Source organism: Lepus europaeus, chromosome 5 (assembly GCF_033115175.1).
Source record: "Lepus europaeus isolate LE1 chromosome 5, mLepTim1.pri, whole genome shotgun sequence".
NCBI classification, from domain to species: Eukaryota; Metazoa; Chordata; class Mammalia; order Lagomorpha; family Leporidae; genus Lepus; species Lepus europaeus.
Window position 1 is genome coordinate 145,659,484 of NC_084831.1, and position 72,089 is coordinate 145,731,572.

Sequence of the window (72,089 nt, forward strand, 5' to 3'; positions counted from 1 at the left end):
GACGGGAAAGAGAATATTGAACATATCAAAATGCATCTTCAAACTACATTTCAGCATTCCTCATCCTAACAACCTGAGGCATTTTAAAGATTTCACACTGAGATAATTGTTCATGTTTGTTTAAATTTATGTATAATTTAACCTCTGACATGAATTTGATTCTGATCTGACACTGCCGTCTTCCTCTCAATGACTATGATGCTTCAAACTGTAGAGAAAATTAAATGATTCCCATTTAAGGCCATTGCAAGAATTCACAGTCCTCAATCAATCATACTACTTATTTGTGTTTTCATTTCTATTGAATACTGTGTTCACCTTCATTTGTATTACCATATTGCAGGCTATAATTATCTCAAAAACACTGTAATTTTCAGATTGGCTTCAAACAGCTTTATAATACTGTAAGAATTTTTTTTATTAAACTTTTATTTAATGAATATTATAAAATTTTCTAAACTGTATGATTTCAGAAGCTCACTGTTTCTCTGCTAAAACACTACTAAAGGGATATAAGCTGTGTTAAAAAATGTCAATGATGTTAACTGTGATTAGAATGACAGCCAATTATTTTTCATATATCTAACACACACTATATTAGCATTGCTTTGAAGAAATCAATATTAGCCTTATGTAGAATATAAATGTAGGAGGTAAGAAAAATTCTCTCACTCTGTACAAAGGTCCTTATACTAATTATTATATAAACTCTTATAGAATGGCCTAATGTTGAAATCAGTCAGAGGAAATTCTACAACTGAACAACAGGTAGCAATATTTAGCTATTGTTTTTTATATACTAATTGGTCTGGTTCACAAATTCCCACCTAATTTTTTAACTTTTTTAACACAAACAGTGCATAATATTTATCTGCAGAAACTAAATGTCTGTATCCCAATCAAACCAAAGTTGAAAATTACATAAATAATATTGGCTTACATGTTGATTAGTCTAAACTCTTTTATATGAAAGTGATAAATTGAAAAAGCCTTCAAAACATAAATAAATAAAAAAATTAAATGAAAGACATTTTGTTACGAATAGCTTCAATGTTCATTTAAAGAACAACTTTAGACTTATGCAATCAACAAATCTCAATCTTTCTCTTTCCATCTGGCCATGTGTTTATGTTTGTTTCATTTGCAGGTGAGTTTTCCATTATTGGGATAACATATCTCTTAGTAGCCTGAGGCTACATTCAGTCTCTTCAGAAATACTCAGTAGGAAAAGCAAAAGGATACAAATAGTTTCACATAATGCAGACACACATACAGATTCATACAAACACTATCAACCAAGAATTGAGTTTCACCAGGCCTCATTGGCAAGAATTACATCAGGTGCTCTACCTTGAAGTTAAGAGCAGTAGAGCAACGTACAAGTTTGTGAACTGAGTTGCCAGCTTTGTATTTACCCAAGAGACATTAAGATCATGTCAATAAAATAGAAAAAAAAACAAAGAAATGCAGACAAGGAAAGCCGTATATATCCAGAACTGCTGTGCTGCTCCTGGGGGATCAGCGCCTCTACATAGTCCACTTCTTAAGCTATAAATTTAATCATCAAAATGATCTAAGTTCTTAATACTCTTTTATCTCTGGAATATTAAATATTTTCAATTCTTCACATGAAGTACATTCTCCTTCTCTCTTTCCATGTCTGGCTGTATCTTATTTCTGTATATTAAAATCTTAATTTTGGGTATGAGTCCATATCCAGTGTCTGCCAAAAGCAGCTGCTCAATAAGTATCTGCTGCATGATGAACACATTTTTATTTCTATGAGATGAATCAAAATTTCTCAAGTGAACTTAAAAGTGCAAACTTAAATAAAAATAGAGAGGATTCAAGAAGTAAAGAAATACCATCTCTGGTCTCCTTATCTTGATGATAAGTTTGTGTGTGCGTGTGTGTTTTTGTGTGCTTTGTCTACTTAATCATACATTTTATTTTCTTAGAGCAGTTTTAGGTTAATAGAAAAATTGAGTGAACTGTACAGAGAGTCCTCATATGCCCTCTAGCCCTCTGTGGGTAGCCTACCCATGATAATTCATCTCACCGGAGTTGTGCCCTTGTTACAACTGATGAACCTACACTGACACATCATTATTAACTCTATGGTTCATATAAGGGTTCACATTTAGTGTCCATTCTATGAATCCTGCAATGTATTTACTATTATCGAGCATCCAGAGAAGCTTCTGTTTGAAGTGTCCCCATGTGCTTTTCCTGTTCATCCTCCTGAACCTTAATCGGGACCCTGACAATCACACTTCCACCTTTTCCAGAGTTACACAGTTTGCATCATGAAGAATGTAGTCCTGAAATTTCCTTCATGTCGTTTTAGGCTTGAGAGTTCATAGTTTCAGTGCTTAATAATATTCCTCCAAGTAGATTACCACAGTATATTTATCCACTCATCTATTCAAGGACACTTAGGTTGCTTCCAAATTTTAGCAATTATGAATAAAACTGCTATACATATCCATATTCTTGCTTTAGTGCAGGCATACGTTTCCAATGTCTATAGCACCAAGAATAAGAGAACTGATTCATATGGTGAGATATGTGCTGTTTTATAAGAACCAACCAAACTATCTGTCAGTGTGGCTACAACATTTTATATCCCCACCACAAATGTATTACAGTCACTTTTGTTCCATATTCTCACCGGATTTCATGTTGTCAGTATTCTGGATTTTGGCCATGCCAATTGGTATTTAGTGTTACTACATGGTTATTTTAATTTGCATTTCCCTGATGACATAATGTAGAACACCACTTTGTATGCTTATTTGCAATCTGAATATCTTTTCTGATGAGGGCTTGTATGTTTCACACATACGAATTATATTCAAGGGATTTTAATCACCTAAATTGTTTAGCATTTAAATAAATTTATTGCATTGATAATTATATTAATATCACCTTTGCCACTAGATAGTAAGCTGTATAAAGGCAGAGATAACTTCTTCTTGGGCACAGAAATCAAATGAAAGACAAAACACATCTGTCTCAAAATACCACTAATAATAAACGCTAATGCATAGTTGTACCTTCCAGAAATGACAATATCTGCAATAAAAATTCTTTTCCTCTTAGACATAATGTACATCATAGGTTGGTCAGCTCCACATATACTAGCTTCCTTCCTGTAATTAAAATATAGATAACATTTTTATGAGAATAGTGTAGTGTTTTTTAACTGACAGAATCTAGTACATCTAAATATAACTTCTTTGTGACATTTGATGACAATATATTTACTATGGTAAAATCTTGATAAGGTCTTGACATTTATTTCTGAAATTCTTTATTACATGTTAAAATGAACATTCAAAATAATTTTTATTTTACAGATAATTTTATCTTTGTGATATTACTTTTTATTTTATTTGGCTATTATTTCTATAATTTAATTAAAATTATTTTTATTTATCTGAAAAGAAGAATGCCAGAGAGAGAGAGAGAGAGAGAGAGAGAGAGAGAATCTTCCATTCATGGGCCATTTGGAACTGGGGAAGGTCTTGAACCTACGCACTCTGATATGGAATGATAATGTTTTAACTACTGGGGCAAATGTGTGTCTACATATTTCTATAATTAAATAAAAAATTGAATTACCATAGATTATATTATAATAATGTGTTTGAGTATTCTAATTCAGCCTTTGTTATATATTTTTATTTTCAATTTCATATTTCAGCCTTTGTTATATATTTTTATTTTCAATTCCATAAAGTTTTTTTTAAGATTTATTTATTTATTTGAAAGACAGAGTTACAGAGAGAGGTAGAGACAGAGAGAAAGTCTTCTATCCGCTGGTTCACTCCCTAGATGGCTGCAACGGCCAGAGCTGTGCTGATCCAAAGTCAGGAGTCAGGAACTTCTACCGGGTCTCCAACACTGGTGCAGAGGCCCAAGGACTTGGGCCATCTTCTACTGCTTTCCGATGCCATAGCAGAGAGCTGGATCAGAAGAGCAGCAACTGAGTCTCAAAAAGGCACCCATATGGGATGCTGGCGCTTCAAACCAGGGCTTTAACCCACTGTGCCACAGCGTCCACCCTTCATAAAGATATTTTGCAGATGTTAAATGCCTTCTTAGATGCTAACAAATCCTATGACCCAAATAAGTGGTTTTGAACACTAAAAGTATATAAAGGCCCTCATATTAAATATGAATTAAGTCCACTGTAACCATGTTAATACAGAGTTTAGTAAATGACATTGTACTAACCTGATGTATTGACAAGTAAGTAGAATCACTGTGTTTTAAAAAAAAGCATATAATGCAATTGGCAAAATAACTACCAAATTTGGGTTTTTCAATAGATACTTGATGAATAATGTAATAAATTACTTTATTTGCAGAAAAACTTCATCTTTGCTAATCTTAGGTCTCTTTTAGTAAATCTCCTTTGCAAGAGCTACCTTCTTTTTTCTTGGTGTGTTTCTGTATTGTCCCTAATGTGGTGACTATATGAAGCATTTCTTCAATTTACTTGTTTGCTGACATATGGCCTGTGAACCCCATGCTATTACAGTGTCTATTTAATTTAATATTAAAACAACATAGCAACAAGACCTGTTTCATTATAGTTATGGATAAACTAGCTCTTTGGTGATCTCAGAGATATTTTGCTCTGAATAAAATATCAATCATGCTTGCTATATACAGTTGACTCCTAATACCACAAATGTTTCAGGGGCTGATTAAGAAATAAGTGCCTTTCCAATACAGCGTCATTCATGCTACCTCTAAATGGCATTTAGAATCAGTTTCAATGTGTTCCTTGAGTGTTTCCTCCAGCTGCTTTACTAAATAAATTTGTTCAGTTGTCAAAATGTCTATGTTGCAACATCTTGGGGACAGCTAGATTGCACAGAATAAACAAGACCCTTTGGTGAAAGATCTAAGATGCACATATCTTGATATGAGTTGATCTAGGAAATCTAACTCCAAGCTGCCCCATTTACCTTTTAAATAATTTCTTTTCAGAATTATTTTTGAAAAGCTTATGCTCCTGGACTGAATCTACTCAGCTTTTTCTTATTAAATTGATATTAATAAAATAAAAATGAACAAGTCAGTCTAACTCCAATGGGATCTTGTCTTATAAAGTAGATCAATAAGATTCCAGCTAAGCTCCTAAGAAAAGAAACAACATTCCTGGCTAAGGGATCTGCATTGCAACAGGCTGTTTATGTGTTTACTCTGTTGAAAAGCAGCCAAATAACATGGTTTCTATCTCTTAGCTTTTCAAAACAAACTTTTTTTCCTCTAAAATAAAGGTGCATTCTAGAAGTATGGAAAATGCTTTGTAACTCATTTACCTTTTCATATTGAAGGAGAATAGTTGTTTCATATAAAATATGGAACAAACACCAAACCCTGAGAATGTCTTAAATTGGAGCAAAAGATGTATTGTATTTAACATTTTACTCTTAAGTTTATGTTGGAATGGAATAGTACTTTAAGAAATGGGAAAACAGGTCAGCCAAAGTTTCATTACCACAGAGTCCCAGTGCATACGTGATAAGAGAACACGGCTCAATAGGCTAATCCTCCACCTTGCGGCGCCGGCACACTGGGTTCTAGTCCCGGTTGGGGCACCGGATTCTGTCCTGGTCACTCCTCTTCCAGGCCAGCTCTCTGCTGTGGCCAGGGAGTGCAGTGGAGGATGGCCCAAGTACTTGGGCCCTGCACCCCATGGGAGACCAGGATAAACATCTGGCTCCTGCCATCGGATCAGCGCGGTGCGCCAGCCGCAGGGCGCCAGCCGCGGCGGCCATTGGAGGGTGAACCAATGGCAAAAAGGAAGACCTTTCTCTCTGTCTCTCTCTCTCACTGTCCACTCTGCCTGTCAAAAAAAAAAAAAGAAAGATATCAAAACACATTGACAGAAATTCTTCACTCAACTGCTATCATCCAGAGCATCAGAGTCAGTGGTGATCAGTTTCTTGATCTTTTTGTAGATTCTGGTTATTAATCCTTTATCGGTTGTAGAGTTTGCAAATATTTCTTTCCCATTCTGTTGGTTGCCTCTTCATTTTCCTATTTCTTTTGCAGTACAGAAACTTCTCAATTTCATGTAATCTCAATTGTTAATTTTGGCTTTGACTGCCTGTGCCTCCAGGGTCTTTTCCAAGAAGTGAAATTAAGCTTTACAATAAAACTTGCACCTGAAAATATTTGAGTTCCATATGAAAGAGAGGAAACTTAACAAATGAAATGAAACTTATGAGTGATTTTAGCTTGCATCTTATGAATAACTAAAATTGAGATACCACATGTAATCTAGGTTCAGAAAATTATTTGCTATGGTTTTTATAGCTTTGTATTAATAGCTTCTGGATCACCAAAAATTAGACAACACAGAACAGTGACTTTTCCATTAGTGAGAGATTTTTGTGTGTGTTTGTATGTGTGTGTGGGTGGGGGGGTTACAGACCTGGAAACTTCAATAAGTTCATGCAAACTAGAAGCAAAAGATAAATTTATTTAGAGACAAAAATGTTTTGAATTTTCTGAATAGTTTTTCTCATTACGTGCATTTTTCTGTGAACTTTTTAAGGACTGCCTTGCATGCATAGGTTTCAAATGTTTTTACACCAAAATAAACTCATTTTTCAATTCAATTTTCCACAAATGATTTGAAGTACCCTTGCACAAGATAATATACCATCACCACCACTGCAATTATCTATAGTTTATTGGGAATTTTCTAAAGATCTCTGGTTCCAGTGATGTAAGATTGAAAAAGAAACAATGTGTAACTTTAAAGCACTAATTGAACCAATTGGGAATGGTTTTTCAATTTTATACTACTGTTGAGAACAGATGTTACAGTATGATCAGAAGTTGAGTTTTGATTTAGAGCAAATATCAAAACACATTATCACTCAAGGCTGGAATATGTAATAATAATAAGTCTCTACACAAATCAAACATTGTAGCTTTACTTAAAGAACTTTAAATAGTAAAAGTAATAAAAGTAATTTTACAGATAAAATTTCAAATGATCTTAAAATCATTTCAGAATTCAGATGAACTATTTAATTGTTATTATCATTCTTTATAATAGAAGTTATAAGTGATATTTACTCAAAGTCAAAGTGAGTGAGAGGCACTATGTATTATCAATCTGACTATTCTTGGCTTTGCGGTCTTAATGTGATACCATGCTATATGGCGAGTTTTCCTTGGTGTTTTCAATATTTTTGCTCTAGAGAAATTGTTATTTCTTCTTCAATTATTCACTCAAGAAAATTAAAACTTGGATTTAAGTTCTGGCTTTGCTTGTGACCCAACTTCCTGCTACCTGCTAATGTACCCTGGGAGGAAACAGATAACGGTTCACATACTTGTGTCCATGCCACCCATGTGAGAAACCTGGATTGAATTCCTGACTCCTGGTTTCATCTTGGCCCAGCACAGGCACAGGCTGTTGTGACCATTTGGGAAGTGTACCAGAGGATGAAAGGCATCTCTCTCTCTTTCACTCTCTCTCTCACAAATAAATTAAATGTAATTTAAAAAACACAGAAGAATAACTATATTAAGTAAAGCACATAGAACTTCTTTTTCTCGTAAGGTATGTGTCCTAATTACAAGAGACAAAGTGATATTAGTAAAAAGCAGTAATCTAAGTTTGTTTCTTAAAATTATTAAGTCAGTTTGGTCTTCACATATGATATGTTTTATGAAGCATCATCCAGCTATATTAGGAGTAGGATTCAGATATCCTGAATTCTCATATCCTGGAATTATCACTTGTTTTAGGATTTCAGCCCTACCCCCTTTACCATGAACTCTAATATCATTATGAATAGCATGTAAACAATGCTGTCAGGAATTATCTCACTGAAAATGAAACCATCCGGTATAGAAAGTCCTTGGAGCACTTTTTTGATAAGAAAACACTTGAAGGGTTGGCTCCGTGGCTCACTTAGTTAATCCTCTGCCTGCCACACCGGCATCCCATGTGGGCGCCAGGTTCTAGGTCCTGTTGCTCCTCTTCCAGTCCAGCTCTCTGCCGTGGCCCAGGAGGGCAGTGGAGGATGGCCCAAGTGCTTGGGCCCCTGCACCCGCATGGGAGACCAGGAGAAGCACCTGGCTCCTGGATTCAGATCGGCGCAGTGCCGGCCGTCGCAGCCATTTGGGGAATGAAACAACGGAAGGAAGACCTTTGTCTCTCTCACTGTCTATAACTGTATCTGTCAAATAAATTTAAAAAAAGGAAAACGTTTGATTATTTATTTGGTGTTTTTGTTTTTGTGCACTTTGCCTTGCTTTCTTTCCTTTTCTCTCCTGCCTAACGCAGTGCCAGTCAAGCACACAGTAATTCAGAACTTTACTGCATCTACCTCATGTTAGATATGGATTTTAAAATTTTTACTTAATAACTTTTGTTCAAGAAGCAGAGAGACAAAGCAAGAGCAAGAGAGAGGGAGAGCTCCCATCCACTGATTAACTCTTCACAACATAGCTGGCACTGGATAAAGCCAAATCAAGAATCAGGAATGCCATCCAGGTCTCCCACAAAGGTGGTAGGGACCCAATCACTTTTTTCTTTTTTTGACAGGCAGAGTGGATAGTGAGAGAGAGAGACAGAGAGAAAGGTCTTCCTTTGCCGTTAGTTCACCCTCCAATGGCCGCCGCGGTTGGTGCACTGCGACCGGCGCACCGCGCTGATCCGATGGCAGGAGCCAGGTGCTTATCTTGGTCTCCCATGGGGTGCAGGGCCCAAGTACTTGGGCCATCCTCCACTGCACTCCCTGGCCACAGCAGAGAGCTGGCCTGGAAGAGGGGCAACCGGGACAGGATCAGTGCCCCGACCGGGACTAGAACCCAGTGTGCTGGCGCCGCAAGGCGGAGGATTAGCCTAGTGAGCCGCGGCGCTGGCCGGGACCCAATCACTTGAACCATCACCACTGCCTCCCATGATTTGTATGAGCAGGAAGCTGTATTACAAAGTGGAGCCAGGACTCAAACCCAGGAACTCTGATGTAGAATACAGACGTCCCAACTAACATCTGAACCATTATGGAAAATACATGTCCCTGGCTTTTTATAGACATATATCAATATCTGAAATGTTATAAGAATCATAATGTTTGTCCCATGATCTCCAGATTGATAATTTTGCCATTTAAATGTTAACCACTTTGAGTATGCATCAGAACATCAATTCCACTTTAGCATCTGCTTTATGATAGAAAATGAAAGCAGTAGGGTAAAGAAGCAAATCTACAGGGGAACAGCATGTATTGTCAGACAGTTCCCATGTGTTCATTTCCACTAAATTTATATTCCCCAGGATACCTAAGCATCATAGGTGAAAATTTACACATACTTGTTTTGTTTGCTACTGTTTTTGGTTTTTAATGTTTCTAGAAATTTCTTTTTTAAGATTTATTTTTTATGTGAAAGGAAGTATGAATGACAGAGAGGGAGAGAAACACAGAAAGAGGAAGAAACACACAGAGCAAGAAAAAGAGACATTAGTAAAACAGAAGGGGAAGGAGGGTTGACCTTTCATCCTCTGGTTCACCCCCAAAATGATTCCAAAAACTGGGGTGGGGCCAGCAGAAGCCAAGAGTCTGAACTCCATCTAGGTCACCTACTTGAGTGGCCATCATCCACTGTGTCTCCAGATGAGTTATCTGAAAGTTGGATTGGAAGCGGAGCATACAGGACTTGAACTGGCACTCCAGTTTAGGTTGCTGATGTCACACGTGGCACCTTAGCCTGCTGTGCAATGCTTGCTTTTGTTGTAGGTACTCAATCTATAAATTCTCTAAAAACCATGTAAATCTTAGTTGTTCATCTGTTGTGTCTCCCTGGCACAGTTTCATAAGTTATATCCTCTTACATTTAGCACATTATCAGTTTCTCAGTTATGTCCTTAAGTTATGTCAGGAGCTGTGGAATTACCATTTGTTAACATATTTCAGGTATTTACCTCTTCATAGGTTGCAAATTAATCTGATCAGGAACTAACTGATCAAAGATAATAGAAGTTTCTCTAGTGTTGGCAAGAGGCAAGATTTTTCACTGGCTTCTGTAGAGTGGGTGCTGAATTGTCTAGAATTTAGAATTATAGATCTGGGAAGTTTATTGGATTTTTCACAGTTCTTACCCGCATATCTATTTACTTAAAAATAAGCATTCAACTTATTTGAGTCCCAGTCCTTTTCAGAATATCCTTGAGAGAAAATGACACTATTCAGTTATCTGGGCTGGGTTGGACCCAGTCAAAATAAAGAATATTTTTTAAATTATTTATTTATTTATTTGAGAGGTAGAGGTACACACAGTGAGAGGGAGAGACACAGAGAAAGGTCTTCCTTCCACTGGTTCACTCTCCAAATGGCCGCAACAGCCAGAGTTGGGCCAGTCTGAAGCCAGGAGCCAGGAGCTTCCTCCAGGTCTCCCATGTGAGTGCAGGGGCCCAAGGATTTGCACCATCTTCCACTGCTTTCCCAGGCCCTTGCATAGGGCTGGATTGGAAGTGGAGCAGCTGGGACTAGAATAGGCACCCATATGGGATGCTGGCGCCACAGGCAGAAGACAAACCTACTACGTCATGGCGCTGACCCCGAAGAATGATTTTAAATCTCATTCACAGCCTGTCAGACAGCAAAATGAGTTTCAGCTCACCCCCCAAATATTCAGCTCTTTTTACAAAGTTTGCTTGTCCATGCAGCTTTACTCATAAAGAAAATAGATAGAGTTGTCTGCAAGAAAGAATTATTCCATAAAATGTACACAGGCTATAAGTCAGCGCCAGAGTTCAGAACCCAAGGCTTTCTCTGGGCAAACTCAGTTAAGGCAGAGCAACATTATCAATTTGTAGACAAGAGCAACCCAGGAGACAAGTGCTGGCCATCAGGACTGAGCATTTCTGCAGCTTTGAGACCAGTGACAAGGCTGCCTTCCTGGCAGAGAAGCTGGAAAGGTGGCCACTAATTGCTCTGTTCTAGTAAGCATCCTTCCCTGCTTTTGGGAAACAAACAACAACTAACTTAATCGATGCTGACACAGCTTTCTCACAGAAACTACATGCCCGTCTTAAGCTCTCGTTTCTGCCCCTCAGTAGTTTCCTAGAGACCTCCTCTATTTCTAAGTGGAGTGCTGCTCACTTTGAATTTGCCACCACATTCTAGATGACAACAGAGGGAGTGAAGTATTTTTTTTCTTTATTACTTTCTGTCTCTCATTTCTTTTTCTCTCTCCTTTTCTTCTTCTTTTTCAGCTATTTCTTTTGTTTAATTAGTTGGAACAGTACTGTATTTTACCATAAAACCTTTCCCAAGTCCATTCATACTGGGTAGTTACTTATTTGCCTTTTTCTATCCAAGAGTCACATGAACAAAATTATGTGAAGTACCTGCTGGGGAATGACCAAAGTATCTAGAGAGAAACAGCAATATATTTCATGTTCTTACATATCTGCTGAAAAAGAAACTCTTTGATATAAATGAAAAAAATTAATTATTTGGCTTCCCAAAACTTCTTCTCTGAGCATTTCATAAACTGTCAAAGAAGACCACTGTGTCCTTTCTGTATCCCCAGAGGAATGTCTTTCTTTAAATATATTTTAACAGAATATTTTGCAAATATTAATAATCCTCTTGAGAAAATGGTGAAATGCACTGTCTTCATGAACCCATATATAGTGAACCCTCAATTCATTGAATTGTTAGGATAATAATTATTTCTACATAACCCAATAAATTCAATATGGTTTTGCTCAAATTCCAAGAAGAGTATTAAAAAAGAACAAAGTGAAATCACTTATTCTACCATATATTATGCCTAATTAAAAATCATAATAACTAAGAGAAATTATTGGACTGTTAGGAATAGAGATCAAGCATAGACTATATGAACAGAAGCTAGCATCCATAAACTGAAGTAAGAAATATATAAAAATTAGATTTGGTGCATAAATATGATATAAATCAATGACACTTATATTCTCACCACACTGTTGGAATAATTTGTCATTTATATGACAAAAAGTAAAACTAATTGCACACAGTTCTAGGTATACCAAAGATTGAAACATCAAAGGTAAATCTTCAAATTAACAGGAAAATATTTGTTCAAATGTTATGACTCTAGTATATACAAATGACTAAAAGACAAAGGCATAAGACTTTAACTGAATATTTTGTTTGAAAATTAAATTATGCAAAACAAAATACATGTAAAAGACAAGACATAGACTAACATAAGATAATTTCAGTTATTTAATGTTGGAATCTTAAAATCTTAAGAAATCACAGGGCAGAATAAACAATCTATTTGAAAAATGAGAACAAATAATTCATAGAGTAGGAAACCTAAAAGACTAACACACATTTAACAAAAATCAGTCATAGTTGTCAACAATCAAGTGTAAATTAAAACAAAAATTAAATAGCATTACTTATATACCACTCTGCATGGCAAAAGATGAAATTATTTTTGGAAATGTTACAATACGAATGTTGCATGTATGTAAAATTATCTACTTTCTAGGTGATCAATTTTAACAGTTTACCAAGCTGGAACAGTGGTAAGTTCTAGCCAAACCAATGGTAGTTGGTCACTTTAGTCAAGGTATACACTGACAGTAACGTTACCATATGGGTATTACACAAAGTATATTACTTATAAAAGAAAAAAAGAAAATAGCAAATGTCTAGCAAGAAGAGAAGGGTTAACTTGTAATATACTTATAAAACCAAGTACAAAACAAAGGCCAATGAAATCATCTAGAGAAGTGGTTTCCACACTTTGGTGTGTGTAAGAATCACCAAAAGAGATAATAAGGAGCATAAAGATGCAGATTTATTACAGTAGGACTTTTTGGCCTTTGAGATTTTTTTCCCAGTTTCCTTGGTGTTCCTGATACCCAATAATGTGAGGGCCACTGACTTGGGATGTATCTGTCAGAGAAGATAAATTGCAAAACCTAATATGGGGTGAGAGTAGCAGGCTTCCGAATGAAATATAAAGTGGGATTTAATACATATAAACCCTTAAATATTAGAAGGCTACATTATATGAGGAATATACATTTATATGTGTCTATTAAACATTAATCTATATAAGGGATTTAGAAGTATTAAATTCATGTTTGTAATTTTCTTAATAGACTAAAATAGAACTCAGAGGCTTTTTTAAAAAGGCTCCAGGTTTACCTCAACTATCTTGTATTTTTTAAGCAGTTGAGCTGAAGTGAACATAGTACAATGTTAATAGTCATTGTACTTGGAAACTGGATACTTGTGTATTTGAAAGATTTCAGGAAGTAATTTTAGTAATAGAAAGCTGTAAATTATGATACCAATTTTGTGAAGATATATCTAATAATTTATATATTTCTTAAGTGGCATAGCCATAGATTATTATCCACTGCCACATTTATACAAATTAATTACTGAACATTTATTTGGGCTATAATTAAGGTAAGACAATGTAATATTCAGTGACATTTATTACCTTCTATTTAATTTCTACTTTTTATCTAACATACAATTAACACAATAAGTTGATAGCTTATGACCAACTAGAGTTATCAGTCACAGTTTTTAAGATAGTTTAGATGACTAAAAATGACATAATTTGAGATTTCCAATATTTTTGTAGATAGTATGATAAATACAGGTTATAAAATATATTAATAATTAATAATTGTGTTTATTTTCATAATAATTTTAATACTGAAAGACTATACATGCACAGTATCTCAAATATGAAGGAATATATACATCCTGAATGACCTGTAATCATCACTTTATTTTGATTAATATTCCACCATTGTAACCAAAAGAAAATTGAAGAGTGTATGCTCACTTGCATGTATAATTATACAACATAATGGAAAATAGCCAATTATGGTTTGAAAGTAAGTGAAACATGTAGAATATGTATTAATTCTACTCTTTTAATTAGTAGATTTTTCTAACAAACATCATCAATTATATAAAGACAGACAGGAATCATTGCAAACTAGACTTCCTTGAGTCTACTGGAGTAGTCTGGCTACAGCCTAGTGTGCACACCTTAGAAAGACCCCATCAATAAAAGACATAAAAGTCTCCATCAATTATTCTAAAAGGTCATTTTTAGATGAGGTGTTGCAAGTTGATGTCAAAGATGGCTTCATTTCACTATCAGCCTTATAGAAAATGAAACTTCAATAATAAGGAGTTGTATTACCTGTTGCAAATTGTGCTGTTTTTAACCCTTCAGAAATAACTGTCAATATACCTAAAAACTGTCACAACAAATTGAGGGCCAAAACAGGAAAACTGACAATGTCAGAGAGAAAAGAAGTTTGTGTTTGGTTAGTTGGTTTTGGCTTTGGCTTTGGCTCTCATTTGACTTTGGCTTGGGTTTGGATTCTGTGCTTATTTGTGTTGCAGATATCAAAGTTTATTACCTCTGAATGGTTCTGGACTTCACATCCAGATTGGCCCTGGTTTGTTGTGAAAGAGCCTTATTAGAAAGAAGCAGAGGTAGAAAGAGAAGACCGAGTTTGGAGGAAAGATGTGATGAAAAGAGCTAGTGAGAACTTCGGGCTCAGCATCTTTGTCTTACCCCTCACTCCCTTTTGCAAGGAACCCCAGAAAGGGAGGGGGAGATAGAGAAGGCACTGAAATAATCCAGCCAGAGTACAGCATTTTCAGGGTAATAACCAGGAAGAAATTCTGGAAAAATTGTGTAATGTTGTTTTACAATGTGACACAGAGCGAGATTTGATTTTTTTAGAATTTACCAGTGAATTGGTTAAGGCTGGTAGAAGGTCTTGGATGAGTTACTTTGAAAGAAATGTAATAATAAAGGTGCAAAAGTGCTTCTTGAGTAATATTTATAAGATTCTATGATAAAAATTTATAAAAGCTGTCATTTGGCCTTAAAGTTAAATGGAATAAAAAGCTACTTATTAAATTCAAGGCAATGCCACTTACAGTTTTATCTTTTTTTTTTTTTAATCTTAGTATAGTGGGGAGAGTTTAGTCCTTGGCTGAGATCTGAAGCTCTGAAGTTTGGTTGTGGTTCAGGGGGCTTCATATGGAAAAAGAGCTGGAACTTTAAAGATTAGAGGATCCTGGAAAATACAGTGGGTTAAAAGCAGTTTGACTTCAGAAGAAGAATGAGTGATCTGGCTAATAACATCATTTTATTCACCCCTTTAGCCACTTTTGTATCTACATTCATGGAGTTCTCACCTGAGGCCAGTGCAGCTCTGGCCTCCAGGAGATAGTTGCCAATGTCTGGAGACCACTTTTCATAACTGGAGAGATGGGGGTCACAGAGCAGAGGACATGGATGTTACCAAACATCTTACAACACCCAAAACAGTCTTTCACAACACAAAAATATCCATCCTGTAATGTTAGTGATGATGAGAGTAACAAACCCTGATATATAAGGGAAAAAAGTATAATGTTATATAAGCCATAGGGTTATATAAAGTATTAGGTATGTGCAGCTCTTTTAAAACTACATATAAATGAACATTGTATGTGGCATTCTGTGAAAAAAAAATCTAATCTGATGCCTTCTAAGTTGTTTGTTTTTCCCTTAAATGACTGTATAGCTCAATGGAAAAGTTTTGGTAATTCATTAAATCTTAAGAGAGCGTGTGTGAAGTGATATTCAGGTTTTAACAGTGTAAAATATGTCTTCAATTTAACATTTCAAAGAATGTACCATTTAATTCTAACTCCACTATAAATAATTATTGAACTCTTTAAAAACAGACATTTGTTGAACATGTTTAATGCTGAGTCCTCTGCCTTAAGCAAGAATACAATGTAGCTTGGCAATTTGCTAAGCAAGTCTCTTATTAATTCATTATTATAGGAAATATTTAGAGCTGTAGGACTCTATTTCATGTAAAATAAAACCCCTCAAAATATACTCCAGAAGTGAGAAGGCCACAGATCTGTATAAATCAGTCTGATAAAAAGTGTACTCATAGCTGAATTGTCATATCATGTGAGAAATACTTAAATGAATTATTTAGGCGTAGACTATCAGTTCTATAGTGAATTATCTCTTGTATTTCCCTGATGATTGAGGAAAGGTATACTGAAGAAGTCTAACTGAAAATAAAGCATTCAGCATGGAAAAGTGAAGGTAAGAAGAGGACAAGTAAGCGTGTGCTGTTGGGGATGCCAGAGAGTAGATTGTATTTGAGAAAATTGTGGAAAATGAGTAAGTTCTTAAAATACTTTTAGTGACATAATTCTTGTATATGACTACATAGCTCTTAAAAATAAATAGATATCTTCTTGGTTCTGCATGCTGCCCTAAGTTTAATAAATACAAAGGCAATGAGTTTAGTAACCTACAGGGTAACTCAAAGGTAACATCAGAAATGATCATGTCTGCAGGTCCAAGGAGTTCAAGCTCAGGGAAGCAGTCAACATTCTTGGGACTATCTCCTGATCTCTTCCACATTCCCCTTGTCAGTGTGGGAGATAGACAGGTTGGGAGAATACATTTACTAGAGTAGTTAGAAAGAAAAAAATAGAAAACTTTTGTTTGTTTAAAGTCACTCTTGTATGAGAAATATTCTATCTTTACTTTCTTTTCAATGATGTAAATTTTCTCAGTTAAAACATACATCCACTTCTCCAACTTAATATCTGCATTGTCTTCTTTGTCAGTGTAACATAAGCTTTTCAAATTGTAATTAATGTGCTCTTGAAATTTTTGGCAGAATCCTCAGTTGGAAAGAGTTATAAAAACCTCCTGGGAACTCTGGATTTAGTAACAGTAAGAGGACTGGGGTAACATTTAAATAACATTAGGGAATCTTCTGAAAAATTAAAAAAGCAGGAATACTTCTTTCTACTCTTTCTGTCTTAATTGTGTTATCTAACAAGCATAATTGTGTGTGCCAAGAGTTAAAACAGCATGTTATTTCCCTCAATACATTCAGAAAAAAAATCAGTTGCTTCCATTAAACAATTTAGGTTGAATTTCTTTACCTTTTGTTGAGTTTGGGTCACAGCTGATTTTTACTAATGATATTAGATTTATAGTCCCTTTTTTATACATGTATTATCTTTAAGTGTTTTGATCCAAGTTAATAAAATAGAATTGGAGATTTAAGCTAAAGAATGGTACACTAAATGGGGTTTCCATTGATGTTTAAACTGCATCTATTTTAAAAATTAACTAGTAGAAGAGATGAGTTGCTTAAATAGACTTCCAGAATTAATCAATAAATAGCATAAGAACAGTGATTCTCAGCACTAGCTGCAAACTGCAGTCAGCCAAGGAGCATTTTAAACTGTCTTCCAAACCCTTTAAATCAGTACGCTTGGTAGCAGACTTTATGCATCAGTGCATTTTTAGTGTTTGAATATGTCAGCCATTTGAGATGTAATGGTATAAAACAGATTTCCAAATACGTGCTCTATATAGAGTGGGAGTGCTTCAAAAATTTAAGGAAAATGCATAGTATGAAAAAATTATATATGGATTTCAAAAAAATTCACTGAAAACCTTTGAGATCCATTTTACATAAACTTTTTGAAGTGTCATCATATGCCTACTGAATGAACACCACATGAGATGCTGACGTCAACCCATATATGCTGTATCAAAGTCTGAGGTTCAAGAGTAACATCACCAGTATGTTGGTATAGGAACCTCCGATCGCTTCTCGGCCTTTTGGCTAAGATCAAGTGTGGTATAGGAACATCGGAGTGATGAAGGAAGCAAACCCCAAATCCTTTTTCTCCCTTGGAAATAGTGGCTTAACAACAACACACACCAACCAAATTTCTTTTCTGAGAACTCCAGAAACCAAATAAGAGCTTGCAGCAGCCCAGGTGAACACATCACCGAGAAGTACTTTACCAAAATGGGTAGAAAGTTTGTTATATTTACACATTATAGCCCCTTCATCTAACAAGCATAACACGCTATTTTTGGAGAAAAACTCCCAAGATATGTAAAGAAAACCTAAAAACTTTACAGGATATCATTAAGTGGATCAGTATTTGCAATAAGTCACTTTGAGAAGGAGGAGAAAGAGATATAGAGAGCTCATTTGAGGAAATCAAGTCTATAAAATCTCTACATTTGAAGAAGGAAATGAAGATAAAAATTCAAGAAATTTGATAAACTCTAACCAGGTAAAACTCAAAGAAGACTACAACAAGTCTCACTTCAATCAAGCTGGCAAAAATCCCAGACAAAATGAGAATCTTTAAAACAGCAAGAGAAAAGTGACTCATATTATACAAAGGAGCTTTCATAATATTCTCACTTGAATGTATCAAAATGCTTACCAATAAAAAACCTGACAACCAACAGTACTATAATCCGGCAAAACTGTTCTTAAAAATAGTGAACAAGTTAAGATTTTTCCAGATAAATTCATGTACATCCTAGGGAATTCATTACCATTAGACCTGCCCTATAGGAAATACTAAAGAGAGAATATGAAGTTAGAATGAAATTATTTTAGATAGTAACAAAATGCTTGTGAAAATACAAGACTTGGAGCCCTGACACTGTGGCATAGTGGGTAAAGCTGCCGCCTGCAGTGCTGGCATCCTATTTGGGTGCTGGTTTGAGACATAGCTGCTCCTCTTCTGATCCTGCTCTCTGCTATGGCCTGAGAAAGCAGTAGAAGATAGCCCAAGCACTTGGGCCCCTGAATCCATGTGGGAGACCCAGAGGAAACACCTGACTCCTGGCTTTGGATCAGCCCAGCTCTGGCCATTGCAGCCATTTGGAGAGTGAACCAGCAGATGGAAGTTCTCTCTCTCTCTCTCTGCCTCTGCCTAACTTTGCCTTTCAAATAAATAAATATTTTTTTTAAAAAAAAATTAAGGCTCTCTTATAAAGATATATATACAGACAAATATAGAATCCTGAAGTGTTGTAATGTTAGTGAATGCATCACTTTTTTTTTCTTTTGACAGGCAGAGGGGATAGTGAGAGAGAGAGACAGAGACAGAGAGAATGGTCTTCCTTTGCCGTTGGTTCACCCTCCAATGGCTGCCGTGGCCAGCGCACTGCGGCCAGCGCATCGTGCTGATCCAAAGCCAGGAGCCAGGTTCTTCTCCTGGTCTCCCATGCGTGTGCAGGGCCCAAGGACTTGGACCATCCTCCACAGCACTCCCGGGCCATAGCAGAGAGCTGGCCTGGAAGAGGGGTAACAGGGACAGAATCCGGCACCCCGACCGGGACTAGAACCCAGTGTGCCAGCACCGCAGGTGGAGGATTAGCCTAGTGAGCCACGGCGCCGGCCAATGAATGTATCACTTTTAATTCTAGTATAGAATTTAAAGGACAAAAGCATAAAAATGATAAATATGTTAATGGATATATCAAAAAAAGAGATATAATCTGTCACATCAAGAGAATAAAGAAGGCACAGAAATGTGGACTTTTTGTACATGATTGAAGTTGTTCTCAGTTTAAAATAGGTACAAGTAGAAAATATTTTATGCAAATCACACAACAACCAAGAAAATATCTATGAATGATATATAAAAATAAATTATAAATCAAAGCATGCCAATACAAAACTCAAAAGAAGACAGCAAGACCAGTAAATATGCGCAAGTAAAGATATACCAGTAAAGATGTAGCTGTAAATATATGGTAAACAAAATGGCACAAGTAGTAATTTTCAGTAATTATTTTAAATGTAAATGGATTATATCCTCTAATCCAAAGACATCAATTGTAGAGCGGATAAAAATAACAGGATCCAACTATATGCTATGTATGATCGATTCATGCCAGATTGAAGGATGCATAGATTAAAAGTGAAAGAAGGAAAAAGTATTCCCTGCAAACAGGAACCTGAGGAAAGCAAGAGTGGCCATACTTACCTGATATAAAATAAACTTTAAGGGGTGGGTGTTGTGGTGCATTGTGTTAAGCCACCACATGGGATACCCATATCTCATATCATAGACTGATTCAAATCCTGGCTTCTCGGCTTCTGATCCAAAGTCCTGCCAATACAGCTTGGAGGCAGAGATGATGGCCTAGGTATGTGAGTTACTGCAACCCACATGGGAAACCTGGGTAGAGATCCTGGCTTCTGGCTTTGCCATGGCTTATTGGGCATTTCAGTAGTGAAGAAACAGAGGGAGGATCTCCCTGCTCTCTGAAACTTCCTCTCGCTCGGTCACACTGTCACTCACATAAATAGATAGACCTTTAAAAAACAGGCTTTAAGACAAATTTTCACAAGATATAGGAAGGATACTCATAATTCTAAAAAGCCAATTTACTAAGTACATAGAATAATTATAAAACTGTGCACACCACACATTATTACTACCAAATACATTAAGCAAACAGTGAAAAAAAATTGAGGGAGAAATAGACAGCAACAAAATACTACTAAGAGACTTCAGTATTCATATATACTTGCAGGCAGATCCACCAGCCAGAAAACCAATAAGCAAACAGGATTTGAACAATAGTGTAGAACAATTGGACCTAACAAACTTTGACAGAACACTCACACAAAAACATTGGAATACACCTCTTCAAGTGCGTATAGAATAATCTTTAGGATAGAAAAAAGATCACTAAACAGATCTTTGCAAATTTGAGTTGAATGAAATCAGACCAGGCATTTCCCCATCCACAATAGAATGAAACTAGAAATTAATAATGAGAAAAACTTATAAATATCATAAATAGAATTAAGTAGCATGTTTTTCAATAAAAAGGCAGAAGTACAAAAACCACAAGGGAACTTAGGAAATACTTGGAGAGGCTGGCATTGTAGCATAGCAAGTAAAGCCACTTCCTGTAATGCCAGCGTCTCATTTGGGAACTGATTCCAGTCCTGTACGTTCTTCTTGCAATTCAGCTCCCTGCTAATGGCTGGGAAAATCAGCAGAAGATGGCCCAAATACTTGGGCTCCTGCCACCCACATGGGAGAATACCCAAATGAAACTTCTAACTCCTGGCTTTGGCCTGGCCCAGCCTCAGACTTTGGGGCCATCTGGGAAGTGACCCAGTGGACAGAAGATCTTTCCCTCCCTCTCTCTCTTTGCATGACTCTGATGTTCAAATAAATAAATAAATCTTAAAGAAAAAAGCTTTAATATGAAACAAAAACAACAAATACCAAAAATTATAACAGGTAGCAATATCAAAGGAAAAAGGAAGTTTATATCTAAATATTTACATTAAAAATGAAGATCTCAAGTGCCTGGTAATAATAATAGAATTCAAATGAGGGAATGTCCAACATGGGAAGCAGTCCACACAGCAGACTCACAGAATGACAATTACTTTAAGTAACACTCTGACCTTAGAACCAGCCCTTAGGGCATTTGGATGTGGCTGAAAAGCCCATAAGAATAGTTCAGGCATGGAAAGCCAAGACACTGTGGCAAAAGCTATCCTACATGAAGGATCTCTATGAGTGAGACCCCATTGGGAAGAAGGGGCCATCAAAGAATGATGTACTTTTCTCTGAAAAGAGGAAAGAACTTCCATTTTGCTTATGGCCTTGTCTAAATACTGACAGAGTCTGAGGTTACAAAAGGCTTCTATAGTTTTGGCACAGCAAGATCCTCAAGTGATCACCGACGTCATAAATAGTGTTAATTGTGAAATTGAGAACAGAATTCACTGTACACTTATTCCCCATGTAGGATCTCTGTCCTTAATGAGTTGTACATGAGAATTAACTACTAAACTTGTTCTCAAACAGTACTTTATGCATTGTGTGTGGGGGTGAGGGTGCAAATTGGAAAAAAGTAAACAATACAAATAGCATTGCTTAATAGAGCATCAAAATTGACACTTCAGTAGATTAAGGAAAAAAGATCACTCAATGAAAGTCAGAAGTGGAAGAGGATTGCAAGTGATGCCACACAAAAGAAAAACAGTTATAACAGATTACCTAGAACAAGTATATGCTATAAAGTTGTATAACCTAGAAGAATAGATAAATGAATCATAAATCTATAAGATTTAATCCTAAAACATGAACAGCAGGAACCTATCTGTAGTTGATAAGAAGAATGAATCAGTTACAGAAACCTTGCAACAAAGAAAAGTCCCAAGACTAAATGGCTTCATTGGATAGTTTTACAAAACATTTAAAGAAAACTTCACAGGAAACTTCTTAAAATGCTTCCAACAAAGTGCAGAGAAGGAAACATTTAAGATTTGTTTTATGAGATCAGCATTACCCTGATATCAAAGCTCGGCAAAGATACTACAATAAAACTACAGACTATTATAGCTGATGAATGTTGTTGTGAAAATCCTCAACAAGGACATTAAATTCTAGCTACTCTCCTTCTGATCCAATTTCCTGCTGATGTGCCTAGAAAGGCAGAAGAGGGTAGTCCAATTACTTGGTTCCTTCCCAACCATGTGAGAAATCCAGATGGAATTCCTGACTCCTATGTTTCAACCAGTCTTGCCAGGGCTACTGTGGGCATTTGGGGAGTGTCCCAGTGGATGGGAGCTGTGTGTTTGTGTGTGTGTGTGTGTGTGTGTGTGTGAGAGAGAGAGAGAGAGAGAGAGAGAGAGAGAGAGAGAGATTCCCACTCCTTCTCCCACTCCCTCTCTCTTGCCTTTCAAGTAAATAGACTTTTTAAATTAAAAATAAACAAGGCTGTCACCCCAGGGCCTTTACACAGGGTGTTCCCTCACCTGCCGGCCTCCTCGCTTCCCTCACCCCTGCCACCTTCTGTCCCAAGCTCCCCAGTGACTTCCTGCTAAGATTCCCCTTGGTCCCCTCTCATGCTGCTTCTACACTGGGCACACAGTAGGCGCTCAGCAGATGCTGGCTGGGGGACATTGAGGGTGGCAGCTGGTTCCCGGGGAAGTGGCCCCCCACAACTGTGGCCTTGTTTGCCCTGCCTCTGTCCTGGACTGGGGTCTCCTGCTCCCTGCCCCACAGCGGGTGCTCAGCAGACCTGCACCTGCCAAGTCTGTGGCTTGCAGCAGGGTGAGGGAGGGGCTGTGAGTGACCTTGAGATGTCCCTGGGGCCCCTACCCCAGCCCCTAGCCCCGTGGCCCCTCCTAGAAGGCCGCCCTGGGGTGGAGGGGTAGAGAGCGTGGGCGAGGGTGGCAGTCACAGGTTACAGCCTGCCAGGCAGTGGGGCGGTTGTACCTGGTTACCAAGATTATGACCGTGTTGCCACGGAGACGGAGACGGACCACCTGGGAGGCAAGGCTGTGGGATGGGCTGGAGGTGGGGTCTCCCCGTGGGGTCCCCAGGGAGGCCAGCAGGAGCCTTGCTTAAGTAGCCCCCATCCCGTGGCTCTCTGTCTCCAGCATGGCTGGGGGGCCAGGTGCGAGGGTCCAGGCCATGGAGGGAGGCTGTGGGGGGGGCGAGTGACATCCCCTGGAACCAGGGGGCAGCTGCTGGCCGCTGAATCGCTAGTATCCTTGAGATGCGCTTGGATGGCCACCCTCTGTGTGCCCGCCCTCCCCTCTCTCACCAGAGAGGCGGGAGTGACAACTGAGCCTGTGGCTGCGGGAGCCAGTGCTGTGGGCAGCGAGCGACCCCCCAGAGCCCCCACACCATCACTGCCACCGCAGGCTCGGCAGACGGGGGGCCCCGGGGGAGCCTCAGGGACAGCCCAGGGCTGAGGTTGGCAGCGGGAGCCACGGAGGGCTGGAGGCAGGGCCAAGTGGGCGGGCGTGTGCTGAGGACCTGGAGACTGAAGCCCACAGCCCTGGGCTGGGTTCTGAATGGGGTTCCTTCCTTGGCCACCATGCAGGAAGTCTGGGACACAAAGTTCTTATTATGGAAAATTTCAGACTCCAATAATGCCGAGAGGCACATGCAACGCCCTCCACTCTCCCCGGGCCCCCTTGGCAAGTCTGGCCCAGGGGCTAAGCTGCCGTCCGGGACGCCCGCACCCCACATCGGAGGTCTGGGGTCAAGCCCCGATCCGGGTCCACTTCCGCCACAGCTCCCTGCTCTGCGCACCCTGGGAGGCAGCAGGGACGGCTCCGGAGCCTGGGTCTCTGCCAGCCACGTGGGAGCCGGAAGGAGCTCCTGACTTCCGTGTGGGACCGCCAGCACATTGTGCAAAGGCCTGGAGACAGGAACAGGCCCAGTGCAGCGAGGCCCTGTGGCCAGGACAGAGAGGCAGCAGGGGAGAAGAGTCCAAGGATCGCGCAGGATGTGGGTGGTGCTGGGCCCCGTGGGGGAGGAGCAGCCAGGAAGCAGGTGGGTGTTCCTGGGTTCCTGGGGTGGATCCTCCCACCCCACCCTGCTCCGTGGGACAGCAGCTGTGGCTCCCCTCGGCCCCAGTTGCTGAATTTCAGGGTGAATGGTGTAGGACATCGGCCGCCGGTCTTCCTCCTGTGTGCTCAGGGCCGGGTGGGCTGGGACCCGCCCCGCCTTGGCCACACTTTCTCTTCCTGTCCTACCTGGAAGGTTTCTGCTCCCCTGGCTCCTGGCAGGACTGGTGTTGTTTGTTCCTTGGAAGCTTCCGGATCAGTTCTGGGGGTGGAAAGCTCTGAAGGTGACCCCAGCATTTGGGTGGGGAAAGCTGGGGGGGGGGGCGCCAGGCGGCCTTGCTGGTGCGTCTGGTGCTGGGCAGGCGATGGGGACTCGGGGGTGGCACCTGTGGGCACCCGTGCCCCAGCCGTTGCCTGCGCCATCTGATCACCGCCCCGGCTCTCTGGGCACCGCTGTCCTCACACCTGTCACCGTCCAGCCCCAGGCCGGCACTGGACACCTGGTGGCCTTCGTTCCTGGGTGAATCCTGACCCCTTCGGCGCAGCAGAAGACAGGGTGGGTGGGGCAGTGGCCGGAGGAGCATGCCGTGGCGCTGACCCAGGTCCTGGGTGGAGGCAGGGCCTGGATCCTCTGCAGACGGACACACGTGGGTCCTGCTTGGACGAGACCCCGCAGCTGCGGCTGGGGAGCTGGGTGTGGTCGTGCTGAGGGAGGTCTGGAGCCCCCGGCGCCCCAGGTCTCCCTCTGGGCAGTCCCCAGCTCCAGGCAACCCCCGAGGCCTCTGGTCACATCCACAGCGTGGCTGAGTCTAGACAGGAGCGGGCCCCTCCCAGTGGCCATTAAGGGGACAGCGCCATGCCCAGGGCTGGGCGGAAGTGCTCCTTCCTTCTCTCCGCCCCCTCCCACCTGGCTCTGGGCCTCCTTTCTGCACCCAGGAGATGGGGGTGGCCTTGGAGCCGCTGGGGGGGGCGGGGACGGGGGGGGGATGGGCTGCTCACCCTCTCTGGACCTGATGGGCCTGGGCCGGGGGGGGGGGGGGGGGCCCGCAGGAACCAAAGCTACTCCCGGACAGGGTGGGGGCGGGGCTGCGCCTCAGCGAGGTCGGGATCCTGGTCGCCTCCAGGGCCCACTGTGGGGTGGCGTCCTGGGGTTCTCCCTGGCTCCGGGGTCCCGCTGGGGCCTCCGACGATGTCTCCCAGAGCCGGCCCTCTGTGGACAGGACCCAAGGCCTCTCTGCCAGCACGCGGAAGCCGTGGGCCATGACCATGGGCACGTGCATCAGGGCTGGACCCTGCTCCATCGCCCTAAGCCCCTGGCCCGGGGGCCAGGCCTGTGCTCACCTCGGGCGGGGAGCTGGAAGGGGGGGGGGGGGAAACCGGGGCAGCGGTCAGTAGTCGGCCTCTGGCGGGCATGGTGGGCGGAGGCGCGGCGGGGCCGGCCGGGAATTTATAGCAGCGGCGCTGGGGATCCAGTGTTGCCGTGGCCGCGCTTCCCCTGTCTGTGCCTGCCCTGCTATCTCTTGCCCCCTTGTGAAATATTAAACTTTCCATGGAATACTGAAGGCAAAATATGAAATATTAAACTTGTTGTTTTAAAATATTAATGCACCCGCTGTGCTGGGCAAGGATCCATCCGATTGTTCTCCCGCACCGCACTTGGCACCTCAAAGGATCCCACACCGCTCAGGGCACAGCGCGGCCTCGGGTCTCCCCGGCTCCTCACAGGCCCCTCACTCAGCACCCATCCCACCCCCCACCCCCCCACCCCGGGGCAGGAAGCAGCCAAGGGTGGGCGCGGTGCAGCCCAGGCTTGTCTCCAAGGGCCTGGTTGAAGTCCCAGCTCCCTGGGAATGCAGGTGGTGGCCACAAACCCACGCGGAGACCCGGATGGAGCCCGGCCCAGCCCTCACTGCTGTGGGCACTTGGGGAGTGAACAGCGGATGGGAAATTTCTCCTCTGGTCTCACCTGGGACACTCGGGGCCTTGGCGTGGAGGGCACTGGTGGAGGGCTCACTGCAAAGGGAGAGACCCCAGCCCCGCCCCCTGTCGCCACCCCAGCACATCCTGGATGGCCAAAGGGAGCACTGGGAGGTGCCTGGAGGAACCCAGCTCTGAACGGTGGGACACGGAGGTGGCTGACCACACATGCCTGGCCCGCTGTAGGCCCCTAACCCCCCTGAGCCCCCAAGGCGTCTTGTTTTCTTATTTATTTATTTAATTTTCTTATTAATCTGAAAGGCAGAGTTACAGAGAGGCAGAGACAGGGAGAGGTCTTCTATCCACTGGTTCATTTTCCAGATGGCCACAGTGGCCGGAGCTGCGCCTATCAAGAGCCAGGAGCTCCATCTGGGTCTCCCACGTGGGTGCAGGGGCCCAAGGACCTGGGCCATCTTCCACTGCTTTCCCAGGCCACAGCAGAGAGCTGGATCGGAAGTGGAGCAGCTGGGACTCAAACCGGCGCCCATATGAGATGCAGGCACCACAGGCAGCGGCTTCACCCGCTGTGCCCCAGCGCTGGCCCCAGCAAGCTGTCTTCTAATCTGGGCCTGAACGCAAAGCTCACAGACCAGAGCCACGCGGCAAAAGGCGGGGCTGTGCCAATGCCTTTGGGCTGCAGGGTCAGGGAGGGCTCTTTGAGGTGGGGAGTTGAGAGCCAGGTGAGAGCGTGGAGCCTCGGCGGAAGGAGCATAGGCGAGGAAACGGGGAGGGGGGTCTCCCCTCCTCCGCCGTCCCAGCCCCCAGCTGTGAGGCGGGCGCCCCCGCGGCTAACCCGCAGTGTGCCACTTTGGTTCCCAGATGGCCTCTGATAGGTAGCCCAGGCCAGATGGCTGGGAGAGGGGCGGGCTGGGAGCTAATTCCGCAGCCACGGCGCAGCTGGCGCCCACCGGACGCAGATCCCCGAAAGCCCAGTGAGCCAGGCGCCTGGACTCCAGTTCCCTGCTCGCCTCCCGCGTGACCCAGTCCCCCAAGGAGGGTGCGAGGGGGCGGGCGAATGGGGAGGGGTCCCGGGGCCAGGGGCTGAGAAAGCTAGAGGCGGGCAGGCAGTGGGGCTGGGGCGTGGCTGAGCCGGGGCGGGGCTGAGCCAGCGGGCAGTGGAGCCAAGGTGGGGCTGAACTGGGGAGAAAGGAAATATATATATATATATATACAAAACAAAAACAAACAAGCTAAGACTGAACTGGCTAAATAGTTCAGTAATAAGACCATTAAAGTGCAAATTATAGTTGGGCTCTTTGCTAGTAAAACTAACTGATTTGTTTTGGAGAGATTTTTAATGATGTTAAGAAATGTTACATAGATTATGAAAATAAAATTAAAGGCCAATGCAAAAGTACAAATGCGTATATTTATAACAGCACATAAAGTTTCTGAAACCATCACTATCTACAGTGCCAGTCATTTCAAAGCAGAGGACATGATAACATCAGAAAATTGTGAAGGACATTTCCTCAGGGGGAAAAAAAAAATTATAGGCTCATTTAAAACAAAGTTCTAATATATTTTTTCTTATAAGTTGCAACTAAAACAGTTGAAATTTCATTTCTCTATGGTAGTGTTCTTGCTTAGAGTCAAAGTCATGTATGTGGAAAATTATATGGCAACATTTTTTAAAGGAAATTGGGTTCATGAAAGATCAGCTTTTGTCTTGTGTATATAACCTTTGATAAACGATTGTCCTTTTCTCAGCATCTGATAACTTTAGGATCCTCCTAAATCAAATGAGTTTTAGTAACTTGTCTACATATTAGCAGAGATAAACCTTTCATGATAGTACAATAAGAATTCATAATCAACCTATATTTAATATATATTGATAGAAGAGTTAGAAAGCTCACAGGACAGCAAAACAAATCCTGAAAAAGATACTTTGAAAACTAAGGTAGGTATAACATTGAGATCCGATAATCTTGTATAGTGGCTTTATACATCATTATATCATTTCATACTTAGTTCTATGAAGAAATTGTGCTATAGTTTTTAGCAATTAGATAGATATATTATTATCCAAGAGAGATGCCTCAAAATTCAACAGCAAATAATAAATGCAATGAAGAATTAAACCATGTTATTACATGTATTAATTAGCCAATCAATAGGAGGAATCCTATGCTGGAGGGTAATTTGGAGACTTGGTATATAAGCCTCAGTGTGTTAACATTTATTGTTTCTACTGATATGTGTGTGTGTGTGCATGCATGTTTTAGAATCATTAAACAGGAGGTAAGTCTTCTAAGTAACCATGAATCAAAAACACATAAATGCCCATAGACCCAAGCTTGAATGATAGCTATGGTTCATCTGTTTTAGCTGTAGCATATACTGTTAAGAAAAGTGCACCTGTCAGCCCTGTGTGTTGAGTTCTATCTGGGTATCTATGTATGTATGTAACATACTCATGCTTTTTAACGATTTTATTTATTTATTTGACAGAGTTACAGACAGTGAGAGAGAGAGACAGAGAGAAAGGTCTTCCTTCCATTGGTTCACTCCCCAGAAGGCTGCAACAGCTGGAGTTGTGCAGATCCGAAGCCAGGATACATGTGTTTCTTCCGGGTCTCCCATGCGGGTGCAGGGGCCCAAGCACTTGACCCATCTTCTACTGCTTTCTCAGGCCAAAGCAGAGAGCTGGATTGGAAGAGGAGCAGCTGGGACTAGAACTGGCACCCATATGGGATGCCGGTGCCGCAGGCGGAGGATTAACCTATAGTCTTGATCAAATACACTTTCTCTCTAGTATGATACCCAGCAAACAGAAATGCTTAGCCACAAACTGATACTCAAGAAAGGAAAGATAATCCTACTTAGTGGAAATAGTTGAACTTTTTCATGATACATTCTCATTTGCTTAGTTAGGCTGGTCTCCTCAGCTATATATTTCCTGAAATATTTTGTGGAACTAACTTATTAATTTATGCATATAGTATTTTTGATAACAAAAGAAATTCATTTTGTGCTCTAAGTCCCAGTTATGCATAAGGTGGCTCAGGGAACTATCAAAAGGTAAAATTGACAGAATGAGAAATTTTTTAAAAACCTGCAACTCTAGTTAAAATGGAAACATCAGTGATTGATAGCTGCAAGTAACCATTCGTGCCATTTGGATAGCACCACATATTGCGATATTCCTTGAGCAAAAGTTGTTACTTTTAGAACAATGGTACTTCTAAATTTATATGTAATACATATTTAAATTATCAATATAATATAATCTAGTAATCAAGTAAAGATAAATTGTCATTGAAAAAAATAAATTTTGAGAAGCAGTGTATTCAAACATTTCGTCTGCAAATTAATCATGTTCAAATTTTTATCTAGATATTCATAACTGTAGCGGCATCTAAGTTTGTTCAAAAATGTTGAATTTTACTCACCTCAACTTAGCAGAACAGACTGAGAATAAGATGTTTTTTCATATTTTTTCAGTTTCTTGTCACTCTGAATATATTTCTGAGATAATAATCTGAAATTTATGCAAATAAATAGGTGAGCTAGAGAGAATTTAGTGAGCCTAAAATAAAGATATATTACTAAAATAAATATGGTTCATGTAGTTCTCAGTTGATAATTAATCTTTTAGTAGTTATGAGTATTGAGATTTGTTTAGTGAAAAAGTGGTGACTAAACCACTTGTTATTTCTATTTATTTCAAGTGACTTAAATTAATGCAATTAAATGTAGACTCTCAAATGCATTCCCTTCTAATTGGTGATTTGATATTATTAACTGTCCTTAGATGCATAAAAGAAGAGATTGGTTCTTTTTTAACGTCAATTTTCTAAACACTCTGCTGATGACATGGCAAGTCCGGGCTTCTCTGGACACTATTTTTGGAGTGCCTACTATATACAAGTTTTCCTGAAATAAGTGAGTTTGTGTAGCTCCAGAAATTTTCTTTCAAATGTGCCAAATCTATATCTTCAGAAAGATCACAAACATACCAACTTTCATAAAACAAATACCCACAATTAATTATTTGTCATACCAAAAAATCTTTGTACTAGATTGCTTTTATTCATATACCATATTTCAGTGTGCTATTCATTAGTCTTAGCTCTTTTTGAAGTTTTTTTTTTATAATTTTTTGTTCTATTTAACAGGAATTTTGTATCTGTTCAACATCTTGCCACCTGCATTCCCCATTCCACCTTGAGTTCCTGACAACTAACGTCTGTCTCTGTGAGTTCAACTTGGTTAAAATCTATATATAAGTGATATGATAGTTTGTCTTTCTGTGTCTGCCTCATTTCACTTAATATATCTTCCAGGTACATCCATACTGTTATAAAGGGCACTATTTCCTTCTTTAAGAATAAATAGTATTTGTGTGTGTGTTTGTATATGTGTGTGTTTGTATATATGCGTGTATATGTGTGTGTGTCTGTGAGAGAGAGAGAAAGAGTGCACTTTAATTTGTCCATTACTCAATCAAGAAAACTTGGGCTTTTCCATATCTCGGCTATTGTGTTTATGCTACAATAAATATGGAAGGGTACGTATCTCTACAAGTTAATTATTTTATTCTCTTTAAATAAACCCAGATTTGGCACAGCTTGATTATGTAATACTTATTCCCTTTAGTTTTTAGAGAATGTACATAATATTTACATTCCCATCAGCATTACAAAATATTACAATGTAGTTACACAGCTTTGTCAACTTTTTTATGTTTAGTCATTCAAATAAATGTAAAATGATACCACATTTTGGTTTTGATTTGAATTCCATGATGATTATTGATAAATTTTTATTTACTTCCTGAACATTTGTATGTCTTCTTTTTGATAAATGCTGATTTAGGGGTGATTGCTTTATCTATTTCTGTAAAACATGTGATTTGTTTTTTGTTAGGGATTACAATGAATTTGTAGATTGCTTTTCATAGTATGGTATAGTCTTCCAATCTAAGACATGGAAAAACATTTCCATGTATTTTTGTTCCCAGTTTCTTTCATCATTACTTATAGTTTTCAATGTACAGATATTTCACATCTTTGATTAAACTTATCCCCAAAAGAGTTTTTTATGCTATTGTAAATAGGTTATTTTTTCTTTATTTTCTTTTCAGATGGTTGTTAGTTTATAGAGATGCTACTGATTTTTGTATGCTGATTTGGTATCCTGCATTTTATTAGTTTGAACAAGTTTCTGGTTTAGTCCTTAGGTTTTTCTATGTAGGAGAACATATAATCTGCAAAGTCAGAAAATTTCACGTCTTTCTTTCCTATATGAATACCTTTTATTTCTTCTTTTACTTTCTCTGTCAGAGTCTGTATTAGCTAAGAGTGGTGAAAGTGGTTGTCCTTGTTTTCTTCCTGACTTTAAAGGAATGCCTGTCATTTTTCCATCAGTGAATATGATCTTATGTATTTGCTTATCATGCATGGCCTGTATCTTACAGAGGAACCATCATTCTATACCTAACTTGTTGAGTCAAAAATCCCTTCAATGAGAATGTAAAGGATAAGATCACAGGCCAGAGTTTAGGCTTGAAATGTACTCTCATATATGAAAGTGTATGGATTTGAGTTAATTGATTAATCCTTATTTTCCTCGGAAACTTCATATGAAAATCAGCATTATGGGCTCAGCGCCGTGGCTCACTTGGTTAATCCTCTGTCTGCAGCGCCGGCATCCCACATGGGCACTGGTTCTAGTCCAGTTGCTCCTATTCCAGTCCAGCTCTCTGCTGTGGCCCGGGAAGGCAGTGGAGGATGGCCAAAGTGCTTGGGCCCCTGCCCGAATGGGAGACCCGAGAAATCACCTGGCTCCTGGCTTCAGATCAGCATAGCTCCGGCCATAGCGGCCATTTGGAGGGTGAACCAACAGAAGGAAGACCTTTCTCTCTGTCTCTCTCTCTCACTGTCTAACTCTATCTGTCAAATAAATTTTAAAAAAAAGAAAAGAAAATCAGCATTATAATGCTATAATATGTAGAAATATTATTAAAATTAATGAATAATTCCTCTTACATAGTACTTGCTGCTTAGTAGATGCTAAATGACCTTAGCTGTAATTTCTTTAATCTATTATTTTAATCTGTCTTTATACCCAGTGTAGTCAATTAATAAATGCTTATAAACTGGATAAATTAGTAAAAGGGATCCATTTATTTATTTCTTCCTTCAATAATTTTTTGAAGCTAGCTCATAGCAAAAATTATTCAAGACATGGGAGCTAGATTACTGAGCAAAAATTCTGATCACCTAAGATTCATATTAGGGGGGATTCAGGCAATAAACAAAGCCAAGTAAAAGAAACAGAGACACTAATATTTTAAGTTCTATGGAGAAAAATCAGAGGAAACAAGAGTGAATGGTCGTGGTGAAGGAGTGGAGTAGCAATTGTAAGGAATATTTTCAGTGACGGTCTCATTCAGAATGTTCAGGAAAGTCTTTAAGGAGGTGATAATGTTATATCAACCATGACTAAATAGCTAATAATGAAGATCTCAGAATTAAAATAGTAATCATACATTTAAATGTGCTGTATTCTCAAAATAAATCCCTTTTGCTTCTGTATAAATCCAGTTATGTAACATTTACTTTTGTAAATTTTCCCTGCGCAAGATTAAAGCAATCAAGACATTTTAAAATGGAATGGGAAAATGTCAAATCACCTGACAAGTCACTTCAGAACAAAAGAGTAAGTTGAGTCACTTCTACACACATTGCCTCTTTTTCAGCTGTAGTCTAGGATAGAAGTGCACTCAGGGCACATCAAAGCACTCCGAGCTGAAATGCTAATGAAATGAGCATCACTGAGTATGCCCTAGCTCCTAAAAGAACCTGAGAAAATAATAACAGCCCAATGTGGTCATTTTTAATGCAACTACTTCATCTCAGAATGTCTGAGACTGAAAAGAATACAAACATTCCAGTGACATCAGTTCAGTCATTAAGTAGAGAAGGTTCATGCTGGATATTCTCTAACATTCCCCTTCTTCCTGTGATTGTCCCTGGATCTAAAATTCACAAATGGAAGTGCAACCATCATAAGCAAAATCTGAAAATCCTTGTCCAGTGCCCATTTCCTAAATGATAGAGTCAAGTTTCAAATGCTCTCATTCAGGCTACTTCCCAGATATAAGTCTTGGTCATACTTGGTCCAGACATTCTAGTAAGCAACTCAGTACACTGTGATAGTTTACTTTTTCCTTTCTGATTACATTTTTTTAAATTTATTTTTTAATGAATATAAATTTCGCGAGTACAATTTTCAGAATATAATTATTATTCTCACCATACCTGCCCCCTCACCCACACTCCCAACCCTCCTCCTCTTCACTCTCCCCTTCCCAGTCCCATTCTCCATTAAGATTCATTTTCAATTAACTTTGTACACAGCAGACCAACTCTGTACTAAGATTTCAACAATTTGCACACATACACACACGCGCACACACACACAATCAAAACTGAGAACTAGTTATACAGTTAACTTTGATAATACAACTTATTGAGGACAGAGGTCCTGCATGGGAGTTCATTCACAGTGACTCCTGTTGTTAATTTATCAATTAACAGTCTTATGATGTATGATGTCAGTGACCATCCGAGGCTTTTGACGTGAGCTGCCTAGGCTTTGGAAGCCTTTTGAGCCCACAAACTCCATCAGTATTTGGACAACATCATAAGCAAAGTGGAAGTTCTCTCCTCTCTTTAGAGGAAAGCACATCCTTCTTTGAGTGAATAAGTGGATGAAAGATACCTCTCTCCTCTATTTCTCTCTCTTCCTCTCTTCTGTAATAACTCTGTCTTTCAAATAAATAAATTTTTAAAAAGCTCTATGAATCTCCTTTGCACTGAGTATTGTAAACATTATTTCAATAGAGATGATCAGATAATTAGTACGTGCCATAGAATATTTGTATTTATGGTGTATTTCAGTGTCACATCCAGATACATACATATGTGTATACATACATACATATATATATATATATTCTTCATAAAAATCCATGTGAAGTTATGTATTCTGATTTTCATAGAAAAAATGAAAAAGACCAGCATATTGACTAACACTGGCAAATTAAGGATTTGGATGCAGGTTGTTTTGGTTTTGGTTGCTGACATTCCCCAGCATATGTTGCTGACATTCCCCATCAATGATTAATAATCTCCTCAAAAAGTACTATTCCCAGATGGTCATACAAACACTAACAAATACTGTTAAATATTTAAGGAAGAAAGATTTTAATTCCTCATGGTCTTTAAAAAAAATAGAAGCAGAGAGGTAACTTCCTATCCCATTCTATAAGGCCCAGATTAACCTAAACACCAAACAACTCGGGCAGGCATTTGGTACAGTGATTAAAGACACTGCTTGGGATATTCACATTCCATATTTGATTGTCTGGATTCCAGTCCTGGTTTTGCTTCCAATTCAAGATTCCCCCTAATGCATACTCCTGTAGCAGCAGTGACATCTCAAGTAATTGGTATCCTGCCACCCATGGGGGAGACCTGGATTGAGTTCTTGGCTTCTAGCCTCAGCTCCAGCACAGCCCAAAAGTAGGCATTTGGAGAGTGAAAAAAACAGATGGTAGCTTTCTCTTTCTGTCCCTATTTCTCTGCTTCCCAAACAAATTCATTTTAAATAAGGACAACAATGAAAGGCTGTGAATACAAAATTGGTCATGAGTATACTACATAAGTTAGGATCTATCATAATTTCTTAGGCTTATGCAGTGAGAGAAAGTTTAAGTTTTACCTTTGCAAGTAAAGTTGATTTAACAATGACTCATACAAAGAGGTGCAAATGAAAAGAACATGATTATTTGAGAAAATGTTGTCTCTACTTTTAGGTAGTATCACTCTCTTTACATACATTGTTTTGTATTTCATTTCATGGTAAGTTCGTTACAATCCTAAGAGAAGAGGCTCAGAAAAGCAAAATTTCTTATAATTGCAGGTCTGAGACTTGAGCATGGGATGCCTCCAAGGGCTACATGGCAGAAGATGGAGGTGAAAGGGAGCATCAGGTCACTGTCCTAATTGAGATTTCCATTGGAGAGGCAAGGCAGGACATGATGAATACTTTAGGATTGGATACTTTGTAATAATTTCTACTGATTTAGGACTTGAAGGGTGGTTCTCAGTTGCCTAGAACTTCATCCTTGGTCATTAAGGCAGAGAAATGATGGCTTTTGATGTGTACAAGACAGAGGATATTTGGCTCTGGATTGCTGATTTTACATACTGAAGACATGTTCCTACCTGGATCCTCTGCTTATCTATCCAGGAAGGGCAGTCTTTCCCTTCAGTCAAAAAGGTATTACAAGATGTCATAATATAATATTCAGGAGATTTAGAAAAATATTTATAGAATACACCAGCACAAACACACAGACACACCCACATGTGTGTGTATATATATATATATATATATATATATATATATATATATACAGAGATCTTCTGTTCAAAGAAAAAGAAGGCAGGGAGAAAGCATGTTGGTTATTTTATGTGGTGAAAATAGGAATGATGCTTCTGTTAATTTCTATTTTCTCAGCAGATTATGACGAATAGTTGGATGAGACAGAGGATGAGAAGACTGGTATAGGAGCTTTGCTGAGAGATGAGAAGGTGTGAAGAAGTAATTAAGGAGAGCAGGATGACAAAATAATAGGAATGTGTAGTCGACTTACGAGAAATATGATATTTGGAATTTATAATAAAAAATAAATGTTATTTATCATAACCTTGTGTTTTTCCACAGCAAAGCACACCTGCTTAGAGCAGTCATGAGGTTTATTCTAGGTGTCACATTCACCAGAGACACAGAGGAAAAGGAGGAAGTACAATGATGATCTTACCGAACTACTTGCACTTATACGAACACTCCATTTGTTCTATACTTTGTATCTCCAAAGTGTGCCTTTTCTCCCTGCAATGATTTCCCTTTTTTTTGAAAAGTCATGCTCAAAGACTCAGATTAAATGTTACTATCTCTTTGTTTCACTTTCAGTACTTCCAGAGACCTGTGTTCCCCCATCACAACATTTATAAAAGCAATTCATGATAGTTATCACATAATGTAGATATTTTAAAATTAGTCAATATTAATGATTATATTATTATAAAAACTAAATGTCACTATGTATAAGACATCTTTACTTCGTGCTGTTTAGTCTTCATTTATTTTTGCCCTTTCATTAAAATTGTAAAAGGAATATAAAAGTTGTCAAAATTCAAACTATGGAGTTGCTTTTGTCAACCTTAACAAATAAAAATAAAGCCAGGAGATTATATAAGAATTTTTATGCATGATTGCCTAATAATAACTAGCAGAAAAAAAGCTGGCAAACCTACAGTATTACAGAGGCCACTTCAAAATTATATAGAAAGTGCTTCTATAAAGCTATCTGCTGCAACTGTCTCTTTAATGACACCCTGTTTATTAAGCACAGTGGCCAAAACTTATTGGTTAATAATATCAGGTGAAATCCTCTTCACTTATAGCTTTAAAGTTTCTTTTTGTCTCAATCTCTTTGAATATCCTCCTAATTTACTATAACATGCATATTTTCACTGCAATTCCCTGCTATTCCCAAGTAAATATCATTATTATTTAGAGACTCTCTCTCTGATTGTTATTTAGACAGACAGAATAGAAACCCTATCTACATCAGTGCTTTTTTTCATTCAGCAAGGTAGTGTCTGCCTCATATAGTAATGCTAGCCACTCACATTATTTAGAAATAAATGGACTAATATGTGATTATGTGAGTAGTGTCTAGAAGGCATGGATTTCTGTCATCATTTGTTAGATCCTTTGAGCTTAATAGACTATGTGTTATTTTGATAACTTACAATAAATTATTGCCAAATAAAATAAATTATGAATCTTTTTATATTTAAAGTTTGATATTAAGGATATATATTACTTTACTTTATACGTCTTTGCTCAGTGTAGCAGCAATGGATTTTTTTTTTGATGATTTCAACAATGATTTTTTGTTTTTGCTGATTTTGCATCCAATGTAAATGTCTACCTCTGTTTGTGTTGTAGACTACCATTGTTTTTGAAAGAACATTATGGACCAATGCCATCTCACTAGTCCAAATGATCATCTTCAGTTCACAATTGATCACACGGATAGGTCTAAGAGTCAAAGGGATCACAAAAACAAAACTAGTGTCTGCTAATACTAACTGATAGAATCAAAAAGGGAGAGGATGATCCAACATGGGAAGCGGGAGACACAGCAGACTCATAGAATAGCAGATGTCCTAAATAGCACTCTGGCCTCAGAATCAGCCCTTAAGGCATTAGGATCTGGCTCAAGAGCCCATGAGAGTATTTTGGGCATGGAAAGCCAAGACGCTCTGGGAAAAAAAAAAAAAGACCTAAATGAAGGATCTCTGCGAGTGAGATCCCAGTGGAAAGAACGGGGCCATCAAAGAAGGAGGTACCTTTCTCTGAAGGGAGGAGAGAACTTCCACTTTGACTATGGCCTTGTAGGAATAAGATCAAAGTCGGCGAACCCTAAAGGCTTCCATAGCCTTGGCAACTCATGACTAGAGCCTAGGGAGATTACTGACGCCATAAACAAGAGTGTCAAATTGTTAAATCAACAACAGGGGTCACTGTGTACTTTCATCTCATGTGAGATCTGTCCTTAATGTGTTGTCCAATATAAAGTAATGCTATAACTAGTACTGAAACAGTATTTTTACACTTTGTATTTCTGTGTGGGTGTAAACTGATGAAATCCTTACTAAGTATATACTGAATCAATCTTCTGTATATAAATATAATTTAAAATGAAAAAAAAACCTGGTTTTAAATTGGAAATTGCATAGAAAATTAATCAATTTTTAAAAAATATTGTAGGATCTCTGTCCTTAATGTGCTGTACACTGTGATTTAATGCTATAACTAGTACTCAAACAGTATTTTTCACTTTGTGTTACTATGTGGGGGCAAACTGTTGAAATCTTTACTTAATATATACTAAGCTGGTCTTCTGTATATAAAGAGAATTGACAATGAATCTTGATGTGAATGGAAGGGGAGAGGGAGCGGGAAAGGGGAGGGTTGCAGGTGGGAGGGAAGTTATGGGGGGAAGCCATTGTAATCCATAAGCTGTACTTTGGAAATTCATATTCATTAAATAAAAGTTTAAAAAAAGATGAAATTTAAATAGGGCATCTAATTCAATAAAAAATTACTATTAGCCTGTTTTTTAAAAAAAGAAAGAACATTATGGAATTCTAATTAATTGTCTGTATTCCCAAGTACCATGCTTTGAAGTTTTTAGGAGTCAAATATGAAGGCCTGCATATTTCCTTAAGGAAGACTTATTTGTGCTTTGCTGAAAACACCCAGGGAGGACAATTAGATCATTCCTTTATTTTCGTGTTAAAATTTTGGAACAAATTCTCTTTCAGTTAATGTATGAGTCAAACTCCAGTTGTCATTTCAGTCATTATCTCGAGCAGTTAGTCATGCTTTATAGGCTGAGTACACAGTGAAAATATATGAGTAGAAAACACTGCTGAGAGATCGGCAATATATACAAACTAAACTTCTTTTAATAAGCAACAAACTTTTATCACTCTAACCAGGTTTCCTCAATAAGTGAATCTTCTGATTTGAGTTACATTCCACCAGGATCCCCGTCCCCCTTGGAGTGCAGAGTGGCATGATAGAGGTTGTTTCATATTGAGAAAACTCTGCAGTGAAATGACCATCACATTACTTGGAATTGTCCCCAAGGGTAGTTGTTTTAATTGTGCTGTAACCACTCCTGTAGTCAAGAAAGTACCTAATTGTTAATTTTCAACATTATGAATACCTTATAGGCAATGTAGAAAACCTCTAAAAACCTGATGAGAATTCTTGACAGTGAGCATTAAGTGATGACTTGTATCTAATGAGGAAGTAAGAACTCTGCAAATTGGATTCTGGTGATCACAACACTCAGCTTGTGAGATCCAGAGAGAAACATATTCTCCAGAGAGGTGGATTTTTGAATAGAGAGAATTTTGAGTGGAGAGAAATAAGGAATTGATGTGATAAGGATTTTAGGATGCTTATGATCTACTAAAGTTTTAAGATTCTCTTTTTGTGAAAATTTAAGGACTGATTTAAAATATTTCAGACATGCATATATTTATGGAAGTATATTATTTCTTTCCCCATTTATTTCCTTTTATTTCTTGATTTTTACTATCCTTTTCTTCTCCTCAAGGAGTAAGTAGATCTTGATTCAAACAACTACTGCATCGATTACAAAGTGTGGAGTTTGAAGGAGTTATTTAATCTTCCTCAAATTTAACTTCATTTTTTCTAATGGCAAGATTTTTAACTGAATAAGGTTACTACCTTTCCTGAGTTCTCAAGTACACACAGAACACAGGTACATGTACTGAAAAGTTATGCAGTAGCCAATAAAATGGTACAATTACTGTTAATTTTTAAGATCTACCTATTTATTTGAAAGTCTGAGTTACAGAGAGAAAGATCGTCCTTCTGCTGGCTACTCCTCAGATGGCCACAACAGCCAGTGCTGGGCAGGCCAAAGCCAGAGCCATGAAATTCATCTGGGTCTCCCATGTGGGTGGCAGTGGCTCGAACACCTGGCCCTCTCCTGCTGCTTTTCCCAGGCCACCACCAACTTTATCAGAAGTGGAGCAGCCATGACTCCAACCAGTGCTAGATAGGATGCTGGGGTCACAGGCAGCAGTCTTACCTGAAACACCAAAATGCTGGTGCCACTATATAGTTTTTTAAAGATTTATTTATTTATTTGAACAGCAGTGTGACAGAGAGACCTGTTGACTTACTCTCTAATGTTCTCAATAGACAGGACTGGGCTAACAGCCAAGAATTCAACCCAGGTCTCCTAAGATGCCTTAAGAGGAAGCTGGATCAGAAATGAAGGAACTGTGAGTGGAACAGCCCTCTGATATTGGATGACAGGGCTGCAGAATACAGCTTAACTCATTGTTGTATAATGCTTGACCCAATAATTTTAAAATTATTATTATTATTATTTAACTTTTATTTAATAAATATAAATTTCCAAAGTACACCTTTTGGTTTACAGTGGCTTTCCCCCACCCATAACTTCCCTCCCAATTGCAACCCTCCCATCTCCCGTTCCCTCTCCCATTCCATTCACATCAAGATTCATTTTCAATTCTCTTTATATACAGATCAATTTAGAATGTACTAAGTAAAGATTTCAACAATTTGCACCCATACAGAAACACAAAGTGTAAAGTACTGTTTGAGTACTAGCTAGGTCTTCCTTTTGCCGTTGGTTCACCCTCCAATGGCCGCCGCGTGCTGATCCGATGACAGGAGCCTGGTGCTTCTCCTGGTCTCCCATGGGGTGCAGGGCCCAAGCACTTGGGCCATCCTCCACTGCACTCCCTGGCCACAGCAGAGAGCTGGCCTGGAAGAGGGGCAACCAGGACAGGATCGGTGCCCCAACCGGGACCGGGACTAGAACCCAGTGTTCCGGCGCCGCAAGGCAGACGATTAGCCTAGTGAGTCGCGGCGCCGGCCGCCACTATTATATTTAAAAGGGATCACTTTTCAGCTAAACTTAAACACCTAAGAATAATTTTTGTGTTAATTAAATAATTCAACCAATAGTAATAAGTAGAACAAAAAATATTGAAAGGGATAAAGAATTCAGTTGTTCCTCAAGAGTCAGGACAAGGGCTGATCAAGTCATTGTTTCTCAGAGTGTCATTTCACTTCAACAGGTTTCCTTTTTGGTGCTCGGTTAGTTGTCACCAATTAGGGAGAACATATGATATTTGTCCCTTTGGGACTGGCTTAATTCACTCAGCATGATGTTTTCCAGATTCCTCCATTTTGTTGTGAATGACCAGACTTCATTTTTTTTAATGCTCTATAGTACTCTATAGAGTACATGTCCCATAATTTCTTTATCCAGTCTACTGTTGATGGGAATTTGGGTTGACTCCATGTCTTAGCTATTGTGAATTGAGCTGCAATAAACATTGAGGTACAGACAGCTCTTTTATTTGCCATTTCCTTTGGGTAAATTCCAAAGAGTGTGATGGCTGGGTTGTGTGGTAGGGTTATATTCAGGTTTCTGAGGAATCTCCAAACTGACTTCCATAGTGGTTTTACCATTTTGCATTCCCACTGATGGTGGCTTAGTGTCCCTTTTTCCCCACATCCTCACCAGCATCTGTTGTTGGTAGATTTCTGTATGTGAGCCATTCTAACTGGGGTGAAGTGATATAAAATCAATGCATAAAAATCAGCAATCTTTGTATATACAGGCAATACCATGGCTGAGAAAGAACTTCTAAGATCAATCCCATTCACAATAGCTACAAAAACAATCAAATACCTTGGGATAAACTTAACCAAGGACATTAAAGATCTCTATGATGAGAATTACAAAATCTTAAAGAAAGAAATAGGAGAAGATACAAAAAAATGGAAAAATCTTCCATGCTCATGGATTGGAAGAATCAATATTATCAAAATGTCCATTCTCCCAAAAGAAATTTATAGATTCAATGCAATACCAAAAAAAAAATACCAAAGACATTCTTTTCAGATCTGGAAAAAATGATGCTGAAATTTCTATGGGGGCACAGGAGACCTTAAATATCTGAAGCAATCTTGTATAACAAAAACAAAGCCAGAGGCATCGCAACCCCAGATTTCAGGACATACTACAGGGCAGTTGTAATCAGAACAGCATAGTACTGGTACAGAAACAGATGGATAGAACAATGGAACAGAATAGAAACTCCAGAAATCAATCCAAACATCTACAGCCAAATTATATCTGATCAAGGATCTAAAGTCAATTCCTGAAGCAAGGACAGTTTATTCAATAAATGGTGCTGGGAAAACTGGATTTCCACGTGAAGAAGCACGAAGCAAGACCCCTACCTTACACCTTACACAAAAATCCACTCAACATGGATTAAAGATCTAAATCTATGATACAACACCATCGAATTATTAGAGAACATCAGAGAAACCCTGCAAGATAAAAAGTAATATTTTCCATTTACTTGAAAGAAAATGTACAATCCCATGGGTAAAATCTTTTCAAATGACTTACTCATGACAGAGAATAATAAGATTAGAGCTTCAAATCAGAAAAATTCAGAGAGCCAAAAACTATCAAAATGTGCAGCCCTAATGAATGATTTCTCACTCATTGCTGTATAGCAGTCACCATCAATGCACTCTAGTTTTTTCCAAGGTTATATAATTGGGCAAATCATCTAAACCTCCACAAGTAGGCAGTTATTCAACTACATTGATGCAGAATCACTAGGTCCAGTACTTCATTAAAATATACCAAAATCCCCCATTCTTGTCTTAACCTTCTCTGTGAAAAATCTAATTCATCCAAAACTGACACAATGTCCTGTTGGTTATGAAAATAGCGACAATGCAGGAGATGCAGTTTCAAGCCATTCTTCTATCTCCAGTCCCATGTGTAGGGCTCTTATCCAAATATTTAAACAGTGCCTAAGAGTTCTAATAATTATTCAACTAACATATATAATCTCACTTTGTGCTCCTTTTTGAAAATGTGTTTATCATTTTTGGTTACTGAAAAGAGAGACATTGACAGAGAGATTGAATGACGTTACAAATACCAGAAGAATAACTGGAAAAAGACATGGGAGAGCACTTGGGTAAAAGGGAGACGATAAGAAAAGTATAAAGCTGCTAGGAGGAGAACGTTGCCTCAGCTGTCTCCTCCTTTCCATTTGTTGTAGTCTTGTCCTTCTCTTGACCCTGTCATCACATTGCTTCAGAAAAAGTACAACTCTCAGTCAGACCCATCTGGACTCAGATGCCATATCTTATGCTGATTAGAAACACAATCTAACTGCATTATTTAATCTCTCCAAGCCTATGGAATGTGTAGACCCTTGTCTCTTGAGTCTAGGACAACAGTATAATATTAGGCATGTAGGTGCAACCATACAGACCATACAATCTGATGAAGGATGTGGTGCCACTGAAGTGCACTGAGTATTTTTCAACATTCTGTTTCCAAGGGAATATGATTTGAAAGCCATAATATGAAAATATATTCTATGCAAATTTGAATGTTGCATATAATATAGGATAATATTGTGGATAAATATCCTCCTTTGATCCTGAGCCATGATTTCCATTTGATCTTTCCAAGTATACTATCTTTTGATAAAAAGTCAATAAAAGCTTTATAAAACATAAGTTAGTTGCAGTTTTACACCTTTACTCACTTTCCCTGTGCCCTCAGAGGCAAGATTAAAGGGATAATGGGATAAACTAGCTCCCACTTGGTTAATAGTTAAGTATGACTTAAGTTAACTGATATATGTGAAATATTGCACCCTCACAACATACTTTTTGATATTATTATTGCTATTTTTCCTCATTTTACAAAAGAGAATTCTTATAGACACTGAATAGTTTGGACAAGGGCATGATTTTAATAATTGGCAGCTTGAATAGTCAATTCAGGCACTCTAAAACTATCTTTTTTTTTTTTACAAATTTACTTCAATTTTAATGATATAATTATGTGTGTTATATAAACCATTCATTCATATACAACAAACTTGATGGCATGAGGAAAAATTTTTCTTTTTAAAACACTCAACAAAATATCTGAAATGCATTAAGATATCTCAACATCATAATGACAGATTTTTCTGATGCTTTACATATTTTTTTAACTTTTATTTAATGAATATAAACTTCCAAAGTACAGCTTATGGATTACAATGGCTTTCTCCCCCATAACTTCCCTCCCACCCACAACCCTCCCTTCTCCTGCTCCTTCTCCCATTCCATTCATATCAAGATTCATTTTCAATTCTCTTTATATACAGAATATCAGTTTAGTGTATATTAAGTAAAGATTTCAACAGCTCTAAAACTATCTTAACCAATCTTTTACCCCAGTGATTCTACATGCTTCCTTCTTGTAGATGGTCAACTCTGATTTTGTTTGTTCTACTGAATAAAAATATTGCCATAAAGCAAATCATGGGCTTTCAGAAAGCAGTGAGAGAGTTCTTAACTTACATCTAATATGTCTAGCCAATTGGATATTTGAAAAATCATGATTTTCAACCTTAGCTGCACAACAAAAACACCTAGATTTAATCTTAGTTAGCTTTAATGTATGTCGTAGCCTCACTTGCAGGGTTCCCATTTAAGCGGATGAGCATGGGCATGAGAAGTACTAGTTTCTTCAGGCAATTCTAATGATAAACATGTTTGGAAATGCTGCTTTACAGTGCTGGGCTTCACTCACTCTCTGCTGATTCCACTACAAAGCAGAATCCTGCAGCCCTGATCCTGAAATGGAGGTACATGATGCTTGTGTAAAAATCTGGGTTTGGAAAGGATGAAAAAATGATGGTGGTTAACAAGTAACATTTATTGAGTTCTAGTTACTGAGGTCATTTACATATATTATATTAAATCATCTCTTTCTTTATTCAGAATCCAAGGCACAGAGAATTTAAGTAATTTGAAACAACTCCAAGCCTGGTATGCCACTTACTATGTGTGACTTCAAAACAGTTGCTTGTAATTGCGAGATTAGGGCCATGAGGTAGGAAAGATTGGATAGGTTTGGAGCCTGAAGATAACTGTTGCATGACCAAAAGGCAATTTTATGCAGACTGTTACTATATGTGTCATCTGATGAGTTACAGGGTGGTAGAGTCAAGTGGAGCGGGAGGAATGCATTTTAGTTTTAGTTCCAGTCTGCTTTCTTTTGGAGGAAAGCCAGTTACCAAGAAAGAAATCTTCTCCAGAGTCAAATTATGGCACAGCTTACAGGAGAATTACACTCAGGAGAAGAGCCAAGATACAAGCCAAAGGACAGAGATCAAAGTGGGGAGTGAGGAGTGATGGGGGAGCCACTGTGTAAGCCAGAGAGTCATCTTTGACAACATAAAATTTGACAAGGAAATCAATTAGCAGCAAATAAGACCAGGCAGTGATTATGAACATCCTCTAGGTTTCATCTCTTTGGGACTGGGCTTGCTCTATATTAAAATCAAACAACAGCAACAAAACACTGAGAAGAAAGATGAAAAAAAAGTAGAACTTTGAAATTGAAGGGAACTAAGAAGTCTACTCATGAAGTGCAGGATATGAAAATGAAAATGAAAAACACAAATTGGGATCCAAGATTTTGGTTTCCAAAAAGTAAACTAGAAGTCATTCCTGGAAAAGAAAACAGTGGAATTCCACTTAGACAAAATACGTTAGTGGGCTTCCAGAGAAGCCCAATTCATCACAAGATCAAAATGATCACCTCTAGTTTTATTTTAAAAGAAGACAGAACAAAGCTAGGAATTTTGAAAAAGAACAGTCATTAATCCAAGAGTAGTTTGTAAAGAAAGCCATATATTATCATTTTCACAGACTTTCATATACATTATTTCATTATAAACTTACAAAATACTCTGAGGCAAACTGAATACATACCCATTTTATAGATTTTTAAATACCAAGTAAAATAACAACCATAAGTATCAATATATGTAAGTGATTGAAATTTGCCCTGCTGATCTTTTTAAAGAATTGACTTTTTTTTGCAAGAGATTTATTTATTTGAAAGGCAAGGTTACAGAGAGGCAGAGGCAGAGGGAGAGAAAGAGAGAGAGAGAGGTCTTCAATGTGCTGTTTTACTTCTGAAATCGCCGCAATGACTGGAGCTGGGCCAATCTTAAGCCAGGAGTCTGGAGCTTCTTCCAGGTCTTGCTCTTGAGTTCAGGGGCCCAAGAACTTGGGTCATTTTCCATTGCTTTCCCAGGCATATTAGCAGGTAGCTGGATTGGAAGTGAAGCAGCTGGGACTCCAACCAGCACGGGTTTGGGATGCTGGAACTGCAGGCGGTGGCTTTACCCGCTATGCCACAGTGCTGGCACCTAAAAGATTGACTTTTGTGGCCAGGGCTGTGGGACAGAAGGTTAAACCTGCTCCTGCAGTGTCAGCAATCCATATTAGTGCCAGTTTGAGTTCCGACTACTCCACTTCCAATCAAGCTCCCTGATAATGTGCCTTGGAAAGTAGCAGAAGAAGGCATAAGTACTTTGGTACCTGTACCCAAGTGAGAGACCTGAAAGAATCTTCTGGCTCCTGGCTTCAGGCTGGCCCAGACCCAGCTTTTACAGCCAAAGAGGGAGTGAATCAACAGATTCACTTTCTGGAGTCTAAATTTTGGTGAAACAAATGAGCAAAGCTGGATCTTAAATGTTGTGCTTGGTAGCTTCTTCTTTGCCCACACAAATGTTTTGAGAAATAAAACCTGAAACATATGTACTTTGTAGGGACTGAGACTGGAGGTTCAAAGTCAGAGAGACAAACAGAGATAGAGATCTTCCCTTCACTGGTTCACTCTGCAAGTGCCTACAACAGCCAGGAGCCAAGAATTCCATCTGGATCTCCCACATGGATGGCAGGGACCCAAGTCCTTAGGGCATCTTCTGCTGCTTTCCCAGGGACATTATTAGCAAGGAGCTGTATTGGAAGCAGAATAGCCAGGACTACAACCAGCACTCTGTTTTAGAATGTGGAAGTAGCAAGCATGGGCTTAACTCACTGTATAACAACACCAACCCCACCTTATGATTCGTAATATCTTGTAAATACACTAAATGCCCTATTTTTCCAGGCTAATCTCAATCTCTCTGTCTCTCTCTCTCCCTGTCTCTCTCTCTGTCTCTCTCTCTGTCTCTCTCTCTCTGTCTCTCTGTCTCTCTCTCTCTGTCTCTCTCTCTCTCTGACTTATTTATTTGAAAAGTAAAGTTAGAGAGAGAAAAGGGGGAGGGACAGAGAGAGAGAGAGAGAGAGAGAGAGAGATCTTCCATCTGCTGGTTCACCTTCCAAATGGCTGCAATTGTGAAGAGTCAGATGGGTTAATAGGTAGTCAGGGGATCCCAGTGGAATTTAGGGTGTAAAATATTTGCTTTAGTAAGAACAAACAGGCCACCCTTCTTGTTTCAGAATCTCCAAATTCACCCTGAGAATGCAAGGGAGCTCTTTCTGAGTTCACAGCTTATTGTGAAAACAAGTTACCCATCCCACAATTCTGTATGGTTTTTTGTTTTAGCAGGCCAGACAGGTTGGAGAATTGCAAATCAGGCCTTCTGATGCATTTTTGTCCCTGCCTGGTAATTGAATGCCAATCTAATGGTCAAGTATTTTTTTCCTTACAAATTGTACTTAAAAACCCGAATGCTAGGGGGCTTTTTGGTTTTTTTCTTCTCTTGGAAGGCTCCCTCCATGCCACTCTGGCTGGAGGTACTTGATTATAATAAATAATTTTAAATCTCTTTGCTTTGAAATTCTTCTTCCATGTGAGACAAAGAACTGAGGCAACAATAATTTCCCGCAGCTGTTTTCCCATAACACAAAGGCTGGGGCTAGGCTGTGCTGAGCTGTAGCTAGGGATCTGGATCTTCATCCAGGTCTCCCAGTGGGTATAGGGGCCCAAGAACTTGGGCCATCCTCTGCTGATTTCCAAGGTGTGTTACCAGGGAGCTGGATCAGAAGTGGAGCAGCTAGGAAAAAATAGGTGCTCGTATGGGCTGCTGGTATTGCAGGTGGCAGCATAACTCAATGTGCCACAATACTAACCTCTATCCTTTCCTTTTCTAATATTTATTCATTTGTCACTTATTTGAAAGGCAGACAGATGGAGATATAGAGACCGAGACAAAGAAAGAGACAGAAATCTTTCATCTGCTGGTTCACTCCCCAAATTCCTGCAATATACAGGTTAGGCTAAGCCAAAGCCAGGACCTGAAACTCAATCTGTGTCACTCACTTGGGCCATTATCTGCTGCCTTCTAAGATGTGTATTATCAGGAACTGAAACTGCAAATGGAGCCAGGACTCAAATCCAGACACTCTAATATGGGATGTGGGTATCTCAAGTGGCATCTTAACCACTATGTAAATGCCCATCCCTCCAGATTATCTTTCCAAAGGTTTTGTATAGCAAAGTGCCTTGAAAATAATGAAAGGATCTCCAAAGCAAAGGGCAGATTTGTTTATAACCCAGTATAACAAAGAAATATCTCTGTCCATAGCAATATTTGAGAAGGCTACAGCTCATAAAAATTTGCATTACTTGAACTTGAGGCTCTTCAGCCAATATGCAAACACACTCATGCACAGTCGGGACCCTCCTGGGTTGCTCTCCCCAGAAACCTCCGCAGAAATTTTAGGGCAGGAGAACTGATGCAAACATGGCACTTTCACTGCTTGCTGTGCCACAAGCAATGACATGCTTGGTCTCTGATCAGGGGTTTTGTATCTTCTTCTAGCATCCATGAAAGCCACATAGGCTAAATTGTTAGCTATTAACTAAGAAAAACTCATGCCTTCATGGTTCATGGGGTCCTTATCAGATTGTACTATCTGTTTATGTTAAAAGTAAATCTGAGGAAATAACACAATGTCCATTAAACAATAAATGGATACAAAAGGTGGTATGTCCAAACAATGGACTATTGCCCAACAATAAAAAGAAATGGAGCACTATTTTTTGCTGTATGATATGGGTGAGTCTTACAAACTTTTACTCTGTGGGAAAAGAAGAAAAAACCAGAAACAAAGTGTGTGATCCCATTTACATGAACTGTCCTATAAGCAAACCCATAGAAATTGGAAGCACATTAGTCATTGTTCATATCTGGGGAGCAGAGGAAAATGGGAGTGACAGATCACAGTACCGGTTTTCTTTGTAGAGTGATGGAAACACATACAATTAATGGTGATGACTCTGCAGTGGTGAATATACTACAGGAAAAAAGAGCACTTGAGGGGCTGGCATCATGGTGCAGTGCGTCTAGCCACCACCTGCTCCACCTGCTGCACTGGCATTCCACATGGGCACCAGTTTGTATTCCAGTTGTTTCATTTCTGATCCAGCTCCCTCTTAACATGCCTGAGAAAACAGTAGAAGATGACTCAAGTATTTGGGCCTCTGCCATCCACATGGGAGACCTAGATGAAGCTCCTGGCTCCTGATTTTGGCTTAGCCCAGGCCCAGCCATTGTAGCCATTTGGCGAGTGAATCAGCACATGGAAGATCTCTCCCTCTCTTTGCTTATTCTCTGTGAAACTTTGCCATTCAAGTAAATAAATAAATCTATTTAAAAATTACATTAAAATGTGCACTTAAAATGGTGATTTTTGTACTCTTTCAAAAAGGGAGAGAGTGCAAGGGGGAGAAATAGGAAGAGGAAAAAGAAGAGGGGAGACTCTTTCATTTGAACCTGGCTTCATGGATGCGGTGATGCCTCCAGCTCACTACTTTTAACCGCCCCCCACCACTCCTGGGCCTTTCTCAGAGGCATCCTGTAGGTGGGGTCACCTGTTACATAATCCTGTCTGTTCCACAGGAAGCCCTGGAAAATGTGCATCTCATTCAGCTTCCACTGGAGTGCACAGCCTGTTTTGAACACAGCACCAGCATCTGCTCACTTTCAGATATATCTGAGCCAGGTACCAACCCAGAGTTCTCCAGACTCCAGCAGACATGTGTAGACCTTCCTGATGGGTTTTCTGAGTTCTTTTTGTGATTTGTGTGAGGGAAGGTGGAAGAAACAATTACATAGTATACTAAAAAACAAAAAGCAAAATAAAACCTCTTTAAATAAGTTGCTGTTACATATTCCTCATTACAGAATGAATTCTCAGCATTGTGTTACAAAGTCCAGGTATGCAAGACAGGCTAATGATGTCAAGAACTGTCCTCCCAATATTTAAACATGTCCTACACAAATGTCTAGCATGTTTCCAGACCATGCGCCTTCTGTGCAAACAGACCATTGCAAAACCATATTTATGAGCAAAGGAAATACTGAAGATTCCATAGGGGAAATATGAAAGAATGCCAAGAATTTACATTGTTCCCTCGCAATGGAAAAAAAAAAGTGTATGGTATATTTAAAAATATGTAGAGAACCTAAAGTTTCCCAAAACATAGAAATGATAAATGTTTAAGGAGATGTAACTGCTAATCACACTGATCTGATCAGTACTCACTGTTAACATGGGTAGGATTGTCACACTATGCCCCATGGATATATATGAATATTTCATGTCAATTAAAATAAAATATTAAAATGGATTTATAATGGTCATTCTGCCCATAAATAATGTACTGATCACTTAACTATATACTATTAATATTTGGATTAGATAAGTTTCTTCAAATAAAGTAATGAATGTTTTTATTTAATTCATAAATTAAGCTGAATAAGACCCAATTAGACATTTTAATTCCTTGCAGAATATCTCTACTGAGTCTCACAGAAACTGAATGTTGATTATTCCCTGCAAGATACACCCTGCAAGATATAAGATATCAATGTTTCTGTCTGTATCTGAATCTATATCTAAACTTATCTCCATCTATGGAAAGACTTTCCCCTCAACTCCATTTATACAGAGAACTCATATTTCCATACTTACTTTAAGTCACCATTCACAACTGATTGATATTTTCAAGGAACAAAGGTTAATATACAAATACTTTTTTAAAGATTTATTTATTAATTTGAAAGTCAGAGTTACACAGAGAGAGAGCAGAGGCAGAGAGAGAGAGAAATAGAGGTCTTCCATAGGAAGGTTCACTCCCTTACCAGCTGTAACTGGCTGAAGCTGCTCCAATTGGAAGCCAAGAGCCAGGAGCTTCTTCCAGGTCTCCCTCATGGGTGCAGGGGTCCAAGGACTTGGGCCAACCTCCACTGCTTTCCCAGGCCATAGCAGAGAGCTGGATTGAAAGTGGAGCAGCTGGGACTCGAACCGGCGCCCATATAGGATGCTGGCACTGCAGGCAGCACCCTCACCTGCTATGCCACAGTGCAGGTCCCAACATGGAAATATTAACATTAGTTAAAATATTTAATCAATAATATATTTTTACATAATAATAATTAATATTAATTCATTCAAATATTAAAGTGAGAAAGACTACTATATTCATTGTTACAAGAAGAAAATAGGGACTATAAATAAGAAATTATCTTAAAATTCTTACATTTATGCTGTAGTATTCAAAAACAATTTTTGGATATGGTACTGTGTCTTGAAAAAAATGTCTTTAATTCATCTCTCACTCTTGTCCTCTCTCCTCCTTCCCAGAGCATGAGACAGTGTTTGGTACATGATAGATATCTTAGCACACAGAAGATATTTGTGTTAATTTAATATTTGGTGAATGTTTTCAGTAGCAGCTTGGAGAGCAGAGAGTGGAGGTGAGAGAGAATGTCTCCAGGCTGCTCTTCTTTCTCTCCTCTCCATCCACCTGCAAGCTACTAAGAACTCCGCTGCTATCCCTATCACATCTTTTTTATTTTTTATTTTTTAAACTTTTATTTAATAAATATAAATTTCCAAACTACAGCTTTTGGATTACAGTGCCCGCCCCCCCCCCCATAACTTCCCTCCTGAAAGTTGAATGGCTGTGGCTAATGATGACTGGGCTGCAGGCTCTTCTCCTATTCTCCCCTGCAATCTTAGCTCAAGATTGTTTACATTTAATATTTCTTCATGGAGAAAATGCCCATGTGTTTATACTTTTTAGACATTGCACAATGTATACATGTATCAAAACATTACATGGTGTACCATAAATATGTACAATTTTATAGGTTTTATACATTAAAATTTTTAATAAATAAATGCAATAAAGAAGGCAATTTGCTGATGGAAGGGAACTCAGAGGAAGAGGTTATAAAGTGAACAACCAAGGAGTGTAAAAGTAAGACCTCACAAGTAATTCAAGAATCAAATGCTTGCCACACAGAACAAAATCACAGCTGAGATGCATTAAACACAAAAAACATCTAAGCCCAATAGCAGGAGGCCTGTAAGAGCACAACAAATATATGATGCTGATCACAGAGATGACTTAAGATAAACCATGCGAAGACAAGATAGCTCAGCAGAAAGGAAAACAAGGAGGGGAAATGTACTTTCTCCCTCCTGAACCTGTGCTCCAGTCCTCACGGAGAACATTTTAAACTGGAGATCACAGGATGCGCAGTATCTTCCTCCAGGCTACTGCAGCTGTAAGCTCTACCATAAGGTCGGTGGTACTTAGGAGGATTTTGCCTTCAATTTGTGTTTCTCCTTTTAAAATAAATGGGACAGGATTTGACTCAATGGTAAACTATATTTGTGATCAGTAGATTTGGTATCAAAATGACCTATATTTTAGGCAAGACTGCTTTTTTTTCCCTCAGACAGGACTTATTTTTTCTACCTTATATTAACTGTACTACATTATATTGACATACTTTATGGAACACATCAATATTGTACTTCTAATTAATTAGGCCTTCTGGGATACCATTAATTGAGATCCATGAACTCCAGGGACCTCTGCCCTTTCCAGAAAAATCCCTTAATGGAACAGAAAAGAGATGCAGAACACGAGGAAGGTGGCCCTATGCAATGAAAGCTTACTACTGCTGTTCTTGGTGTCTGCGTAACGCTGTTTGGTCTGGTCTGTTCTGTTGACTTTCGGCTCCTCTTGTGGTGATTCTTCGCTAAGGAAGTAGTTTTTATCTCCATTTACATTTCTTTCAGGGTCATGAGTCTGTCAGTGTAATTTGCACATATGTAACACATGTAATAAGAAAAGGGGGCATTGGTTACTTGTTAGCCAAACTTCTCTCTCTTTTGGTCAAATTAGGTTAAATTTTCCTCCACTGTTTATTTAGCTATGACTATGGGACTGGATTCTGGACTTGGAATGTGGATGGAAATGACACATGACACTTGCAAGGTGAACATAGAACAAGCTTCCATACCATTCTCTATTTTTTAATTTCCCAGATAGGCTAGATTGATCCTACAGCAGAAGATTGAAAGGCACAAGAGGAGGGTTTGTTCACAGCACATAGAAAAATGAGCAGCTGCATCACTCATGGTAGGCTACCTACCAAACACCTACACTGAGAAAGAAGTCTAATGTGTGAAGCTTTGATTCACTCAAATCAAAAGTACTTATATGTACTATCTTATTACTCCTGGGCCCATAAAAATCACAGTATTTTCTAGACATTTGATTTTCATGTTTAGGCGACAGTGAACAGCACTTGAGAATTTTCTGAATTTATGACCTGTAGGAGATTGGTTTTGTGCCACAAGGGGGCAGAGTTGCCTGCAAGCATCAATCAGGCTACAGCTAGGACTTCTTTCTGGTTGTCTTAACTTTCTTGTTCTTTGACTTCAGGTATGTAATGGATTAGTGTAAAAATTTTGAGATAGACATGGATTCATTCATTTCTATCCTTACTTCTTCTAATTTCTATCTAAACCCTAACAAAAGTAGATTCATATAGCAAATGAACTTCATTGCTTACAGAATCTATACTATTTTTCATTTTACAGATATGCATTTCTCACAGTATATATTTATACAGAAACAGAAAATACATCGCTGCTTAAATACACACACATACACTTACTAGTGAGATTTATATTGTATATTCCTTTACATAGTTAGTTATAATGAGTATAAAGGATACTGTTTAGTCACTTCAATTTCCCATAACATTTGAATACACTGTTTCAAGGCAAATTTGAATTATGTACATTTACATATGTATATATATTAAAAATGTAAGGGCTAGGAATCCATACCTTTGATAGTGGACTTTAAAAATGTACTCATGGGACCTAAAGTGAGACCAAACCTACTACTTAATGTGATTGTGCCTCCACAAGTACCTGAGCAAAGCCATCATGAGATCCACACCTGGCATTGCAAAACCACAGTATTATATAATATAAGCTCAGACTCATTTAGATGTAGTTCTGAGTTAAGAGTTTTCTTTGATCAGGTGGAGATAGTTATGAAAGTAGTGGCTACAAAGAAATCAGTGTAGAACTCAGGAGAAAAAAATGGGGAGAAGGGGGGAGGGAATGGGGGAAGTTAATGGAGATAGGAGAAACTCAGGTGGAGGAGGAAGAGGATAGGGAAAGGGAAAGGAGAAGGATAGGAAGAGAAAGAAGAAAGAAATAGAAGAAGAAAATGAAGACGCCATGACGGTGGCAGTACAGGAGGAGAAAATAGGAGAGATTTTCACACAGGGCAGTTAGAGCACTTCGTTGCCTTAGCAGTGCTTAGATACATCAGCGAAGATAACCATGATGGGAAATCACATATCAAAATATTCATAAATATGTTTTCTTTTCCAACTTCTTTTTAAGTGCCTTTCCATTATTAAATGAATAAATTTTTGTTTCAAATGATTTGAATTGTTAATCATTTAAATAGGGATAATAATTTGCAGCACATTTCCAGCATAGTTATTGAAGTGCCAGAGATACTATTTATAAAAAAGAAAGTTTTAAATATACTAGAGAATATATAGTATATATATATATATAAACTTTTATTAAAACAGGTATTTCAGAGTATGTATCCATAAATAACATTTTTATAAAAATATATTTATTTTATTTTCCTGAAAGGTAGAGTTACAGAGAAGGGGATGAGGAGATAGAGAGAGAGATCCTTCATCAACTGGTTCAGTCCCCAAATGACTGCAATGGCCAGGGCTAAGCCAGGCTGAAGTCAGGAGTCAAGAACTTTTTCCAGATCTCCCATGTGGGTGCAGAGGCCCAAGCACTTGGACCACCCTCTACTGCTTTTCCAGGCACATTAGCAGAGATCAAAATTGGAGCAGCCATTATTCGAACTGGTGCGCATATTGGATGCCAGGCTCAAGGTGGCAGCTTTACCCATTATGCCACAATGCCAGCCCCTATAAATAACACTTTAATTCATAGTTCTCACACTGTTAAAATAGATGTTAACAGATATTAAATTATTAGTGGCTTACTATTAAAAGAACATTAAGTATTTTTTTCTGAAAAAATTGGAAGAAGTTAGGTTACCAGATATTTTATTGTTTTCTTAGAGATTTCACATTATTACAGGGCAGCATGATTTGAAAACGCTAAGTCAGCATTGCTTTAGAATTAACTGAAATAATTTTATTTTTGTTTGTTTCTTCTCTTATGACATCATCGTGTGCGGATAATTCTCATAACTTCCATCATTTCCCATTTTACTGCTCACTGTTTCTCACATACAATTGTATACCAACTGCATAATTAAGTCTGGATTGAAAAAATATAAAGTACTGAGTCAATTGAACCTAGCAATGAATACTGTGGATATTGTGAGTGACTGACTGGAGGTTGCGAGAACAGAAGACACAAGAAGAGTGTGCCATCAAAATTCCTCCCTCTGGCCCAGCTCTCTGTAAGTGGGATTTATGTGAAAAAGCATGTAGGAATGTACAGTCCTCAGTCAAATGATACTCATTGAAGCAAATGTATTTTTCCTTGCTTCCTTTGCTTCAGGAAATTAATAGAAGTTCTTAAGGTGTGTCTGTACATGTTTTTCTGTTATTTTTAGGTTTATATAGGAAAAATATACAAGAGTTTGAAATGGTAAAATTAAATCGGATTATTTAATTCTATGGTAGTATGCATCTTGTATACTCATTGAGCTATTTTACAATTTGCTATACTTTGTAAAATTGATAGTAATGTAAATAACTCCTTTCCAGAGAAAAGAAAATGAATGTTGGTCAATTAAAGTACACTTTATTATTTCTCCTGTAAAAATTGTCAATTTTGCTGAATTTTGCATGTTTCAGTATTACATTTATGCCAACATTCCTAATTGCCTATATATGGATATGAAAATTGGATGATTTTTTGAACCACCTTATGTCATCTTTTGTGTTCCTTCATTCTTGATCTAGTTAAATAAAATATTTGGCATGTCCTTATTTTATATTTTTACAATGACCATGATTTTTCTTTTTTAAAAAATTATCTTTTTATTGTCTCAGGATCTAGAAAAGCTCATCTCCATTTTATTTTATTCATTAATTTTTTCCAAATGAATTAAATGATGGGTTAAAGTATAACATGATAAGTAAAATTAAAATTTATAATAATCAAGGAAACAGAATTAATTTTAAGGAAGGATGGATGAAAAAAGTTTATTTGATCTTTGAAGTTACATCTTTTAATTTTCTCAAGAATAAGATATTTTTATTACCTTAACTCATTCAGAAATATATTTGATATCTTATGGACTGCTAACATGGAGATGCTAAATTCTTCAACTTGAGATAATCTGTCTTTACAAGAAATTTTCCAATATAATAATATTTTGATTAACAAATCTGACAGCTAAAACCTTTTTATTCCACAAGGATTATGTTTCCAATGGTATACATTCAAAATTGACAACTGTGTGCATTAATTAACCCAGGCTTCTTCCAACACAGATTTATCTGTATTGATAACTATCTTGCAAATTTGTTCTTACTTTCAATTCTATTGTCTACCACACTATTGTAATTTATTTTCAGATTTAGTCTTGATTACTATAATATTCACTCTTTAAAGTTAAAGGCTATGAATTTTTTGTAAGGTAAGTTCTCATGAAAGTGGTTGCTACAAAATACATTGAAAAATTTTGGTCTTTTTTGTGAATATGATATTGCTTGTGACACATCAGCATATTTATTCATGGTTTTCATATGAATGAAATCCTAAGAGTTTTAATTCTTTGCTCTCTCTAAATCAATATTTTAATTGTAGTTGAGTTTTACCCTCATTCTTTACATTATGAGAGGTCATTTTTCTTTTGGAAGTTTCACAATGATCTCAGAATATCCTAACTTTAAAGTGAACATTTTATAGATAATTACATAGCAGGATATTTTTCTCCATATGGTTGTTAGATTCTGGTCTGAGTACATTCAAAATGCTGTAGTGGGGCAAATCTTATATACTGCCAAGTATATTTTCAATATAAAAACTGTCACTATTTCCATATAAAGAACTATTTAAGAAAGTGTCTATCTCAGGTATAAATGGTTTTAATTTGAGTCTTGTGGTAGAAGTTATGACATATGCAAGACTTCTACAAGTCCACAGCAATTTATCTCTATTGTTTCATATTTTTATGATGGCTATTACTGTTATCACTTTCCTAATCATTATTAGTTTAATTTCAAATAGTTAAGTACACAAAATCATACAAGGAAGAAAACATCCATTTAGAAACCAAGTTTCTCAGTCCTTTATGATTGATTCTATTTGCTTCAAAATTTCTTTATTTTACACTATTATCTCTACTTACAAAGGTTCCTCTTGTGCCTTTTTCTATATCTGCCAACCATTTCTAATTTCATTAACTTTGTGTTTGTCATTCCTAGGTTCGTTTTCAATTTTTTTACTGGTGTAGGCACATATATTGCATCGCTTTTAATGCATGAACTGTGTAGAAACAATATTATTCTTTAAATATCTTTTTGCAATTTTTCTAGTCAGATTCAGGCTAGTCTTTTTTTTTTTCTTTTTTAAAAAAAGTTATTTACTTGAGAGGCAGAGTTACAGATAGAGGGGGAGATAGAGAGAAAGGTCTGCTATCCACTGGTTCACTTTCCATTTGGCCACAATGGTCAGAGTTGAGCTGGTCTGAAGTTAGGAGCCAGGATTTTCTTCCCTGCCTCCCACATGGGTGCAGTGGCTCAAGTACTGGAGCCACCTTTGACTGATTTCCCAGGCCATAAGCAGAGAGCTGAATCAGAAGCAGAGCAGCCGGGACTTGAACCGGCACCCATACGGGCTGCAGGCACCACAAGCGGAGGCTTACCTATTACACCACAGAGCCGGCTGCAGGCTAGTCTTGAAGTCTCTGCTTTTTGTGAAGTGATGTTTTACTTATTCACTTATTATGGCTCTGATAATTTATTTTTTCATTTTCCTATTGGTTAATGTTTAAATTACTGCTTTCTAAGCATTTGACAAATGATGCTATGGTAAACATTCATAGATATGTCTCTATGCGTATGTGTAAATAATTCTCAAGATTATAGATTTGGAAGCGAAATCATCAAGTACAATGTATGTATATCTGTGATTTAAGTTATCCCACATATCTTAGCTGTTGTTCCAGTACTTGGTGAGAGAGAGAAAGAGAGAGAGAGTGAGAGAGAGAAATGTTCCATCCACTGGCTCACTCCCCAAATGACTGCAACAGCCAGGGCTGTGCCACACTAAAGCCAGGAGTTAGGAGCACTGTCCTGGGCTCCCACACAGGTGGCAGGTGCCCAGGTATTGGGCCATCATCCACTACCTTCCCGGAAGCATCAGTAAGAAACTAGAATTTAAACCATTACTGATATGGGATGTTGGTGTCACAAGCAGTAACTTAAACTGCTGGGCCACAATGTTAGCACCATAATTATGCTCTTTTATTGAATGAAAATTTAAAACATGACATTATTTTGAATTTTTTCTTCTGATTCCTAAACGTAAATTAGTATGATTGAGATAAATATATAACTTTGGCTTTTTATCTGTATGGTTTAACACCTTTTTTGCTACTTAGAATACATTCACTGGTCTGAGTGAAAAAATGAGAGGTTTTTTTTTTTTTTTTTTTTGACAGGCAGAATTGGACAGTAAAAGAAAGAGAGACAGAGAGAAAGGTTTTCCTTTTTCCATTTTTTTTCGTTGGTTTAACCCCCAAGTGGCTGCTAAGGCCAGTGTGTTCTGGCCAGCGTACTGCACTGATCCGAAGCCAGGAGCCAGGTGCTTCCTCCTGGTCTTCCATGAGGTTGCAGGGCTCAAGGACCTGGGCCATCCTCCATTGCACTCCTGAACCACAGCAGAGAGCTGGACTGGAAGAGGAGCAAGTAGGACTAGAAACCGGGTTATGGGTGCCGCAGGCAGAGGATTAGCCTAATGAGCTGCAGCACAGGCCAGGATTTGTATTTAGTGCATATATTTTTCAGAACAAAAGAGTAGACATTACATGATATTTTATTTCTTCAATTTTTCTTCTAAAGTTTATGGAAATATTAATTTGAATTTACTGGAATATTCTGCCATCTTTTATTTAATTTGATCCATTTTTTTTTATTTAAACATGTGGCTGTTTACTATTTTTATGTGCAAACTTCCAAAATATTCTAATCAGATCTGAATGCTTGAACAACAATTACCAAAAACTTTCCTTCTGTTTAAGAGGAAATAAAAGTTGAATAATGACCGATGATAACATGGCTCATAAAAATATCATCCTGGCCACAAAACTGTAATTACTCAACTATTATATATATATGAAATATATATTATATTAATATATGTTATATATTATTATATATTCTATATTAAACTTTTATTAAAACTGAGTCTTTCCATCATATTTAAAATGTCATGCTCCACAGTCAAGTAGTTAAGGAAAAAATTTTCTATATGCAATTTTTGGCACACAAATTTAAGAACATAATTAAAACTAAACTAAATCTCTCTATACAGACATATCTATATAGATAGATGTACATGTCTCTAAATTCACATCAATACCTGGAATACCTGAGTTTTCAAGTTGTTGGTTTTCCAGAGTGTGAAACATTTCTCATCCACTTGGTTAAGCACACAGCTGATCTAGAAAAAATAAGCTTGTTTGATGGATGCAGTCCCCAAAGATCAAGCCGAAGTCCTCAATAGGGTTAAAGTTGAACTTCAGAGTCTTCTTCTAAGTGGAGGTCAGTCTGTGCTGCAAGGAACGACTCCCATGTAGCAAGGCAGTGTTCATAGTAGTGGGTGTTCTCAGCCACATCAGTAAATGCTGACTGGGTATCATCCTACACATTCTGTCTACATTTTCCCAATCTGCTTTCAGGGCACTGTTTGCACATTCCACTTTGTCTCCAGGTTTTCCAGTCTCTTCTGTAAGCTCATCAACTGGATAGTTTGATCTTGAAGGGAACACCAATATAATATGCCCTCCGTCTCCCTTGTCCAGATCAGTGTCGGCCTTTTTATAGGCCGAGTCCTCGACTTTAGAGTCCAGTTCTGCGTGTATTTGGTCTCTTCTCCCCATAACACCCATTGTTATTTCACTCTACAGCACCTACTCGTGTACCCCAGGAAACCGGGCTCTGGGTCCAGACATCCGTTTTCCAGGGGCCTCACAGCATTCGTTGATGCAGCTGGCAACACCTTTTCTAGTGTCAACCAAATCCTCTTCTGACGCTGACCACAGCAGGGCAGAGGAGCTGTTGCCACCCAGGAAGGGGCTCTCCCTATTGGTGCCCTAAGGAGCAGCCCTGGTAAGCCCTCCATCCCTATTTTATATATATTTATATCTATGAATAAGTATTTATGTATAAAGTAATACAAAAGAACTAAGTACCCTGTTTGGGATCAAAAGGACACATGGTATCAAATGATTTTATAAATCATATGGTTTTCCTCCCTGTCATTAAAAACTACACAAAATTACTTTGCTTTGTGTAGGGCTGAACTGAGTAAAAAAAATCAAAGCCTGGTTTTTCTCTCTAGTTTAAAATAAAAGCATAGAGTATATCTTTTTATATTTAGCAGAAACCTATATTTTTAAAATTTATCTAAAAGTAGTGTATATTAATCATCACTTCTAAAATCTTTCCTTACTCTTTCAGAAAGAAATATGTGGTTCCTCCTTTTTCCCCTCCAAGAAGGGAAGGGAAAATTTCAATAACTATATGACCACAATTAATCAGTTATCATTTGATCCTCCCATTTCCTGGATATCCAATCTACTTATTTTTTCATCTATTTATTTAGTGTCAGACTAAAATATGACCAAGTCCCTATGCAACCCACATCTACCTACACAAAGACAAACACATAGTTTATTTCTACATCTTTTTCATTTTCTTCTCAACCATAACACTTGAATGAAATTACTACTGTGGAAGGCACTGATGATCTCTTCATTGCAAAATTAGTAGACTTACAACCAAAATTATATTTGATTTCTCTCTAACACTTAATAATACCTTGGAGATCACTACTCCACACTCAACACAAAAATTTTCATCTTGGCTTCTATGACTCAACTATTGACTGTTCTGCACTATGGTGAATCTTTTTTGTTTGCTTAGATCCTAAAGGTTGGGTACACATATCATTCTGCCATTAAAATTTTTTCTTTTCTGGATCCTTCCATGGATCATTTTATTCTCTAAAATGGCATTATCTTTTCTCTACATGTTTGTGTATCCAAAATCTGTGTCTCTGGCTTTGACTCTGTTTTTGTAGCATGCTCTTATTTTCAAGACACTTTCTTTCCCATTGGATTTTGGCATGGTGATGGATTTAAAAAACACCCCCGAGTTAAGTGGTTGACTCAAGAAACACTTTATTTGTTTGTGATTCTGCAGTTAGGTCTGAGCTCTGTTGGGCAGTGCTTCTGGTACTGCTAGGATCTACTCCTCTTCATTTAACACATTGGTTAGCCGAGGTTTGGGATCAGCTGGGATTCTGAGATGACTGGGCTTTTCTCCTCCTGTGCACGTCTCAGACTCCTTTGCCTCACAGGTAACAATAGTGGCTGTTCTCAGAGGACAATGACAGCAACCTGAATACTGAACCTTTCTCTCCATCCAAACTGGTCATTAGTCCAATTGATTTTACTTAAGAAATGTGTCTAAATGCTGCCCTCTTTGCTCAGTGCTCAGTAACTTCCTTACTTCATTTTTCAAAAATTCTCATTTGAAATATTTACACATTTAATTCTTCTTCTATTTAAGAATAAACCACAAAATATTTAGTAAATCTATTGCATTTTTAGTTACTTATTACATTTTTCATGTTCAGGTTTTCAGTGGGGTCTGATTTCTTAAAATCCCTATGTTTAGGAATCAGGAATATTCATTTTTAAATACCCCATATGATCCAAATAAGCCCTAACACTAAAGGATTACTCCTTTAGTCCATTGCAAGATACTTTCTTTTTCATGTAATTTTGCTTTTCCTAAAAAGGACTTAACCCAATATGTTCTTGTCAACTTTTAGATGCAATGCAAACTACAACATTGTCAATGTTGCTTAAAGCTTCTTATAATTTTAGCTTATATTTCTATAATAGTCCTTATATATTTTCCAGTTTCTAATACAGCGTCTTCAAGTATATGGTTTAATGTTCTTTAACTAATGAAAATTCATTCATTCATTGAGGCCAAAGCACTTTGGGTTCTTACTACTTCAAAGAAATCTTACTGAATCCATGATATGTGTCAGACACTCTTCTAATATTTGATGCTCAGGAGAGTACAAGATAAATAATAAATACAAATGGATAGAGTCATATTCTTACAGGGATGATAGGAAACTATTCAAGTAAAATGCTTAATCAATAAGTTAACCTCAATAATGGGAAATATATTTAGTGGTACAGTAGAGTGAGAAATGGAAACAGAGGTAATGATTATAGCATACAGGATGGTTCAAGGGAAGTTTCTTAGAAAAGGAATTATTTAAGCTGAGACCTCAAAAATGCTAGAGGTGAGACATTTAAGGTCCCAGGAAAGAGAGTGTCAGTTGTAAGAATCTGAAACAACATTTGCCTCTTAGCAATTTTAATGAAGAATTTCACTTCTTCAGAGCATTAAGAAATGCATACTAAGAAGTCATTCTTAAAACATTTAATAATGCTTCTTATATTATCTAGAGTTGAATTTTTAAACTATTAGATTAAGTGCATTCCAAACTGATTGGGATAATAGTTTATTCTAATTATTTGGTTTTCAGTGAGGCAGGTGGAGAAAAATAGGTTGAGGGGAGATTGATACAAATAGAATATTGCTACCTAATATTCTATGTGTCTTCTTTGCCTAAATACTTAAGAATACTGATTCTCCCCATTTAAAAACAAAATTCATGTAGCTACTTTTGTGGCCTTTGGGTTATACCACAACTTGTGATGCCAGCATCCCATATTAGATTGCTAGTTTGTCTTGGCTTCTCAGCTTCCAATACAACTCCTTGCCAATCGTGCCTTGAAAGGTACTTGGTTGCCAAAGTACCTGGGATTCTTCTGCCCATGGGGACCTGCATGAAGTCCTGGCTCCAGGCTTCTGCCTGGCCTAGCCCTGGCTTCTGCAGCCCTTTGGTAAGTGAATCAGAGGATGGGAGGTTCTCTCTCTTTCTCTCTCTCTCTCTCTCTCTCTCTCTCTCTCCACTTCTCTTTCACTCTTCCTTTTGCACAAATAAGTGTTTAGAAATATTTCTCTGTGTTCTAGCAAACTACTACAAACAGTGGCTTAAAGTCAGCATACATGACCTTACAAGAGTGTAGGTCAGAATACTGGTGCAGGTTCAACAGCCTAATCTCAAAAGCACCAGCACCCTGAATTCTTTCTTCATGATCTCAGAGAACTTACATTTCTTTAACCATTCCAGCTTCTATATGCATGCCACATTCCTTGCCTCATGATCACCTTTCTCTATCTTTAAAACTATTGCAAGTTGTGGGGAACTGCAGGCTGGCCACCTGTGGGAACCTCCTCATTTTTGTATCTACATAGCTTGCAGCAATCGGTGGACCACAAGTCATACGAAAACAACCAAGTTGAAACAGGATGGACTCTGCATAAACAACTAGGAGGAACCAGGTGAAACAGATGAAACAGGATGGACTCTGCATAAACAACTGGGAGGAACCAGGTGAAACAGATGAACTTTCGACCCGAGGCTATACGTGCCCTTTCATCTGATTGGACGACATTAGCATAAACTGCAGGTGAAGAGAACCGCTATTGGCTGTGGAGCACATGCTCCATGGGACTTGGGATATAAAGGGACATTGGGATCTGGGTGGGGGGTGGCCCCTCCTCCTCTTTTCTCCTCTCCCCTTGCCCTTTCCTTCTGTCTCCACGAATAAAGTTCCTTGAGAAGCGAGAAACAGTGACCGTGTCGTGACTGTGTTGGATCCTCGCTGGCGAGGGTTCGACACAAGTTGATTCCTTCTTATGTCACAGAACTTGTACTTGCTTTTCGTGGGCAGATCTCAGACCCACAGGGGTAGGATTCCTGACTTGTAAGGATTTGTGATTGATTTGTATTTATCCCAGTAGTCCAGGTTAATCTCATTATCTCAAGATTTCAACAATTTCATCTGTAAAGAATCTTTTGTCAGATTAGGTAATAAATTAAAATTATTGAGATTAAGACATATGTCTACAGGGAGCGACTATTCGCCCTGCTACACACAGACTTCCTTGCGCAAGGGCTAGCTGTGTGGCAAGGTGTGGTACCTCTTTAGCTAATAGAGTAGCACTTCTAGGAAAGACAGTATATAGGAAAACACACCAGGGGGTTTCATGGACTGTTTCTGCTTGATCCTGCACCACTGTGCTTTCTAAAACATGACCAAATAAATGAAACCTCTAAGAACAGATAGAGGGCCTAGCGCAGTAGGGTAGTGGGTAAAGCCACTGCCTGCAGTGCCGGCATCCCATATGGGCGTCAGTTAAAGACCCGGCTTCTCCACTTCCAATCCAGCTCTCTGCTGTGACCTAGGAAAGCAGTAGAAAATGGCCCAAGTCCTTGGGCCCCTGCACCTATGTGGGAGACCCAGAAGAAGCTCCTGGTACCTGGCTTGAGATCAGCAGAGCTCCTGCCATTGCAGCCATTTGAGGAGTGAGACAGCAGATGGAACACATCTTTTCTCTCTCTCTCTCTCTCTCTCTCTCTCTCTCTCTTAGTCTGTCTCCATTGTTCTGCCTTTCAAATCAGTTAATCAATCTTAACAAGGAAGAAAAAAAGTGTAGATTTTTATTGTGACTAAATGGAAAATATACTGGATGAGTTTCAACCTAGTACTTGGCTAAAATCTCTATGATGTACTGTTATTATTTACACTATTAGAAGCTAAGAGTTGTAAGCTCTTTTCCTGCACTCAAAACTTCTATGAGTTTTACATATATTAGTTTATTTAACTTCATAACAACTCTTAAATAGGACTTTTCTCTCCATTTTACATATGGAAAACAAATGTTTAAACATTAAAGAAAGTTATTCATTGAAGGATAGAAGACAATGGTAGAGTCAGGATTTGAAATTAACTTTCAAAATCTATAAGACTCAATTTGTGGCTGAAAATATAATCTATAATGGAAAATTCTCCCATAGCTACATAAGAAGACACGCATTTTCACAGCAGACTCATAGAATGGCAGACGTCCTAAACAGCAATCCAGCCTCAGAATCAGCCCTTAACTTAAGGCATTCAGATCTGGCTAAAAAGCCCATGAGAGTATTTCAGACATGGAAAGCCAAGACACTCTGTCAAAAAAAATGACCTAAATGAAAGATTTCTGTGAGTGAGATCCCAGCAGAAAGAATGGGCCATCAAAGAAGGAGGTACCTTTCTCTGAAGGGAGGAAAGAACTTTCACTTTGACTATGGCTTTGTCAAATTAGGATCAGAGTTGGGGAACTCAAGAGGCTTGCATAGCCTTGGCAGCTCATGACAAGAGCCTCGAGTGATTACTGATGCCATAAACAAGAGTCTCAATTGTTAAATCAACAACAGGAGTCACTGTGCACTTACTCCCCATGTGGGATCTCTGCCCTTAATGTGTTGTGCTATGTGAACTAACAGTATAACTAGTACTCAAACAGTACTTTACACTTTGTGTTTCTGTGTGCATGCAAACTGACAAAATCTTTACTTAGTATATACTAAATTGATCTTCTGTATATAGAGATAATTGAAAATGAATCGATGTGAATGGGATGGGAGAGGGAGTGGGAGATGGGAGGGTTGCAGGTGGGAAGGAGGTTATGGGGGGAAATAGTCACTGTAATCCAAAAGCTGTACTTTGGAAATTTATATTTATTAAATATTAAAAAAGAAGACATGTATTATAAAGGCAGAGTCAAACACATAAACACACACAGAGAGAGAGAGAGAGAGAGAGAGAGAGAGTGTGTGTTTATCCACTGGTTCATTCTTCAAATGCTTACAATAGCCAAAACTGGACCAGGCTGAAACCCAGAACCAGGAACTCCATCAGGGTCTCCTATGTGAGTTGCAGAGGCTCAGGCACTTGCCCCATCCTTCATTCACTGCCTCTGAGGACACATCAGCAGAAATCTGGGTCAAAAGCAGGGTAACTGGAACTTGAACTCACAAATAGCAGCTTAACCTGTTGTATCACAATGTCTGCCCCAAACAATAGCTTTTCTTAATCTCTCTTTTGTTTCTAGTTGATTTATTTTTGCAGAAAAAGATTCAAATACCTATCTCATTTCCTTCTATGTATATTCTTTTTCTCTGTTGTTACTATGAAAATTTCAATTAACATTTTAAAGTTATAAATCTCTAATGTGAGTTTGTACCAACTTATTTTTTTTATTTTTTTTTTGACAGGCAGAGTGGACAGTGAGAGAGAGAGACAGAGAGAAAGGTCTTCCTTTACCGTTGGTTCACCCTCCAATGGCCGCTGCAGCCTGCACACTGCAGCTGGTACACTGTGCTGATCTGAAGGCAGGAGCCAGGTGATTCTCCTGGTCTCCCATGAGGGTGCAGGGCCCAAGCACTTGGGCCATCCTCCACTGCACTCCCGTGCCACAGCAGAGAGCTGACCTGGAAGAAGGGCAACCGCGACAGAATCCGGTGCCCCAACCGGGACTAGAACCCGGTGTGCCGGGGCCGCAAGGTGGAGGATTAGCCTATTGAGCCACGGTGCCGGCCATACCAACTTATTTTTATTACTGCACTAAAGCTCTCCTCATTTACAATTCTACCTACCCTTTTCAAGTTTTGATGTAACAGAATTACATTTTGTATATTTGTATCCAAAAAACACAGTTAATAAATTTTAGTGCATTAGTCTCTTTATGTAGACAGAAAATTAAATTATGAGTCTTTATTATAATAAACTAGCTTTTATGACTGCCCATATGTTTTTCTCTATTGATATATTTATTTATTCTTATGGCATTGAGTTCCCAGTATCCCTCTACTTCTACCTGCGGGGTTCCCTTTAGCATTTCACACAATTGGTGGTGACATACTCCCTCAAGGTTTTTTTTTTTTAAGATATATTAATTTATTTGAAAGGCCCAGCTACAGAGGTAGAGGTAAAGAAAGAGAGAGCAGGGTCTTCCATCCACTTGTTCATTCCCCAAATAGCCGCAATGGCCGAGCTGTGCTGATCTGAAGCCAAGAACCAGGAGCTTCTTCTGGGTCTCCCATGTGGGTGCAGGGGCCCAAGCACTTGGGCCATCTTCTATTGCTTTCCCAGGCCATAGCAGAGAGCTGGTTTGGAAGTAGAGCAACTGAGACTGGAACCAGTGCCCATATGAAATGCTGGCACTGCAGGTGGTGGCTTTACCCATTATGCCACAGTGCCACCCTCTCCCTCAGATTTTATTTATCTAATAATGTGCTAATTTGTTCATCATTATTGAATAATAATTTTATACATACAAGATTATAGACTGACAGTTTTTCTTTTAGCACTTGTTGACCTTAGTCCACTGCATTCTCATCTTCAAATAAGAAATGTGCTGATGATCTTATTGTGATGTCACTGAACTGTTGCTATTTTCAAGATAATTTCTTTCTCTTTCAACAACTTGATTAAAATGTCTTGATATGGATTTATTTATTTATTGTTATAAAGTTAAGTAAACTAATGTCTAAAACTCACAGCAGTTTTGGGTGCAGGGAAAGAGTTCACTATTCTTAGCTTTTAATAATATTAATAACAGTGAATCATAGAGATTTTATCCAAGTTGTAAGTTTAGTCTCACCCAGGATATTTTCCATTTAGTCACAATAAAGCAATAAAATATATGCTTTTTTCTGCCATTTTTGATTGACTGATTAAATGATTTGAAAGGCAGAGCAATGGAGCCAGAATGAGAGACAGAAAAGAGAGAGAGAATCATTGACCTGCTCGTTCACCCCCCAAATGGTCCAAAGAGCCACGTTAGAATGTGTTGTGCTTTGCCAGTGTTGACACTCATGTCTTTCACTGGGAAATTTCTGTCCATTATTTCTTCAACACTCTCTCTGCTCCTCTCTCTTGTTCACTCCCTCAATACGTGTGTGGGTCTGCTTGGCAGAGTCCTCGGATCTCTAACCTTTCTTCATTCTCAGTCCATCCCTCAAATTAACCATTTCAATCTTTTTGTCTTAAACGTATATGACATTTTCTTCAGCCTACTCAAATAACCCTCTAAATCCTTCTAGCCATTTGGTCATATGGTTAGTGTAATTTTGAACTATAGAATTATTTATGACTTCCTTTGAATTCTACCTTTATTTATATTTCTATACTATTCATGCATATTCATACATTAGATTCTTGACATTTTTCCTGTTTTCCTTGAGTTCTTTGAGCATTTTTAGGATCATTGTTTTATAGTATTTGTGTACTGTCTGCCATTGGTCTTATTCATGGACAGCTTCTTATTTATTTATTTATTTATTTGACAGGCAGAGTGGACAGTGAGAGAGAGACAGAGAGAAAGCTTCTTTTTCTTTTTCTTTTTGTTTGTCATCTAAATGGCCCATATTTTTCCATTTCTTTGTATGTCTTGTGATTTTTGGAAATCTGAATCAAACAATGTGGTGACTTCAGAAATATAATCATTCCCTAGGGATTTCTATTTTTTAATTTTACTTTCTGATATTCGTAGTCTGTCTCGATGCCAAAGATGAACCTAAGGTGTAAATGTAATGCCTTAGGTTTTCTCTGATCTGCATTTCTATATGCATGCATGGTTAGTTTTTAATATTCCTTGTACAATCATTCATTTTGCGAGTCATCATCCTTAATGATCAGCTCTAAAAAATAAAAGAAAATGAGTAAAATCAAGGAAGCAAAGGCATTAGCCCTTTAACTCCTCTGCACTTTAGCCACAGAGGAAGAGTTCACCATTGGGAAGGAAGAGAGCTGTATGTGAGCAAAAATTGCTCCCTGCCTCTTCAAACCTCTGTGATCAGAAGCAGGAATGACTAGAACACAAACCCCACTATTTGAAAGGCAAGGTCCTTGTCACCATGTAACCTCTCCAGGAGCACATGCCTGGTTCCATGCCACCAAATGTGAGGGAGGGAATGATAACAACTGCTGTGCTAAGTTCAAGCAAAATTAATTTCGATTTACTGGTAATCTTTACCTTGGAAAGTGAAAGCTCTTCACAGTCTTGAGTTCTGAAATAGTCACACCAGGATAATTCTGCCTGTACAACTGTTATCAAAGTGAGAAGAAAGATTTCTGGTATTTCTTACTGTGTCATCTTCTTAGAATCATGCTGCTAAACAGTTATTTTTAAAAAGCTATTTGGAGGACCTGGATTCAAAATATAGAGGAAAATATTGCCTAGGATTAGAAAATTAGATTAAAAGCAGAAATGTACAATGTCAAAAACAGTACAAATAACTTACTCTGAATTTAATCTCAGGATTATGTGTATTTTTCAAGATTGATTACATCCAGCATAAGGCAGAATCCCATCAATTTAACATTTTGAATAACTAAGATCAGTCATATTTAAGGTATTATAGTCACAATAGATTTACAATGAAAAGTAAAGATATTAACATCATACTTTATATGAATTTTCAATATGAATCATAAGATTTGTTTTTATTTGCATCTGTATGTTTGTTATGTTTTGTCTGTGATATGATTTGCTTTTGTTCCTAAATCAGTTAAGTTTAATATTTAGAGGATGAATATTTAGTTTTAAAAGTCTGATAGATTAAATACAGTATAATAAATAAGCTTAATATGTTTGAATCAGTGTTTAAATAATAAATGATTGCAAGCATGATTATTAAAATGTTACATGCAGAAACACAAAATATTAATTCTACCATACCCAACCCTTTGAATAGGAGCCCCATTTGGTCTGGGTCGCAGCTTGTCCCTTTAATTTGGAAAGTAACTGCTTGATTTGTCATGTACCACAGGTAAGAAACAGGTGCAAGAACATCAGTTTGGTGTCTCCCCACTCTCATACAGTCATCCCACAGAGGTCAATTAAATAACAGGATAGATGTGACATTTAGGTAAAAATAATCTCAGACTGTTTAAGATTCAACTAATTTTTCCTTTTTTCTTAAACTCTACTATCATTTTTGTATTGACTTAAGAAAACTATTTGTTAAAAACAAAAGTTGTCTTTCTGTCTATGGTATAATGCTAAATTATCAGTGTGTACTTTCTTTGACCTGCACATTAAATATATGCATATACTTCATTTTATTGGTGACTGATATATATTAAAATGGGATTTGTTAATTTATTCTAGCATGCACAATGATGATAAAGGTTACCTTAACAGCTAACAGCTTTCCAGCAATGTTTCCTATTAAAATAGATCTGCCTTATTCACTGAGCTGTGAAACTCAGTAGGTGAAAACACCATATGCCTCTGAAAAGACCACTTTGGAAATCTCTGGAAAGCAGGCAGGTATTTTCGCTTTTGAAGTATTTGATTTCATTAAACAAAAGTGATAGTTAATTTCACAATTAAATTTTGAAAATTATGGCCCCAGGCGAGCATTTAGTGTAAAATTTAAGATGCCACTTGGGATGCTCACATTCCACATCAGAGTACCTGGGTTTGAGTCACAACTCCACTCCCAATGCCATCTTCCTGTCAATGTGCACCCTTGGAGGTGGCAGCTGATGATCCAAGTACTTGGATCCCTGAAACCTACATGGATGGAGTTATAGGCCTAGCATTGAGCCTGTATCCTCCCTGACTGTTGTGGGCACTTAGGAAGTGAAGAAACAGATGGAAAGTCTCTATCTATCTGCTTTTCAAATAAGACAAATACATAAATATTTAAAAATAAGAAAAAGATCATCTTGAGTGACATCTTCTTAATTGGTCTATTTGTGTGATTTTAGTATATATACATATATTATTACTTTAAACACTGCCAGTGAATTTTATTGTGCTGACATTCTGAATCAAAATTTCTAAAAGATATGAAGGATTGTATTTTGCATTTACACTGTCCCAAAGAAGTAACAACCTTTGCATTCTTTTAAATGCACGTATTCCACAGATTGCATTTATATGTTTGAGTTATATTGAAAAGTAACACAACTTGGCTGCCTTAAGTAACAGAAAATTGGCTGCTATAGCCAGAACTTTGAAATCAAGGTACTGGCAGTTTTCTTTTTAGGGTAGTAAGAGAAGGATCCAGTTTAGGGCTTTCTGCTTGGCTTATCGAGAGCTATCTTCTCCCCATCTCTCTTTACATGTAAAATCTCTCTGTGTGTATACATGTCCCCAAACTCTTTCCCTTTTCATAAGGGCACTGGTCATTGGATTAAAATCCACTGAATTGTGTCATTTTAACTTGGGAATCTCTATAAGAACCATCTTTTACAAATAAGGTCCTATTATGAATTACTGAGATTTATTGCTTCAAAGAATGTACTTAAACATGGATACATTTAATCCAATGAATAGCAGTAGTAAACAAATTAAATTATTATTGAATGCTTTAAAAGAATTGTTGTCTTATTTTATAAAAATAGGCATCATTATTTCTTTCTTTAAGAATTTTGTTTTAACTGGTTAACAGTCTTTCTATAGGGCTAAAGGCTAAGCAAAAATATATTAAATTGCACTTGTCTATATAGATAATTCTCTCCATTTTACTTTTAGGCCATCAATTTCAAGGGTGAAATTATAAATGTAAATGTTAATACACACACACATACCCTGTATATATTACATGATCACATTTTTCACTTTACCACAAGAAAATATTTTTGACGTATTTTGTTATTGGTTAATAACAAAAGTTAAAAAAATTACCAATTTTGGAAAAATACTAGGAAGCATTTAAAAACATTAATATATGTGAATCAAGGTAAATTAAGAAATATGTTATCTTTTAAGGAAATCATTCTTAGTATTTTAGAAGCATAAAACATTTAAATATTGCTATCGCTATTATTCATGCCAATGCTACATACTTGCAGATGAAAATGATTTATTGATGAATTGCAAGTCTT